This window comes from Dasypus novemcinctus, chromosome 2 (genome assembly GCF_030445035.2).
Source record: "Dasypus novemcinctus isolate mDasNov1 chromosome 2, mDasNov1.1.hap2, whole genome shotgun sequence".
Lineage (NCBI taxonomy): Eukaryota > Metazoa > Chordata > Mammalia > Cingulata > Dasypodidae > Dasypus > Dasypus novemcinctus.
This window is the reverse complement of record NC_080674.1, coordinates 75748729-75820817: the sequence shown is the minus strand read 5'-3', so window position 1 is coordinate 75820817 and position 72089 is coordinate 75748729. Positions and strand designations below refer to the sequence as shown.

Here is a 72089-nt window from a genome sequence, read left to right as displayed (position 1 = left end):
TTTCCACGGAAGTGTGTCTGTCAACCTTCACTTGCCCGTGTTTCTTTTCTGACCAGAGCCAAGATACAAAGCAGGCTTTGCTGGCCAAATTCACCAAAGAGAAACCACTCTCTACCCACCAACACACTCTCCTTTTTCCAAGGGAGGAACACGTCTTCCCCTTTCAGGTGGCTACAGTGAGCCTGGGGTCTTACCCAGGCTACACATCTTGAGGCAGGAAATGGGTGCCCTTCCTGGATGCTGTGGGAGTTTATTAACTTATGTTTGTTTTGGGTTCTTCATCTCTCTGTCCCTCACCCTCCTGGGGATTGTATAGCACTGTCCTGGGCTACTGACCCACAAAGCGGTGCCTTGGACAGTTTTTGGCCCTTTCACCTTTGTTTTGCGAGGGAGTTGAGCCCTGCCTGCCTACTTCAACACCATCTTCCCAGAACTCCAAACTATTGAAGTTCTGTTACTTCCCTGCTGCTGCAAGATCAAAATCCAGGCTTAACATTCAAAGCCTTCTTCTGTCAGGTTCTAGCAACATTCCAGCTTCATCTTTCAATGATTTCTTACCTTAAACTCACACTCCTTTCTTGTCCCTAACTCTGCCCTGCATTCATTCACAGTATTTCCCCTATCTAGAAGCCCACTGCCCATCTGTCCCAAGTATGGCGAGGAGCTGTGTAAAAGACAGCAGCCCACCGAACTGAGGTGGATATGTCAGAACAAAGAAAGTCTCATACAAGTCCAGCTTAGCAAGTAATAACTATTTAGGGGACTTATGTGGTGTTCTCATCCTCAGTGGCAGGAGGAGAGACAGAATTTTCTGAGCTTGATCATCTGCACTCGCCACAAAATGAGAGGGGTCTTTTATAATGCATGTTTACATGTAGATGGGGTAGGCATGTGAGGAGCAGCAGTGTTACAAGATTTACCAATCAGTCACCATTTCACTACCAGTTCCCAAGGCTTGCCTTTAACCATTTAGGAATGGAATATTTCTGCAACTGGAAGGGTTGGGGGAGAAAATGCAAAGTCATATAAGCCACATCGAATATGTTTTCCCTATTCTTTGAGGCCTTTCCTCATATATGATCTGTGTTTCTTGGACCACTCTCATCCAAACATTTAATGTTTATTGCCTGGTATTATTGTTTTTTTCTTTCTTTGGCTTATCTCCCCCAAGTACTGGAAAATGCCTTGTTATGATCAAGTTGAGAGTTTTATCATGAACATAGTAGATGCTCAAGAAATTCAATTAGTTAGGATGTTTTTAGGTTAAATAACAGAAAACTTTACCCTAGATGGCTTAAACAATAAGGAAAATCTATCTCATATAACAAGAAATCCAGATGTAGGAACTTCAGGATTAATTACTTCAGCAACTCAACAATGTCATTATTGTTTCCATCTTTCCTCCAGCTCCCTTTATAGGGCCAAGGTGGCTTTACTCTTATAGGCAGATGTACATGCAAGATAAGCATCATTAGAGGAAGAAAAGAGACATTTTCTTCCAATGTACTTCTTTGGGGAAGAAACCTTCCCTAAAAGCCCCACTTTCATCCCCCAGGGGATTTGTGTCTCATTGGCCAGAATTGTACACAATGCCCATTCCTAAAGCAGTCACTAGCCAGGGAAGTGAGATTAAATTAGGTGATCTATGTTAAAGTGGGTATCCCAGTGGCTGGCATGTGGTGATTGCTCAATAACTGAGAACTATTATTCTTATGAGGCTTACATTGCCCAGGCTCCCCCTCTTTTTCTCTAAATCACTGTTTCTCAACCCTGCTGCATCACAGACATGCTACACTTCCATACCCATTATGGTAGTATCTTTTGATTATGAGTCTGGGCATCACTGTTTTTTAAAGCTTCTCCATGTTTACAATATGCTACCAAGATGAGTCCACTATAGAGTCTTCACATCTTCATCTCCTCTCTCTTTCCTGGCCACCTATTGTATTTCTTTGCCAGAGAAACTCAGAATTCCCCTATAACTTCCTCTATATTATTAAAAACACAGCATTTTGACTCTCTCTGACTCACCCCTGCCCACCCAGGCTATGACCACAGAGGGCCTTGGCTTTCTCAAAATCCAAATGTTCTTGTAGCTGTCATCTGTTCCAGCCATGAAATACAAAAGATAACATTCAGCTGTTGCTTTAAATAATACCTGAAAATATTTTTTTACAATCGCATGATGCTACTACCTTTACCCCCAAATGGGTTACTGCATAAATTCCTGCAGTTTCCCATCCTGAATAGAAGCTCTTGAATGCTGTGATGGTTAGTTTATTATGTCAACTTGGCCAGGTAATTGTGTCCAGTTCTTTGGTCAAGCAAGTACTGGGCTAACCTGTAATACAAGGGCATTTGTGGACTTTAGTCGCCATTGACTTTATTGCAGTGGTAAATCATAGATAGCTGGTTATATAATTACATCAATTGGGCAGATTGCCATCAGCAAAGAGTGACACTTAACCCAATCAGTTGAATCCCTTAAAGGGGGAAGTGATTCCAGGATTGGAAGAGAATTTCCCAGCTCATCTTTGGACAGTCAGCATCTCCCAGAACTCGTCAAGAATTTTCATTGAACTTTCATCAGAGCCCCTGGTTGTAGCCTGCCTGCAGAGTCTGAACTTGTGCATCTGAGTGGCTGCATGAGAGGCTCTGATAAGTCTCTTACTGTTGACAGATATCCCTTGTTGATTCTGTTTCCCTTGAGAACCCCGACTAATACAGTTCAGTACCAGGAGTGGGGTGGTTCTTGAGGAACAGAGTCTTAAACATGGGGTATCTGAGATAGTTCTGGGAGTTTTGCAATTGTCTCTGTATCCTAATTGGACTCAAGAGTACTGACGACTCCCTTTCCAATAACAAAGAGGCTGCCAACAGTCCATGGTGGGACTTGGCAATCGAGATCCACAAAATAACATCACTGGATTCCCTTGCTTCAATGTTTGTAAGAAGCAAGGATTTAGGTGAGAGTGTTTTCAACACCTTAACAGAGATTTGTGGAATCAAATGGTATAATGATGTTGGATGGATCCTCCTAGATACTGGATACTGTTACCAAAGGAAGATGAGTTAAAGGCTTCAATTTTGAAAATTACCCACTGAATGGATAACACAAAAGTTTCTCTGTGTGCTCAGAAAGAAAATCTTGTCTCCTGTAGCCACAGGCTTGATATATCTGAGAACCAAACTCAGACTCTCATTGTACAAGTAGCAGAGTTACAAAGGAAACTAAAATCTCAACCCCACAGGGTTTCTGTAGGTAAAGTGAAGGCATTGATTGGAAAAGAGTGGAATCCAGAGAATTAGGATGGAGACATATGGGATGATGATGATATTGATGGAGACGTTGTAACAGTGAATTCTGCTCAGACTTTACCAGATGAGCCTGCCATGGCCTGCCCTGTCCAGGCCACACCTTGTCAACCTTGTATCATCCAGCCTCCAGCTTGCCCCAGGAAGTCTGAAACAACTTCCAGCCCTGAGGTGGGTACCAGCCAAACTGAAGCCTGCTCTGTTGTGGACCTCCTCTGAGCCCTGAGACCCATACCAGCCAAACTCCAGTATGCACTGCTGAGCCTCCAGTCTGCCCTGAGGAAACTGCCTTCCAACCTGTGCCTGAAGAGATTAATCCTGTCTCACCAGAAGAAAATGCAAGGGAATGCCCAGAGGTCAGTAGCTTGCAAGGCATTTCTAAACCTTCTCCTTACCCACCCCCACCACCTGTCTTGTCTTCGAGACCTATTACTAGACTAAAATCACAACAAGCCCCCAAAGGTGAAATACAAAATGTGACCCATGAGAAAAAAAGGTATACTCAGAAGGAACTGTATGAGTTTTCCTACTTATATAAACAGAAATCAGGGGAATATGTTTGGGAATGGATACTAAGGGTTTGGGATAATGGTGGAAGGAATATAAAATTGGATCAGGCTGAATTTATTGAAATGGGCCCACTAAGAAATTCTGGATTCAACGCTGTAGCTCAGGGGGTTAGAAAACAGTTTGGGTGGCTGACTGAAACATGGGCCAAATGAGGGCCTAGCATGTCTGAGGTTAAGATGCCTGATTTTCCCCGGTATACAGAAGAGGGAATTCAAAGGGAGATTGGAATGCTAGAATGGATTTACCATTTGAGTGCTGCCCACCCACCCCAGGAATGTCCAGAGGAGACTCCTTTAACCAGGACTGTGAGAAATACATTTATAAGACTAACTCCATCTTCCCTAAAGAGCTCCATGGCTGCTCTTCTCTGTAGTCCAGATGTTACTGTAGGGAGGGCAGTGATGGAATTAGAATCCTTAAACGTTATGGGGATGATTGGACGCCAGTCTGATAAAAGTCAAGTATCGGCCGTTAATCAACAAAGTCAAGGTGAGCGTGGCTACCGCAATGAAAGGCTGATTCAGAAAAGCACTCAAAAGTAGTCTGAGTTGTGTAGGGTTATGGTGTTGGCTAATACTTCATGGATACTTAGCAGTGAAATAGACAGGCAGTCTACTAAATTTCTTTGGGATCTGAATAAACAGAAGAGTTCTAGGTCAAGTGAAAGAAACCCTGACTCAAATTACAGATGCAGAGAATCTCGGCTCCTTAATCAATTCCCAGACTTAAGACAGTTTGCAGACCCAGAGCCCCCTGAATAAGGAGGAGACCAGGTCTCCTGGGAGAAGGATCCTGTTAAACTGCCCAAAATTTATATTCTTGTTCTTCCTCCCACCTTTCCCCAAGGAGATCTATGGCCTTTTACCAGAGTAACTGTGCACTGGGGAAAAAGACATGATCAGACATTTCAGGGATTATTAGACACTGGCTCAGAAGTGACATTAATTCCAGGAGGCCCAAAATGTCACTGTGGTCCACCAGTTAGAGTAGGGGCTTATGGAGGTCAGGTGATTAATAGAGTTTTAGCTCTGGTCCACCTCACAGTTGGTCCAGTGGGTCCCTGGACCCATTCACCCATTCTATGGTTATTTTCCCAGTTCCAGAATGCATAATAGGAACAGACATAACTGGCAGAATCCCCACACTGAATCCCTGACTTGTGGATTGAGGGCTATTATGGTTGGAAAGGCCAAGTGGAAGGCACTAGAACTGTCCCTACCTAGCAAAATAGTAAACCAAACAATACCAGATTCCTGGAGGATTGCAGAAATTAGTTCTACCATCAAGTATTTGAAGGATGCAGGGGTGATAATTCCCACCACATCCCCATTCAACTCTCGTATTTGCCCCATACAGAAAACAGATGGCTCTTGGAGGATGACAGTAGATTATCAAAAACTTAATCAGGTGGTGACTCCAATTGCAGCTTCTATCCCAGATGTGGTATCATTGCTTGAGAAAATCAACACATCCCCTGGTACCTGGTATGCAGCTGTTGATTTGGCAAATGCTTTTTTCTCAATTGCTATTTGTGAGGACCACCATAAACAGTTTGCTTTCAGCTGGCAAGGCCAGCAGTATTCCTTCACTGTCCTACCTCAGGGGTATATCAACTCTCCAGTCCTATGTCATAATATTGTCTGTAGGGATCTTGATCATCTCTCCCTCCCAAAAGACATCACAGTGGTTCATTATATTGATGATATCATATTGATAGGACCTAGTGAGCAAGAAGTAGCAAAGACTCTAGACATATTAGTAAGGCATTTTTGTGAGAGAAGATCAGAGATAAATCCAACTAAAATGCAAATTCCTTCCACTTTAGTGAAATTGCTAGGTTTCAAGTGGTGTGGGGCATGTCGAAATATCCCTTCTAAACTGAAGGATAAGCTGTTGGATCTGGCTCCTCCTATGACCAAAAATGAGGCAAAACACTTATTGGTCTCTTTGGATTTTGGCGACAACAGATTCCTCATTTGGGTGTGCTACTCAGACCCATTTACTGGGTGACCAGAAAAGCTGCTAGTTTTGATTGGGGACTGGAACAGGAAGAGACTCTGTGTCAGGTCCAGGCTGCTATGCAAGCTGCATTACCACTTGGGTCATATGATACAGCAGATCCAATGGTGTTGGAAGTTTCAGTGGCAAAGAGTGATGCTGTCTGGAGCCTTTGGCAGGCCCCGATAGGAGAATCACAATGCAGACCCTTAGGATTTTAGAGCAAAGCCCTGCCATCCTCTGCAGATAACTACTCCCCTTTTGAGAACAGCTTTTGGCCTGCTATTGGGCCTTAGTTGAGACTGAACGCTTAACCATGGGCCATCAAGTTACCATGAGGCCTGAGTTGCCTAGCATGAGCTGGCTATTGTCTGAACCACCAAGCCATAAAGTTGGGCATGCACAGCAGCACTCCATAATAAAGTGGAAGTGGTATATACAAGATAGGGCTGGAGCGGGTCCTGAAGGCATGAGTAAGTTACATGAGGAAGTAGCCCAAATGCCCATGGTCACCACCCCTGCCATGTTACCTTCTCTTTCCCAGCCCACAGCTTTGGCCTCTTGGGGAGTCCCTTATAATCAGTTGACAGAGGAAGAGAAAACTCGGGCCTGGTTTACAGATGGTTCTGCACGATATGCAGGTATCACCTGAAAGTGGACAGCTGCAGCACTGCAGCCCCTTTCTGGGACATCCCTGAAGGAAAGTGGTGAGGACAAGTCCTCCCAGTGGGCAGAACTTTGAGCAGTGCACTTGGTTGTTCATTTTGTTTGGAAGAAGAAATAGCCAGAGGTCATTTGTACATTGATCCATGGGCTGTTGCCAATGGTTTGGCTGGATGGTCAGGGACTTGGAAGGTACATGATTGGAAAATTCATGACAAAGAGGTCTGGGGAAGAGGTATGTGGATTGACCTTTCTGATTGGGCAAAAACATGAAAATGTTTGTGTCCAACGTATGTGCTCACCAAAGGGTAACTTCAGCAGAGGAAGAATTTAATAATCAAGTGGATAAGATGGCCCACTCTGTGACTAATGCTCAGCCTCTTTCCCCAGCCACTCCTGTCATTGCCCAATGGGCTCATGAACAAAGTGGCATAGGTAGGGATGGAGGTTATGCATAGGCTCAGCAACACAGACTTCCCCTTACCAAGGCTGACTTGGCTACAGTCCCTGCTGGATGCCAATCTGCCAGCAGTAGAGACCCACACTCATTCCCTAATATGGCACCATTCCTTGAGTTGACCAGCCTGCTACCTGGTGGCAGGTTGACTACATTGGACACTTCCACCATGGATGGGGCAGCGATTTGTTTAACTGGAATAGACACATACTCTGGATATGAGTTTGCATTTCTTGCACACAATGCTTCTTCCAAAACTACCATCCGTGAACTTACTGAATGTCTTATCTACCACCATGGCATTCCACACAGCATTGCTTCTGATCAAGGAACCCATTTCACAGCAAATGATGGTGTGAGTGGGCACGTGCCCATGGAATTCACTGGTCTTACCATGTTCCCCATCACCCTGAAGCAGCTGGATTAATAGAACAGTGGAATGGTCTTTTGAAGACAATTACAGTGCCAACTAGATAGCAATACCTTGCAGGATGTTCTCCAGGAGGCTGTGTATGCTCTAAATCAGCGTCCTCTCTATGTTGCTGTTTTTCCCATAACCGGGATCCAAGGGTCCCGGAATCAAGGGATGGAAATGGGAGTTGCATCACTCACTATTACCCCTAGTGACCCACTAGGAAAATTTTTGCTTCCTGTGCCTGCAACCTCAAACTCTGCTGGTCTACAGGTTTTAGTCCCAATAGGAGGAGTGCTGTCACCAGGGAACACAACAATGATTCCATGGAACTGGAAGTTAAAACTGCCACCTGGCCACTTTGGGCTCCTCTTACCTCTGAATCAACAGTCAAAGAAGGGAATTACTGTACTGGCTGGGGTAATAGGTCTGCATCTACATAATGGGGGTAAAGAAAAATGTGCCTGGACTACAGGAGATTCTCTTAGGCATCTCCTAGTACTGCCATGTCCTATGATTAAAGTCAATGGAAAATTGCAACAATCCAAGCAGGACTAACAAGGCCCAGAATCTTCAGGAATGAAAGTTTGGGTCACTCCACCAGGCAAAGAACCACGCCCAGCTGAAGTGCTTGCTGAGAGTAACAGAAACATGGAATGGATAGTGGAAGAAGGTAGTGATAAATAATGAACTTTGACCACGTGACCAGTTACAGAAACGAGGACTATAATGTCTTGAATCTTTCTTGTTTCATTATGTTGATTGTATATGTACACAAAACAAATTTCTTTGTCTTCTTCCCCAAACTTTCCTCTTATCATGTAACAAGTTGTATCCATTTCATGTCATAATATTTGAGGATGTCAAGTTTGAGAGTGAATATTACTCAAGAACTTGCACCCTATTCTGTATGGAATTAATGTGTTTCCTGTTGTACACAGGAGAGTTGAACATTGTTAGGCAATGTTGTTGTTTTTTTTTGTCCACTTCTGCTGTTGTCAGTGGAAGGGGAATCTGTGTTTCTTTTGTTGCGTCATCTTATTGTGTCAGCTCTCTGTGTGTGCGGCGCCATTCCTGGGCAGGCTGTGCTTTCTTTCGCACTGGGCGGCTCTCCTTACGGGGCGCACTCCTTGCACATGGGGCTTCCCTACGCAGGGGACACCACTGCATGGTACAGCACTCCTTGCGTGCATCAGCACTGCACGTGGGCCAGCTCCACACAGGTCAAGGAGGCCTGGGGTTTGAACCTTGGACCTCCCATGTGGTAGGCGGATGCCCTATTCATTGGGCCAAGTCTGCTTCCCCAGAAATATATATATATATATATGCATGTCTGTCGTTTTTACTTAGAGCTTAAGTATGGTTTAAGGTAATGTGTATGGTTGCCGAATTGACAAGGGGTGGACTGTGATGGTTGGGCTATTTTGTCAACTTGGCCAGATAATTGTGCCCAATTGTTTGGCCAAGTAAGCACTGGGTTAACTGTAATACATGGGCATTTATGGACTTTAGTCACCTTGACTTTACTGCAGTGGTAAATTATAGATAGCTAGTTATAATTACATCAATCACAGAGATTACCATCAGCAATAAGTGACACTTAACCCAGTCAGTTCAATCTCTTAAAAGGGGAAGTGATTCCAGCATTGAGAGAGAATTTCCCAGCTTGTCTTTGGACAGCCAACATCTCCCAGAACTTGTCAAGAATCTTCACTGGACTTTCAACGGAGCTCCTGGTTGCAGCCTGCCTGTGGAGTCTGGACTTGTGCATCCCCATGGCTGAGAGACTCTGATAAATCTCTTACTATCAACAGATATCCTTTGTTGATTGTTTCCCTGGAGAACCCTGACTAATACATTGCCATCTGTGGGGCACAATTTAGCAATATGCTGAGAGTATGTGTAAAAGATTTCTGCAGATCTTATGGGATTTTCAGCAAATTAGAATCACCTGATGTTCTCTGACCCCTACCACAGATTCTGATTTAATCTGGAAACTGCTCTTATCATGTCACTTTTCTTTCCCACTCACTCTCAGACATTGAATTAATCCTATCCCCCAAACTGCTCCCATCAGACAAATCACCTAGAATGCTTCTTAAAATACAAATTCCTGGCCCCCGCTACAGACTTACTGAATCAGAATCTCCAGAAAAAAAATATTTTTACAGGTCCCTAGGCAAATCTTATCAGGCAAATTTGGGAATCAGTACATTAATCCAAGTTATCTCAGCCCATTTTAAGTCAAGTAATATATGTTTTATTTATTTATTCAACAAATACTTAATGAATACCTAATATGTGGCTGACATTGTTGCAGGTGCTAGGAATACAGCAGAGAACAAGACAAAGTTAATGTCCTCATGGATATTCTAGTCCAGAGGCTGAGTAAACAACAATATAATTTCAGACAGTGATGTGTAAACCATAAAGACCATGGAACAGACCAGAAGGTAATATAGAAGTGGGGCAGGGCATTGTTTTTAAAAGGGTGCCCAGGGAGGGACTCTTGAACCAGGTACACCTTAACAGAGAACTGAGAAATGAGAAACTTGCTTTCAAATTCCATTAAAACCATGTTTATATAATCTTTATATAACTTCTACGTAATATGTCTTCTAAATTAGTTGGGGTTTTCTTAAGGTCAGGGACTGTCTTTTATATTAAAAATATAAAAATATAAAATCATAAAATGTTCTCCCACAGCAACCAGTGTAGCACTTTGCATAAGCAACAATTCAATGAATCATCTCATAATTAAAAGCATTTCAACCTTAAATATACTTTTAAAGATGCAGTAAGCAGAATAATCTGCTTGCCAATGCAGGGAAATGCATTAATTCACCAGAGAATTAGCCCAAGTCTCGACTTCCTGCTTGCTCCAGGCTGCTAGTTATAGATTCTTATAAAGTCTTCAAAATATGCTAACATCCTGTTATCTGTGCGTGACTCCACACTGATAAGATCAGACACTGAGTTTCTATTATCAATTTTTGCTGTCTTACCACCCTGTGATGTGACTTCATGTCTTTTGAACTCAGCTTCCCTTCAACATCTTATGAATGCCTCTGCATACCTTCTAAGTTTCATTCAACCACAATTTAACCAGCTAAATTCTGCAGAAGGCCACTGAATCCTATTAAGTCCCTGAAAGCCAAAGAGAGATTCTTTACACACATGAAAATCCTCAAAAGATTTAGTGAAATCATTTCAGATGTCTGGGAGTATTTATCACAATTCTAATTTGAGATTCACATAGCTTTCAGGAAGGCCTTCCATTTCTAGGAGGATTACCCTGCTCTTAATGCTTTCCCTGGGCCAAGCACAACGCAGCCTGGCTGACCCTGGAAACAACATCATTTGGTGGGGAAATTCCTGAACAACCAATGTGTTTCAAACCTACTCTAAAAAAAAGATTTGCTGTTTGACCTGGGCAAATTACGTGATTCCTTTGAACCTCAGGGTCCTTGGATGTTCTTTTTTCTGATAACCCCCAGGATTGTCATAAATGTCACGTGAAATTTACTAAAAGGAAAGAGTACTTCAAAGCATGCTAATGCTGCAGAATTATAACATAGTATTAGAGTAAGAGTAATTCACCATGTTCTTACACTCAGTATGGTAATATTTACATTCCTTCTGCCTCTCATTTCTGCAAGAAACTTCAAAAGTAAGATTCTGCCAGGCATACCCTTCCAGGTGGGGCTGTGCTTTTGATCAGCCCTCTTTAGTTAGCTTTTCCTATTTTCCCTTTAAAGATGTGCTCAGATCGCCCTTCCCTTGGAGTGAATTTCTTCATTTGATGTCCTTAGTGACTGTGTCCCCTTGTCTGAACTCAAGCATGGCTACCATTTGGCCCATTGATTGTCGTTAGGGTGTAGTCAGTTGACTCTTAGCATCTCCTGTCTTGCTGGTTATTTACTATATGTTCCCAAAGTACATCTACTCTCTGTAACTACAGTGCCTTTCTTTAAGGGCAGGGTCTGTGATTTACAACTCTTTGCATATTCAGTTCAATCAATACATTTTCTTTTTTGATTATTATTACCTTTTTTTTTAAAGATACGTAGATGACACAAAATATTACATTAAAAAATATAATAAATTATAAAATACACCCCACTCCCCACACCCCCCACTCCTCCCATATCGACAACTTCTTTCATTAGTGTGGTAAATTCACTGCATTTGATGAGTACATTTTGGAGCATTGCTACACAGCACAGATTATAGTTGTAGTTTACATCTCTACCAGTCCATTTAGTGGATTATGGCAGTATATAATGTCCTGCATCTGTTCCTGCAATATCATTGAGAGTAACTCCAAGTTCCAAAAATGCCCCAATATCACACCTCTTTTTCCCTTTCCCTACCTTCAGCAACTCCCATGGCCACTGTCTCCACATCAATGATGTAATTCCTTCCATTGCTAGAGTCACAATAAATCTATAGTAGAATACCAGTAAGTCCACCCTAATCCATATTTTGTTCCTCCTCCTGAGGACCCTGGGGTGGTGATGTCCACTCCACCTCTAAATCAAGAGGGGGCTTAGATCCCACATGGCTGATGGATATGATTCTCCTGCTTGTGGTAGTAGATACTCTTGGTTCCCTTGTGTGATGGTTGACCATTCTCACCTCCCTATTAGCTGACATGGGTAAGTCCAATGAACTGGAGAGTAGGTGTTGCAACTCTCCTGAGCATACACCAACCCCAGTGCCAACTACAGGTTCAGGAAAAGTGACAGAAGAGGCCTGTGTAGAGAGGTCACATCTGAGTCCAACTCCATCACACTCAGGAGCACAAATTTCAAAGTAGGGCCCACTGGCAAGGCACTGAACTCCAGTGCCATCTCATGACCATATGACCTGGGTGTCTCCATAGCCCTCAGGAGCACCACTACCTGAGGTTGTATCTACTTTGGCTGTCTCTGAGATCCTGCTGAGATGTGCATAAGTGCAACCCCTCTGATGACCTCCCAATTCATTTTGAAGTCTCTTAGCCATATAAACTCATTTGTCTTTACCATTTCCCCCTTTTATTCAAGGTCTTTTTCTAGTTGCATCACCAGGTGGTGCTTGGTAGTAATCCCTCCGTGCTAAGGAGGCTTATCCCCGGGAGTCATGTCCCATGCTGGGGAGAAGGTAATGCATTTACATTCTGAGTTTGGCTTAGAAAGTGTTCCCATTTGAGCAACATGGAGGGTCTCAGGAGGTAACTCTTAGGCACCTTGCAGCTCTAGGCCTAATTGAAATTTCAAGCACAGAGGCTCATAAATAGTCATCAGTAGCAAGGGCTCATCATTGGACCATCTTTCTTCACTTCATTAACAGTAAATTTTGGGGATGTTGAGCACAATGAGCATGCTGTAAAGTGAGGCAGTAGCCTTTCTAGGGGCACCATCCAACCTTGGGTTCCCATATTCTGAAACCTAGGGGCTGATTAGAGGAAGGTTTAAGGAAAGGGGAGGGGAATAATTGGAGGACAGGGAACAAACTGGATATGGTCTAAGATAGAACAGTTCAAAACAAAGTTTATAAACTTTATGTTAAAGAAAATTTAAGGTCTCATAAATAGGAACTATTTGCTTTGTGATGAAAAGGTTAATGTGGGAGTCAGGGGAGCAAGTGAGTGAATGGAATAGAATGTATTATGATATGATATTCAAAATAATAATATTGATATAATTGGGAGGAATTGTGTGTGCATGATTTCATCACACTCCTTGCTTGAGATGGCTGGAAGCTTCCATGGTGTGAGCCAGTGTTTATGATGGCTGGTGAATCATTTGAGTTCCAGTTCTGGATGAGGGTCGACTGGGATGCTTTAGGGCTCTGTCCCCCAACAGAAGCTTTGAACAACTAGCAAGAACTGGCAGAAACATCTTCTTCAAAGCTCCAAAAAACAGCTAAAGGAGTGTAGTAACAGGGTGAGTGTCAAGTCAATAAAAAGACCACTTAAAAATGGTCAGATTTCCTGACACCACTTACTGGCTCTGCACCCATACTCTCCATATGATCCTTAGTTCTGATCCTGGAAGGAGCAAAGTAACCCTCGTGCACACATTGGGAGAATGTCTGTCTATGCCAGTCTGTCTGGTGGTGGCCTGAGAGACTTGCTGTCTCAAAACTTGCCCTGCATGTAGAAGGCAGCTCAATGACCTCTCCTAGAGAGTAGTCAAGTTGTGCTGCCTGGGCAAGGGATTTCTGGCTATAGGACATACAATGCAGTGCCTGGGGAAGAGGAAACATTCCTATCCTTGTAAATAGGGAAATTCCTAAGGCCACACTTGTATGCCTAAGACCAGACACATGCACAGAAAGGATCAAGGAGGCCCCTAAAATTTGGTCTACAAGAGCTATTCTTTGAACTCATGGTATGGATAACTCTCAAGGCAAGCACTTGCACAGTGCTTGCTCTTGGTATTCCAGGAAAGCTCTATCGTAACACTAGCTGGATAGAAGGTTAAGGAACAGAACTTCAGAATCCAAATTCCAATGATAACACATTAAAATATCAAAATATCCAGGTTTCAACAAAAATTACAAAACATACAGAGAAACAGGAAATGATAGCTCAGGCAAAAGAGAAGATTAAAGAAAGCATTAGAAGCAATCAGTGAGGAGGACCTGACATGGGCTGTACCAAGGAATTTTTAAAAATAGTACTAAATAAGTTCAAAGAGCTAAAGGAAATCAGGGAAACAATAGATGAACTCAGTATCAATAGAAAGATGGAAATTATGAAAAGTACAAATTCCAGTCCTTGAGGCCTCAGTTTCCCCAATGGTTAAGAGCATGGACACCATATCCAGACCACCTGGATCTGAATTCTGGCTTTGCCACTTAACTGGTAAATCATTTCACCTTACTTGCTTCCCTCTACTAATCCGTAAAATCATAATAAAAATAACATGTCCCTCAATCAATAGGATTGAAAGTGTTAACCTGCATAAATTGCTTAGAATAGTGTCCAGGGTGGATAGTGGAAACCATGTATTATCATCATCTGCAGCACCCCAAGGGTGAATTAATGACCTTTAATGGTCCTTCCAGCATGAGGATATCCAAGTGAGAAGAAGATGTGTGCAAAGGTGGCCATTTGCTTAAAGGATGTCTGTAAAATGGTTATTAAACTTGCTCCCTGAGCACCAGGAGTTTTTTTTTTTTCAAAGCAGAAGAGGCTCATTCTCTATTACTGTGAACAGACTCATAGGTACTGGGTGTAAAGTATTTGGGGTCCCATGGAAATCCCCCTCTTTGGGATGCTATGTAAAGAGGTGAAGGATAAAGTGCACTGCTCTGCACCATGCTCATCTCCTTACAACTAGGATCCCAGGTTCTACCCTGCAGTTATCTGGCTCCCCATCTATTGGCCAAACATACAGCAGACCCTCAGTTGACATCGATTGAGGAAAGAACAAACCAACTGGGATTGATTTGCCTGCTATCCCTACCACCCCCTGCCCTGCAAGACAGGCCCTGGGAGCTTCTGGCTCCAGAGGACTGGGACGTCGCGGAAGACATCTGAAAATGCAGAAATGCAAGCATAGTATTGCATGTCAAAGAGCGTATTCACAAGACCTCGCCACTTAACGGGCGGTAAAGATATTGCCTGACTGGTTAAGTAGGTGTGTGCTTTCATTCAATTATTCAGTGAGCGAATTGGGACCGGATACCACGCCGGCACCACCGCCACCCTCACCCTGGCTTGAAGGTAAAGAGGAAGCTTTAGATCATCTATTTGGCATGCAAGTACTGAGTGAAAAACAACTTTGTACCTGACTTATTGGGTAAGAAGCTACACCCTCCCACGCTGCCCCTAAACGAGAATATTTTTTCTTCAGGCTGCGTGGGACATTGTCCTCGTTCTCCCAGTAAGGAATAAGAGTGAACGTGGCTTCTATCTCCGCAAGGCGAATCCTGTGGGACTGGAGCCTCGCAAAGCTCAGGGTTCGGGAGGAAGCAAGGAGTCGCCCATGTGAGTTTGCTTGGTCACCGCCCACTGACTTTCGGCAAGTCACAGAACTCTCCTGACCTGTGATTTCTTAAAGTGTTTAATGCAGAGAGGGAACAGAACCTAGATGATGCTCAGGGATGCGGCGGAGAGCCGGGCGGCTCGGCGGAGACCCCGGTGCGCTGCGCTGCGCCTTGGAACTTTGAAGCGCGAACCGGGAACCCGGGAGTGCAGGAGCAGGGAGCTCCCTCTGCGGTCCTCGGGGAGGCACGGCGGCGGTGCCCCTCCTTTTTCCACAACGTCACGGGGGCCGCTGAGCGCTCTCCCACCCCTGGCGGAGGGAGAGTAACTCCCTAGCAGAGCGCGCCGCGGAGGAGGAGGAGGGCGGGCGAGAGCGAGCAGGAACCGCCGCCGCAGAAGGGCCGGGAGCCGGGAGCCGAGCCCGCGGCCCCGCTGGGGCCACCTCTGCAGTCGCGGAGACCTCGGGTTCGGGGCTCCTTCATTCCCTTTCGTAAGTTGACCTGGCTCCGTAGGCAAGAGAGGAACGCCCCGGGTCAGGGTGCGGGGGCGTCCCGGGCTGGCGGGCGTGAGAGTCCTCTTTCAGCCTCTGGGTGGCCGGAACGCCCCTGCCTCTCTCTTTCTCCGGACATTCGCTTTCCCGCGGGGGAGAACTTCGGCCCCGCGTCCCTCTCGGGGTTGGCGCGGGGGTGTCGGCCCGGAGGAGCCATGTCGGGATGGCAGCTGAGTCCCGGCGCGGCTCCTCGCCCGCGGGCGGACGCCGGAAAGTTCCCTCAGGCCCCGTTAGGACAGGGCGGCTCCTCGGGTGTCAGAGCGAAGGTGTCCTAGCGAGACGCCGAGAGCGGGCTGCAGAGCCAGTCATCCCAGACTCTCCCGGCAGAGCCGGGCTGGAGCGGGCCGAGGGCCGGCAACGCGCATCTACACCCGGTTAAGTGGTGCGGAGGCAGCTCCCCAACGCGCCCTTTAGAAGGCGGCTACGGGCCCCTAAGGGCCCAGGGCCACCCAGACCCGCCCGAGCCGGTGAGGGGCGCTGAGGGGCGGGGTCCCCAAGGGACGCCAGCCGGCTTCTCCGCAGCCTTGGGCCACGCGGCACCCGGCGACGCTGCCAGAGACCCCTGGCCCGGGCGTCCGCCCCTGGGCGGGAGGACGCGAGCGGGCTTCAGGAGAGGGACGGGTACGAGTGAAATTTCTCTTAATGGTGTTTAGGGGATGGAAAGCTGCGGGACCGGCCTCCGGAACCGCGTCCTCCGCAGAGACGAGCTTCGGTGCTTTTCATGGTCAAGTTTTTCTGCCGCAGAGCGGGCCGGGATCCTCCGCTTGCGAAGTGACGCGCCAAGCCTGGCGGGCTGCGGGAAGGAGCCTCGGGCCGGGGTCTCGAGATCCGAGCCTGGAGGTCCAGAGTCTTAAGACCGTTTCTTTACATATGAAAACGGGATGAGGATTGGGAGCGAGGGGGTGTTTTGTAAATTTAAGAACTAAGCTTTCCGGATTGGGGGTGATTTTCGGAGTCGCGGTAGCCTCCCCTTGCTGAGCAGGAAGCTCGGAAGCGGTGTGATAGTGTTAGCCCGGGGCACTTCTTTTCCTCTTCTCGTCTTTAAAATTGAAGAGCCATTAAGAAGAAGATTAAGAGAGTTGGGGATAATGAGAGTTTGTTTACGTGTCCTGCATACTTTGGTAGACATAGAAGTCACCTTTTTTTTTCCTACTTTACATGCATAAAACATGGTCTTGTTATTAAACTATCAGCTTAAGGTATTCTGGAGCTTAACAGTCCCTTTCAACTTCTTTTGTTGATAGTTTCTTGAAGAAGTAAAATCTTTACAAGTAAATGATTTATTGCAAAGTATAATTCCTATGTTGCCTTCTAAGGATCCAATTCTCTGTAAGAAATGACCAATAAAGATGCTGTTGAATTGTCACCTAAGCCTCTAAGAGAGAAATAATAGCAAATGAAACCGGTCACGTGCCACCGAATGTCCTAAGGGGAAGAGTTTCCTGTGTTAATATTACTTGTACTCATTCTTTTGTGAGGTACAAAATTATTTACGATAATTTGCTAAATGCTACACCTTCTGCCCAGAGGTGGTTAGGGGTGAATGGCATAATTGGGCAATAAGTCAGACAAGGCACTTGACACCATGCTTAGAACTTTCAGGATAAGCCGGTGACACAAATCTGGTTTTGAAGGAATCTCAAAGGGGCATGGTAGGGGCAGGCAAAAACACACAGGACAACACCTCCTCCTGGCCCTCTCTTTTGGAGAGGGATCACTGGTTGAGAATATGATCCCTTGACCTGGGGCTTATCGTAGCACCACTTACTACAAGTATAACTGTATTGGCTTCAAAGGATTTCATTCTTAAGCTAGAAGGCTGGAGGAAAGCAATTAGATCGTAAAATTGTGTGATACAAGGTTGAAAAGGCAATTCACCAATCCAAATGTATGCCAGGCTGCGGGAGCACAGATGGTGTGCTGAGGTGCACCAAGTCTGAGGTGGCAGCAGGGGGGCCAGCACGGCATTCTTGGGGAAATTTAACTTGGACCTGAAGGATGAGTAGGAGCTGCATATACTAAATGGAGGAGAGAAAGGGGTTTTCTCACCCCCAGAGAATGGTATGACCTTAGGTTGAAGGAGGGCAAGAGCAGGGAGAGTTCAAGGAAAGGAGAGGTCCTTATGACCCTAGGGGAGAATGGCATCATGGGAGTCACCAGGTACCCAGGCCAAGTGATGCAAGGCCTTGTGGGCGATTTGTGGAATTGATTAATGGTGACAGTAACAGTTTTACACCTAAAAGTATCCTGATGAGATTTAAATTATAAATCTCAATTCTGGTTGCTGTGTGGAGGATGGTTTTGAGGAGCCTCTAAAGTAGACAGGACTGCCTTAGAGGTTAAGCCACCTGGTTGGTGGTCTAGACTTGAAGTGGTGGCAGTGGGGATGGCAAAAGTGGATGGATCCAAGGCAGACTCTTAAGCGACTTGGTGACCAGTTTTGTGTGGGGTGTGAGTTCAGAGTAACTCCCAGGTTTTGGGCTTCAGCAGTTGGATTGGAGGAGGAACAGTTTCCAGAAGGAAAGATCACATGTTTGATTTTGTTGAGTCTGAACTGCTTGCTTGCAAATCTCCCAAGTGGCTGCATAGAGAAAGCCACAGCTGGCCATCCTTAGGGGTGGTATTTGAAGCCTAGAGTGGATAGGAGTACCAGGCTGGGGGTGGTGGAGGTGGTGGTGACAGGGTTAGTATGCACGTGTAGACTAGGAGGACCTGGAACAGAGCTCCACTCTACTTGGGGTAGAGGGAGGAGCCAGGTATAGCTGGTGTGTGAATGAGCACTGAAGAGTGCTGCTGACAGGTCTGCAAGGTTGGGGAGGTGAGGACAGGCAGTGACCACCATTAACTCCCCAAAAACTTCTCCCCCAGTGAGGAGTGAGAGGTGGAATGAAAGGACATTTTTTGTTTTTTAAGACAGGAGAGAGCCATAAACATATTTGTATGTGAACAGAATGGAGTAAGTAGGAAAAAGTGGTTGACCATACCTAGCTGGAGCCCCCTCCCACACTTGGAGTATTAGGTCAAAAGCAATCTGATTATGATGGCCTTTTTGTATCACACTCAATTAGCAAGCCATCTACATCTTATGGAAACAGTATTTTGAAGCACATAATGACTTTGAAATTTGAATTTTTACTTCCCAGGTCAGGTAAGTTTAATGTTTAGGAGAAATATAGATGGAAATCCCGCAAATGAACTGCAGTGCGGTTAAAAGCAAAGGGGAGACCATCCAAGTCCCAGCTGGGGCTCTGCCCCTGCCTAGCTTATGACTTCACCCAGGTGTCTTGATTTTTGTCTCAGCTTCTTGGTCTCTGAAATGGCAGTAGTACCTCCCTCATGGGCTAATGTGAAGATTTAAAAGAGAGAAAACATGAACCATACTTATCATGGCACATCAGGAATCTCAGTAAGCATTAGTGCTGGTCATTTTATTATGACAATGTCCTGTCCATGATGTCATTTCCCTCACTTCCAGATGTAGAATCCAAGACCTAGAGAATTTCGAGAGCCTGTCCAAATCCATACAGCCAAACAGTGGCAAAGTTAAGGCCAAGATTCCATTTGCCTGCCTCATGGGTGTCAGAGGAAGGGGGTTTCTACATGACATCATCAACAGGTGTCAGGTGCTGGTTGTATGAAATTAACTGTGATAAAAAAGATCTGGTAGACATGCCAAAATCCTCAAGACAGAGGAATGAACAAACATAAGGGGGAATGCAACTGTAAACTAAAGTACAGTGGAAGAGCTTGTAAATTGATATAAAGGCAGTGGCCACCAGAGGTTCTAAAGGGAGGGAGAGGGAAGAATAGATATAACATGGGATATTTGGGGGGCATTAGAATTATTCTGCATGACATTGCAATGATGGATACAACTCATACATTTTGTCAAAATCTATAAAATTGTGCCATGCAGAGTATAAACCATAATGTAAACTTAGTAGCAAAGCTTCAAGATATGTTCATCAATTGTTAACAAATATATCACCCTAATGGAAGATGTTGTTAATAGGGGAAAGTGTGTGTGGGCAGAGAGAGGTTATATGGAAATCCCCTATATCTTCCCATAACATTTATGTAATCTAAACCGTGTTTTAAAAAAAAAGATCTGGTAGAAATCTAGAGGGTGAAGAAGCAAAGCAGATAACATTAATGTTGAGGCTCACAGATTTTTCCCAAGCAGTTTAGAGATGTGTGTTTTGTGTTAATTTGCATTGCTTTGCATGTCATTTCATATGCATTTCCATATACTGTAATTTTCCTATTGGGATCTAAAGGCCAAAGCTTAAAGTATAATATATAAGATAAAATTAAACAGGACTTAAATCCTAATAGGCCCCTGAAAACAGTGGGCTCAGTGTGGGCCAGAAAATGAAGCAGAAGCAGAAACAGAAATCTGCTTTATGAAGCTAAACTAATAAGAAACACTGAGGGTCAAAATGTAAAGGTCAAAACTAAAAAGTGAAAATTATATTAGCTACTGCTAATATGTGATTCAAAAACAGCATACTCTTAAATGACGTGTGGGGTATTAAATCCAATAAATTTTCCCTAATTTGGATTTACTGAGAAATAGGCCATTGTGAGGGTAAAATCTTAGTTAGAAATATGGAGTATTAAAAGACACACACAAACTAACTTTGTCACTTAGAGGAGTGGTTCTCAAAGTGCGGTTCATTGGACCCAGCTGCATCAGCATCATCTAGGAATTTGTTAGAAATGCAAATTCTGAGACCACCCAGATCTTCTGAATCAGAGCCTCTGGGAGTAGGGCCCAGCAATCTCTGTTTTAATAAGTCCTTTAAATATTTAGAACCAGCTTTCATTCCTTTCAAACTTTTGCTTCTTCAGACTCAACCTTCCCATTTCCCTCTAGGTTCTCATTGTGCTGCATAAACATCTTTGTATCGACTTCTGTCAATATACTGGTTGTGGGTGGTTCCTAGACACAAACCCACTCTTCAGGCGTGCCTTGGGCAGAGCAGAGCAGAGCATGGTTGTACCTTCCTCCATCCTAAGGTCTGAACTGATGAAAAGATGCTTTCTAGGATCCCTTTCAGGTCTAGCAGCTTGGCAACTCTGAGGTTTTCGTGCTATCCAAGACCATATTGTTTTGTTTTTGAATTTGTTTTGCTACTTTTTTTTTTTTTCCTTTTGGCAGTCTCATCTCATTGTGACTCACACCAAACATATGGTCAGCCAAAACTCTGAACAATCCTCTATAAATGCTCTTATTAAGCCACATTTCTCTGTCCAGTATAAATACAGCTGATTTTTTCGACCTAAGTGTTAGACTTTGTGTATATCTCTGTTAAATTTCATCTTACCCAAACCTGTTTGGGTCCAATTCCTGTCATCTTTCACATAAACCTAGTGTCACCTTTGTATATCCTCTGCCAGTGTGGCTGGCCCAAGGAAATAATAACAGTGTGAGCATCTTCACTAGCAGCCTTCTTCACAGTTAATAGTGCTCAATAACTTTTGAACTTTTACAATTCTTATGGGGCTAACATCAGAAAAATAGTGGACATGAGTCCACTAATTGCTTGCATTTAAATTATTTAAATTAGTTATTGTAAAGTACTCCCTCACATTGTTTCTCATCACCTATAACACACTGTCAGTAACTGTTTAACTACGATTGCTTCCCCCTCCCTGTTTCCCTATTTTATTTATACTATCAGCTTGATTTTTTTTTTTTGGAGGCACAGAGGTAAGTTTCAGCTTATTTATGATCAAATTGAAAAGATTTCAAACATTTTAAAATAGGAAACAAAAATTTGCCTTGTAATTTCTCTCAGCTTCACCCTCCCTCTAGCTGTAGAACTTGAGAGTTTTATGCTAAAGTCTAGATTTAGCCAAGAGACTCAGGCTATGTATTTTTTAAATGTAAAATTTTGCTCATATGTAGTTCCTATAAAAGTATAATTAAATAATATAATGGCGGAAAAATAAAAAGATTAAAAAGTCAAAAACAAAACTTTATAGCAGGAATCTGTCGGGGACTTGCAGGGAAGAAGCCAGAGTAGGAAGCTCCGGCACTCGGTCCTTCCACCAAAACTACCATTAAACTGGAATTGTCAGGAACTGTCTGAAACAACTATTTTGAAATACCAGAGGCCAGAAGAACACTATACAGCAACCAGAGAAGAGCAGGAGGAAGAGGCTGATATGTTAAAGAACTATAAATTGCTCTTTCATTGTGCAGCACCTACCAGTGCTAATCCCCCACTCTTGCAGCAGGCCACAACAGGGCCCAGTCCCTGCCGAGCTGCTGCCAACAGAAATGGACATGAATATCCTCTTCCCCAAGAACAGGGATTTGCACAGGCAGTCACTGATCACAGCATTTTTGTTTTATATACTTTTTATTTATTTTTAAAAGATACATGGATTATATAAAATGTTGCATAAAAAAATGTAGGGGATTCCCATATGCCCCCACTCCCTACACCTCTCACTTTTTCTACATTAGCACCTTCTTTCATTAGTGTGGTGCATTCAGTGCAATTGATGAACACATTTTGGAGCATTGCCACACAGCATGGATTAGAGTTTACGCTGTGGTTTATACTCTCTCCCATTCCCTCTATAGGTTATGGCAGGATATATAATGTCCTGTATCTGTCTTTGCAATGTCATTCAGGACAATTCCACCCAAAAACGCCCCCATATTACACTTATTTTTCCCTCTCCCTGACTTCAGCAACTCCAGTGGCCCCTGTCTCTACATGGTAGCAGTTTATATTATTGATGAATTCCAAAAAGAAATATTGGATTATGTTTATAAATTGGTCTTTTCCTCTGGGCATATAAGATTATATTGGATTCAGTAGGGCGTTGTCAGTACGGGCGTTGGGTACCCACCCCTTGGTGGGTGGGGACTCACAGATAAAAGGCATAGCAAAGGACAGAGTTAAGGGATTTTGATGTTGCAGTTTTGATGTTGGAGTTTGATGCTGAAGCCTTAAGCTGGAGCCCCAGGAAATAAGCCCACAGAGGAAAGAGAAGCAAGCCCCAGAAAGGGAGGAACCCAGGAAGCCTGAACCCTCACAGATGTCAGCAGCCATCTTACTCCTGCACATGAAAATAAACTTTGGTGAGGGAAGTAACTTATGCTTTATGACCTGGTGTTTGTAAATTCCTACCCCAAATAAATACCCTTTATACAAACTAAGCAATTTCTGGTATTTTGCACCAGCACCCCTTTGACTGACTAATACACACATCAATAATATTTCTTCCATTGCTAGAATCACAATAAGTCTGTAGTAGAATACCAGTAAGTCCACTCTAGTCCATATTATACTCACCACTCCTGAGGATTGTTGGATGATGATGCCTACTCCACCTCTAATTGAGAGGTAGCTTTCATCCCATATGGCTGATAGGTGGGACTCTCTTGCTTGTAGTTGTAGACTCTCTTGGTTCCTTGGTGTGGTGGTTGTCCATCCTCACCTCCTTCTTAGTTGTCCTGGGTAAGTCCAATGAACTGGAGAGTAGGTGTTGAAACCCAAGTGTGTGACAGAGTTGAACTCAGATGTGGTCACAGCTTTTGATTAGTGAATTTGGATCCCTGGGTCCTGGCTCTGAGAGCAGCTATTGTTTCAACCTGCCCTAGAAAAAAGCAGCAGGAGCCATTGTTTTAACCCCACCCTGGTCAAAGGCAGTGGCAGCCATTGATTCAACACCCCCCTCCCCCCCAATAAAGGGACAGAGGCCAATGCAGTGGAGATTTAAAGATGCAGGGCTTCTTCAGGACTGTGGGGGAAAGTTGCCTAAAGGGCTGCATTTGCTAGACAGTCCAGAAAAGCTCAGGTTGTGGAGCCATCTTTGAAGCTTTAGCTGCCCTTCCAGACCCCTCCCCAGGGCCCTTTGGAGCCAGTCAGCACTACCTTCGTGGGTCCCTGGTCCTGTTTTGTCTGGAAAAGATCGACTGTTTTGTCTGGAAAAGAAAGTACTCTCGAGGTACTTTCCCTCCTCCCAGAAATTGCCCTCCAGGCAAATGCAGCATAAACCAACATAAAGAGTTGAAAAACCCATTGAGGTGGACAGTCCGGGATGAAGATTCAGATACCCAGGAGAGGGAGGCTTGTCCCCTGAGTAACAGAGAGGACAACCAAACTCCTGTAAACAGTGAGACTCCAAAACAACTAACAAGCAAAAGCCCAAAATAAGACAGAGGACCAGTAAAACAGGGAAGATATTGCACACTGCATCCATCTAGAGCATTCAAGAAAATGTCTCCCTTATCACCAGCTGGTTACAAAACCAGGAAAGAGACATCTCTGGGAGTAAATCCCAGATTTAACACTTTAAAACAATTAAAATATCCAGTGTGCAGCAAAAGAGTACAAGACAAAGAAACAGGAAATTATGGCCCACCCAAAAGAACAGAATAAAAGTATAGAAAACATCAGTGAAGAAGATGAGAGTGTGAGCATTCTCATGAAAGAATAATATGAAAGTCCAAGTAAAGAGATAGAAATTTTTAAAAGGAACCAAACAGAACTACTGGAGTAAAAGAGTAAAGTAGAACCACTGGAGTAGAAACAAAAAATTTCCAGGAGGGTTTCAAGAGCAAAATGGAGCTGACAGAAGAAACAATCAGTGAACTTGAAGACAAGACACTTGAAATGAGTCGGGCTGAGGAGCAGAAAGGAAAAAAGAATTATTAAAAAGAAAAATAGCCTAAGAAATATTAAAAGGAAAAATAACCTAAGAAAGCTATGGGACACCATCAAGCTCAACAATGTGTTATGAGAGTCCCAGAAGGAAAAGAAGAGGAGAATGGGGCAGAAAGAATAGTCAGACAAATAATGACAGAGAACTTTCCAAAAATAGCAAAAGGCATGAATATGCACATCTGTGATAGTTAGGCTAATGTGTCAACTCAGCTGGGTAATGGTGCCCAGTTGTTTGTTCAAGGAAGCACTGGGCTAATTATAATACAAGGGCATTTCATGGACTTTAATGGTCAGAGGGTAGATTGCCTATATGACTGATTAGAGTACATCTACAGTCAACTGAGGAGATTGCTGTTAGCAATGAGTGACACCTCATCCAATCAGGTGAAGATCTTAAAAGGAAAAGTGATTTAAGTATTCAGAAAAAATTCCCATCTGTACTTCAGATAGCCAGCATCTTCTGGGGAACTCATCAAGGACCTTCACTGGAGTCTCTGGCTTGCAGTCTACCCTACAGAATTTGGACTTGTACATCCCCACAGTCACATGAGACATTTTTATAAAATCTCATAGTATTTACAGATATCTCTAAGGGTTGGGGACTGGGTGTGGACTCAATGCCCTAATCATAACTCAGACATGCCCAGGTACAGATCAGATTACAAGCATAATCCAATATACACAACAGCAGCTAAAAATATTTAAAAATCTAGGAATAAACCTACCCAAGGATGTAATGGACTTGTACACAGAAAACTACATAACATTGTTTTAAAAAATGAAAGAAGACCTAAATAAATGGAAGGACATTCTGTGTTCATGGATTGGAAGACTAAATATCATTAAGATGTCAATCCTACCCAAAGCAATTTATAGATTCAATGCAATTCCTATAAAAATTCCAACAGCCTTCATTGCCAAAATGGAAAAGCCAATCATTAGATTTATAATGGAAGGGTAAGAGGCTCCAAATAGTTAAAGCCATCTAGAAAAAGAAGAATGAAGTTGGAGGACTCACATGTCCTGATCTTAAAACTTATTACAAAGCCACAGTAATCAAAATAGCATGATACTGGCACAAAGACAAATATATAGACCAATGGAATATAATTGAGAGTTCAGAAATTAACCTCACATTTATTTCCAAATGATTTTTGATAAGGTGGCAAAGACCACTCACTTTGGAAAGAAGTGTCTCTTCAATAAATCATGCTGGGAAAGTGAATCTCCACTTATAAAAATAAAAGAGGAGGTCCCCTACCTCACACCATATACACAAAACAAGTCAAAATGGATCAAAGACCAAAATAGAAGAAAACATAGGGAAACATCCTCAGCATCTTTTGTTAGGCAGTGCTTTCTTAGACTTTATGCCCAAAGCACAAGGAAAAAAAGAAAAAATAGGTAAAATATTTTGTTCTTCAAAGGACTTTATCATGAAAGTAAGAGACAGCCTACACAATGGGACAAATTTTTGGAAATCACATATCCAATAAAAGATTACTATCCAGATTATATAAAGAAATCCTCCAACTTAACAACAAAAAGACAACCCAGTTAAAAATGGGCAGAAGTCTTGAATAGACATACAAATGGCCAGAAGCAAATGAAAAGATAACTCAAAATCATTACTCAGTAGGGAAATGCAAATCAAAACCACAGAGAGATACCACTTCACGCCTTTAGAATGGCTGCTATTAAAAAAATAAGAAGTGTTGGTGGGGAGTGGGTGTAACTCAGTAGTTTGAGCACCTGCTTTCCATGTACCAGGTTCTGGGTTCAATCCCTAGTACTTCCTAAAAAAAATTTTTTTTTAAAGTGATGGAGAGGATTCAGAAGTATAGGAACAGTCAATTCTGGCAATGTAAAACAGTACAACCCTTGTGGAAGACAGTCTGGCGGTTCCTCAGAAACTTAAGTATAGAACTACTATATGACCCCACAATCCCACTGGTAGGTATAGAAGAATTGAAGGCAGGGACTCGAACCAATATTTGCACACTGATGTTCATAGCATTATTTACAATTTCCAAAAGATGGAAGCAACCCAGGTGTCCATCAATTGATGAATGGATACATACAAGTTGGTATATACATACAATAGAATATTATTTAGCCATAAAAAGAATGAAGTCCTGATTTATGCGACATCATGGATGAACCTTGAAGTCCTCGACATCATGCTGAGTGAAATAAGCCAGACACAAAAGGACAAATATTGTATGATTTCACTGATTTGAAACTATCAGAATAAGCAAATTCATGGGCAAAATCTAGACTATAGTTACCAGAGGATGGGGTGGGCAGAGCAAATGGGAATTTAAGGCTTAAGGTGTTCAGGGGTTCTATTTGGAATGATGGAAATGGTTTGGTAATGGATGGTGGTGATGGTAGCACAACATTGTGAATGCAATTAACAGCACTGAAATATATATCTGACTATGATTGAAAGAGAAAATGTTAGATTTTATATATGGTAACAGAATTTAAAATTTTTCTTTAAAGATCCAGTGAACTACACTATACAAACTGTGATCTGTAATTTAAACTATGAACTTTAATAGTACAGTTGTAAAATTGTGCTATCATCAATTGTAACAAATTTTCCACACCAGTGCAAGGTGTAGCTGGTGGAGTGGTATATGGGAATCCTGCATTTTATGCACGATTGCTCTGTAAACCAACAGCTTCTTTAATAAAGGGGGGAAAACTTTTATAGCAATAATACTTTAGCATTGTTGCTAAATCATGAAAAAAGTGCCTGGTGATGATAGAGGTCCCTAAAATGCCTAGTAAATCCCCATGAATACTCCATAGTTCTAGGTCTCCTATTGCTTTTCTTTCCCCCCTATCCCCTGTCTGTTTTCTAGGTGCTTTTCTAATCTAGTTAAGAGAAGATGAGACAAGATTGTCCCTTTGGAGAAGGGCTTCTTGTCTGTGTTCAGACTTACACAGTTGGCTTTGTCTGCTCTTTTGATAGGTTAGGCTTGTTTCCAAAGGGTCTGTGAATCCTGGAGTTTCTCTCCGTCATCTAAAAGATGCAGGCAGCTCATGACGGAGCAGCTGGTTTACTCTGCAGCAGAAGGTAGGAAGTTCTGCCCAGGACCGGAAAGAACAGTGCCAAACATAGTTCCTGAACTTGGCAGTGTATCTTTTCTCTTCTTCCTTCTGCTTCTCTGCATTATTGTAGCATATTTGGAAGATTTGCACTGTTGCAATCCTTTCGCCACACCCCACATTCACCTGGGTGAAAAAGGGAGGACTCTCTACCCAGCCATCATCTCTCACCAGTTTCTGCCTTCCATTAGCCCTTCCAGTACCCATCCTGCTACTCTCTGGCAGACGGATTCAGAGAAACATGTTACCAGATAGTTTGGGAGAAAAAAATGGAATGATTCATGAGATAGACAAAACTTAAGTTGCACAGACTGGAATGTGAAAAAAATATTAGTAGGAATAAAATACCTGGCTTCCTTGGCAATATTAGCAAGTACCCCACTATTTATTTTCCTCTGTACTCATGCAGGCAGTAAGTACACTTTATAGTTGTATCTCCCAAAATCTAATACATTATCTGCCTGGCACATGGTAAGCACATGGTCAGTGTTTGCTGGATGAGTGGGATTGAATGGCAACTAACAGAAGGGGGCTGGAAAAAAGATATATAAGAATGAATATTTTTATGATCATTGACTAATTAATAAATATGGAACAATGAAAGAAATGTTATTTTTATAACAAGTAAGCCAGGTAATACTTGGAAATTTTAAGTTATAGAGAGAAGAAAGCAAGACACTAGACTTTAAAAGATTCCCTCTTGACCTTGAGAACTGTGGAAGCCTAGGACATAGCTTCTGTCCATCGTGCCACATGGAGTACCTTGGCTGCTGCCTCTTTAAGCTGGTCTCTAGGTGCAGTAATGGGTATGAAGCCCAGTCATTGTTTGCAGAAGATCCCCTATTCTACGACACCCGGTCCTCCCTCCCTAGTTGTTTGTTTAAATGCCTTTGCTAGTCTTTTTCCTGCCAGAATGTATCCAGTGCACTCGATCATTTAATCACCACAGTAACTATGAGTCCCTTGCTGTTGTCCCTCTTTCACAGATGAGGCAGTAGAAGGCTAAGCAGATTAATGGCAGCTTGTTAGTGGCAGTCAGGACTTAAATTCAGAAACATATGGCTTCAAATCCCAAGCATGTTGTGATGTACACAGAGGTAAAGCAGGAGGATAAGATGGAGGGGTCTAGTGTGTGGCAGGGAGAAGAGGAAAGAGGTCAGGCAGGGAGGTGAGGGAAGAGGGGTAGAGTCAGAAAGTAGCTCAAAACTACAAGTTTTACCATGTGTGGTACTGATACTTTTTCTTGAAAAGCTGGCTCCCTACTCCCGTTGTTTAATAAGCCCTCAAGAAGATAGCACACCTTCAAAGTTTTTCAGAGATATGTGGCCTACCCCTGCCTATGGAAAGAAACCATACACAGAGGAGGTTTGCTGTAGTGAACAGTGCTTACCTGAGGCATGGTGAGCAGACAGCACACACAGTTCTTGCCAACACTGGAGTTAATTTTGTAAATCTTGGGCTCCGCTTTCCTTCTGATGTTGACCTAAAGCCTCCATCTGCCTCTAAATACAGATGGATGAAAAGACACATAATTTTGCAAATCTTGACTATATGCAGGATTATACTGTTGTACAAGTAGACACTTTAACCTGATTTAAGTTTAAGCATAATTTTGGTCTTGGGTTGTGTGTGTGTTAAGCTTTACACTTTTCCTGTAGTTCTCTCTCGAAGTGTAAGGAGCTTAAACCTGTAAGGGCTTATTTTCTCATAAACAAGAATTCAGAGAGTGTATTTATTACTGCTTCTTCAATGGCTGGAGGGTGTTGGGGCTGAGATCTCTGATAGTTTCTTGCTTCCTTGTGGTCCCAAGATGGCTGCCAGAACTCTAGCCATTTGTGTTGGACTTTCAGACAGAAAAGTGGAAAAAGCAAAAAAAATGATGTGCCTCCCACCTAAATATCCCACATTGACTGCACCTCTGCAATTCAGGTTTGGAAAAAAGTCTTTTGGAGAGGCACATTTCTATCAACAACAGTATGGGGTTCTCTCAGTAAAGAAGAAAGAGGTGATGGAATTTGGAAAGAAACAGGTCATCTTTGCCAGAGTCATACACAAAATTCTTAGCTCTTGGGTCTGTTTCTGAACTCTTGATGCACTGATCTCTGTTCTGTCACCAGTACCACACTGGTTTAATGATTGTAACATTTTAACCTATTTGAAAATCTGAAGAGCTGGGTTTTTGCTTTTGCTTTTTATGCAGTTGATGTATAAGTTGTATAAGTTGATGCTTAGACATTTAGTAAGTTAAACGATCTTTTTTTTCCTTAACCTAAAACCTACGTTTTGAGACCAGTGCTCTTAAGGACAACCATTGCTAGAATGCATCCTTGTAGGAGATGCCAGCTGGCGAGCTTCCTGGAGTCATTTCTAGATTTGACATTTGGTAAGAGTTATTTACATAAAATCTCTCCTTTTGAAATTCCTATTTTGGCAGAATATTCCTGAGCACTGTACTGCAGATTAACTTAATTTTGAATTCCTGTGTCTTAATTTTATTGAGTATTTAAATACAAATAAGCTCTCTGGACAATATGTACATTTTAAACCAAGAAATACAGATCATTAGTGAAATAGCAAAGTTGTGCTAGAGTTGCCAGTCTTGAATCTTTTAGTGCAAGTACAGATGCATATTGAACTTTCCAGCTCAGCTCTCCACCATCTTGGCAGAACACAGAAAAGAAACAAACATCCTCTTCTGATTATTTAAATCTCAGTATGTCTAATCCATTCAGGGAGACTGTGGCCTGGCCTTTACCCATTTCTGAAGTTCTTATATTTATTTATCTTTATACATTTATTTATAAATGTACATTTTTAAAATATTTATTTATCTTTATACAACCTTCATAATGTAGTTAGGTACATTAAAGATTCTGCTTTAAATGCACATATAGAAACCTGAGTTCCTTGTGGGACCCATCCCTCTTCAGCTGCTATACAGCCTTTGAGGGATTAATTTTGGCCAATATGAAATACGGACTTAGCCATATAATATCAAAATAAATGCTTCCAGAAGTTTCCAGGGGCAGGGGAGGGAAATCATACCATTTAAAACTTGGGTAGGGAAAGTTTTCTTTCTAGAGCAATGAACACACATTTCAAAAATAAACAAGTGTTTTTCAATTCAGTTTTTCCTTTTTCACAGAAAATGAAGCCAAAATATTCTCATCCACTTTTTTTGTTGAGAGCACAAAACATAAAGTATATATTTTGTTTCTATATTGTGACCATTTACATGAGGAAAGCAGAGGAGAAAAGGAGAATCTAAGACAGAATTTAATCTTGTTGGTTGATAAACATTTAGAGGCAAAGATCTAATATATTGTTCAATCCTTTTTTGAGATTTTTTGTATCTAAAAAAAGGGAAACAGTTCATTTAAGCTGTTAGCGCAACTAAAATTTGAAGTCATGACTATTCTTGAAATTCACCCTTTTATTTTTCACAAATTGAAAAAAAAAAACCTTAATGTTTTGCTCCAGGATAAGGATACAAACTATTACAAAAGAAAAACTTTTCATTCAGTAGCATCATTTATGGCCCCTTAGACTTATTCCTAAAGACTTCTTGGCCTATAGCTTTGATGTTTACCCTGTGGACCAAATGAAATAAAGCCCAGAACTAAGTCTGGAATCTCCAAATGAGTATACCTATAAAAAGCTGGCTGAATTCTGTACTTTTGCACTATATTGCTAGAGCCTGGATTTTCAATGACCTTGACAGACAACCATCTGGTAAATATATTCTGATGTAGGTTACACATTTCCAGCATGACATTATACCATTCCATATTCTTCCCCAAACCTGAAAGGATCTAGCTGTAGAGATATAATTTGAAGAGGTGGATGATAGACTAATTTTCATTCTCAGCATTTTCATTTAGACCTTTATTCTCAAAATCTTGCTGATAAAGTAGATCTTTATTTAAAAAAAGCAATGACCTGATCTTTCCATTTGTAAATTGAAGCAAATTGCCTATAGTGAGAACTATCAACTATGATACCTTCTGCAAGGTCCTTTATTTCCTTGGTTAAATTTAATTCTAAATATTTGATTCTTTTAGTTGCTATTATAATGGATTTTGTCACTGATTTCTTTCCTCAGACTGTTCATAATTAGTGTATAGAAACACTGTTGATTTTTGCATATTAATCTTGTATCCTACCACTTTGCTGAACTCATCTATTAGTTCTAGTAGCTTTGCTGTGGATTTTTCAGGGTTTTCTGTTTTCAGCTTGAATCATATTATCAACAAATAGTGAAAGTTTTCTTTCTTTCTCTCCTATTTAGGTGCCTTTTATTTCTTTATCTAGCCTAATTGCTCTAGCTATAACTCCAGTACAATATTGAATAATAATGGTGACAGTGGGAACTCTTGTCTTATTCCTGATCTCAGAGGGAAAGTTTTCAGTCTTTCACCATTGAGAACAATACTAGCCATAGGTTTTTCATATATGCACTTTACCATGTTGAGAGAATTTCTATTTTTATCTATTGGAGTATTTTTATCAAGAAAAGATGCCATATTTTGTCAAACACTGTTTTTTGTATCAATCGAGAGGATCATGTGATTTTTTTCAATTTATCAATGTGGTTTATATACTAATTAATTGTCTTGTGTTGAACCACCTTTGTATAACTGGGATAAAACCTACTCGATGATGGTGTATAATTCTTTTAATGTGCTTTTGGATTTGGTTTGCAAGTCCTTTATTGAGGATTTTTGCATCTGTATTCATTAGAGATATTCGTCTGTAATTTTCTTTTTTCGTAGTATCACTATCTGGTTTTGGTATAAGGATGATTTTGGCTTCATAGAATGAGTTTTGAAGTGTTCTTTCCTGTTCAATTTTTTGGAAGAGCTTGAGCAAGATTGGTATTAGATCATCTTTGAATGATTAGTAGAATTCACTTGTGAAACCATCTGGTCCTGGGCTTTTCATCTTTGGGAGGTTTTTGATGACTGTTCTTTACTTGTGATTGGTTTGTTGAGGACTTCTATCTTCTAGATTGAGTGTAGGCTGTTCATTTGTTTCTAGGTATTTGTCCATCTCATCTACGTTGTCTAGGTATCCTCTTATGATCTCTTTTTTCTGTTAGGTCAGTGGTAAAGTCCCTCCTCTCATTTCTGATTTTATTTATTTGCATCTATTTTTCTTTGTCAGTCTAGCTAAGGGTTTGTTGACTTCATTAATCTCAAAGAACCAACTTTTGGTTTTGTCAATTTTCTCTATTGCTTTTTTTTGTTCTCAATTTCATATATTTCTGTTCTGATATTTACTATTTCTTTCCTTCAGCTTGGTTTGAGGTTAGTTTGTGTTGTGGGAAATTGGCTTACCTGTTCCTTATTGTAAATGTTAACACCTGTTCTTTTGTAGATGTTGCAGTTGTTAGATGTTGCAGTTGTTCACTATTGTAGATGATGTTGCAGTTTTGATAGCAAACAGCTCCTTGGTAGTTTCCAATAAATACGAGGTGGAAACTAGGGTCAAGGCTCTCAGTTCAGAAGCTGTGAGTCCCCTGGCCCCATCTTTATCTCCTCTCTTGTGTCTTTGTTTCTGTCCATTATTTCGTAAAGTTCTGCATTGCCTTCCCTTTGAGCCAACCTATCGCTGAGCTGGTTGCAGCAAGTTTGCTTTTTCTAGTTCCTCCAGGTGTGCAGTTAGGTCTTCAATTTTTTTCTCTTCATTTTTATTTTTAGCCGTGAGGGCTATAAGTTTCCCTCTCAGCACTGACTTTGCGGTGTCCCATAGGTTTTCATATGTTGTGTTCTCATTCATCTTAACATATTTACTAAATTGTCTTGCAATTTGTTCTTTGGTCCACTCAATATTTAAAAGTGCGTTGTTGTTTAATCTCTGTATATTTATGATTTCCCCTTTTTCTGTCCATAATTGATTTCCAACTTCATCCTGTTTTGATCAGAGTAAGTGTTTTGTATAATTTCAAAGTTCTAAATTTTTCAAGACCTCTTTTGTGACCCAATATCTAGCCTATCCTGGAGAAGGATACACAAGCCCTTGTAAAGAACATATATCCTGCTATTCTGGGGTATAATGGTCTATAAATCTGTTAAATCTAGTTCATTTATCATATTACCAAACTCTCTATTTCTTTATTTATTCTCTGTCCAGGTGTTCTGTCCAGTGCTGAGAGTGTTATATTGAAGTCTCCAACTATTATTGTGGAGACATCTATTTCACTTTTCAAATTTGACAGTGTGTGCCTCTTGTATCTTGGGGCACCCAGGTAAAATGAATGAATATTTATTACAGTTATTTCATCTTGGTGAATTACTCCTTTTATTATTATGTTATGACCTTCTTTGGCCCTTATAACAGTTTTGCATTGAAAATCTAATTTGTCTGATTTTAGTATCACTACTCCAGCTCTTTTTTGGTTACTATTTGTATGGAATACCTTTTTCCAACTTTTCACTTTCAACTTGGTTGTGTCCTTATGTCTGAGGTGAGTCTCTTGTTGGGAGCATATTGGAGGCTCATTTTTTTTTTTAATCCATTCTATCAGTCTGTGTCTTTTGATTGAAGAGCTCAAGCCATTAATATTCAATGTTAGTAGTGTAAAGACCTTACTTATTTCATTCATTTTATCCTTTGGCCTTTTGTTGTCATATCTTACCATTGTCTGTCTTATTAACCTTTAATTTACCCTTCCTAGTAATCTTCATTTCTACACTCTTCTCCAAGTCATTCACTCTTGTTGTTTCCTTTCAGTGAGAAGCACTCCCTTTAGTAACTCTTGTAATTCTGGTCTTTCTGTAACATATTCTCTCAGTTTTTGTTTTTCTGTGAAGACTTTAAACTCACCCTCATTTCCATATCCAGTTTTGCTGAATATGAAATTATTGGCTGGCATTTTTTCTCTTTCAGTAACTTAAATATATCATACCACTTTCTTCTTGCCTCCATGGTTTCTCATGAAAGGTCAGCACTTAATCTTATTGAGGTTGCCTTGTATGTGATACTTTGTTTTTCTCTTAGAACTTTTAGAATCCTCTCTTTATCACTTGAATTTGTCATTCTGAATAGTGGGTGTCTCAGAGTAGGTCTATTTGGTTATTCTGTTTGGAGAGCATTGCCCTGCTTGGATATTGATATTTATTTCTTTCATAAGGGTTGGGAACTTTTCAGTCATTATTTCCTCAAATATTCTTTCTGCCTGCCCCTCTTCCATTCTCTCTGCCTCCTGGGACACCAATAAAGCATATGTTTATGCATTTTTCATTGTCATTCAATTCCCTGACACCTTGTTCCATTTCTTCCATTCTTTTCCCTCTGTTATTTTCTTTTCCAGTTCAGATGTTCCATCCTCAACATGCTAATTCTGTCTTCCATCAACTTAAATCTGCTGTTATGTGCCTCTAATTTATTTTCAATCTCATCTATTGTGTCTTTCATTCCCATAATCTTTGTTTCTTTTATTTGCAGAATTTTGAATTGTTCTTTATGCTCACCCAGTGTCTTCTAAATATCATTAATCTCTTTAGTTATATTTTCCTTCAATTGTTTGAATTGATTTAGGAGATTTGTGTGAATGTTATTGATCAGTTGTCTTAAATCCTTTATTTCATCTGGATATTTTGTTTCTTCCTTTGGATGGATCATCTTTTCCTGTTTCTTACTATAGCTAGTGTATTAGTCAGGATTCTCTAGGGAAATAGAGTCAAGAGATATCTGTCAATAGTATGCGATTTTATAAGAGTCTCTCACAGTGCCATGGGGATGCACAAGTCCAGGTTCCACAGGCAGGCTGCAACCAGGGGCTCCAATGAGAGTCCAGTGAAGGTTCTTGATGAATTCTGGGAGATATTGGCTGTCCAAAGACAAGCTGGGAAATTCTCACTCAATGCTGGAATCACTTCCCATTTTAAGGCATTCAACTGGTTGGATAAAGTGTCACTCATTGCTGATGGCAATCTCCCTGATTTATGCAGTTGTAATCAGCTATCTATGATTTACTACTGCAATAAAGTGAACGGTGCCTAAAGTTCATAAATGCCCTTGTATTACAATTACCCAGTGCTTGCTTGACCAAACAACTGGACACAATTACCTGGCCAAGTTGACACAATAGCCTAACCATCACAGTCCACCCCTTGCCAACTCAGCAACCATACACATTACCTTAACTAATACTTAGTCTCTAAGTAAAAACAATAACAGACATGCATATATATATATTTCCACCTAACAATGTCCAACTCTCCTGTGTACAATGGAAAATGCATTAATTCCATACAGAATAGGATGCAAGTTCTTGGGTAATATTCACTCTCAAACTTGACATCCTCAAATATTATGACATGAAACTGATACAGCTTGTTATATGATAAGGGAAATGTTTGGGGAAGAAGACGACGAAATTCATTTTATGTACATATACAATCATCATGATGAAACAAGGGTGAAAGATTTTTGGCCATTACAGTCCTTGTTTCTGTAACTGGTCACATGGTCGAAATAAATATTTATCACTATGTTCTTCCACTATCCATTCTGTGTTTCCATTACCCTCAGCAAGCACTTCAGCTGGCCATGGTTCTTTGTAGGTGGGTGACCCAAACTTTCATTCCTGAAGATTCTGGGCCTTGTTAGTCCTGCTTGGATTGGGTTGTTGCAATTTTCCATTGACTTTAATCATAGGACATGGCAGTACTAGGAGATGCCTGAGAGGATCTCCTGTATTCCAGGCACACTCTCCTTTACTCCCACTATGTCGATGTAGACCTATTTCTTCTTGATAGTCAGGATCAAACATCCCAGCCAGTACAGTAATTCCCTTCTTTGACTGTTGACTCAGAGGTAAGAGGAGCCCAAAGAGGACAGGTGGCAGTTTTAATGTCCAGTTCAATGGAATCTTTGCTGTGTTCCCTGGTGACAGCATTCCTTCTTTTGGGACTAAAACCTGTACCCAGCAGAGTTTGAGGTTGCAGGGACAGGAAGCAAAAATTTTTCTAGTGGGTCACTAGGAGTAATAGTGAGTGGTGCCACTCCCATTTCCACCCCTTGATTCCTGGAACCATGGACCCTGGTTATGGGAGAAGGAGCACCATAGAGTGAATGCTGTATTAGAGTATACACAGCCTCCTGGAGAACATTGCCCCAGCCCTGCAAGGTATTGCCACCTAGTTGGCACTGTAATTGAATCTTAAAAAGGCCATTCCACCATTCTATCAATCCAGCTGCTTCAGGGTGATGGGGAACATGGTAAGACCAGTAAATTCCATGGGCATGTGCCTATTCCCACATATCATTTGCTGTAAAATGGGCTCCTTGATCGAAAGCAATGCTGTGTGGAATGCCATGGCGGTAGACAAGACATTCAATAAGTCCATGGATGGTAGTTTTGGAAGAAGCATTATGTGCAGGAAATGCAAACTCATATCCAGAGTATGTGTCTATTCTGGTTAAAACAAACCAATGCCTCTTCCATGGTGGAAGTGCCCCTAATGTACTCAACCTGCCACCAGGTAGCAGGCTGGTCACCTCAAGGAATGCTGCAATATGGGGGGCTGAGTGTGAATCTCTGCTGTTGGCAGATTGGGCACCCAGCAGGGGCTGTAGCCAAGCCAGCCTTGGTAAGGGGAAGTCCATTTTGCTGAGCCCACGCCTAACCTCATCCCTACCTCCATGGTCACTTTGTTCATGAGCCCATTGGGCAATGACAGGAGTGGCTGGGGAAAGAAGCTGAGCATTAGCCACAGAGCGGGTCATCTTATCCACTTGATTATTAAAATCTTTCTCTGCTGAAGTCACCCTCTGGTGAGCATTAGTGTGGGACACAAATATTTTCATGTTTTTTGCCCACTCAGAAAGTTCAGTGCACATACCTCTTCCCCGGACATCTTTGTCACCAATTTTCCAATCATGTATCTTCCAATTTCCTGACCATCCAGCCAAACCATTGGCAACAGTCCATGAATCAGTGTACAAACGCCGCTTCTTCTTCCAAACAAAATGAACAACTAGGTGTACTGCTCAAAGTTCTCCCCACTTGGAGGACTTGCCCTCACCACTTTCCTTCAGGGATGTCCCAGAAGAGGGCTGCAGTGCTGCAGCTGTCCACTTTCGGGTGGTACCTGTGTATCATGCAGAACCATCTGTAAACCAGGCCTGAGTTTTTTCTTCCTCAGTCAACTGATTGTAAGCGACTCCCCAAGAGGCCAAAGCTGTGGGCTGGGAAAGAGAAGGTAACATGGCAGGGGTGGGGACCATGGGCATTTGGACTACTTCCTCATGTAACTTACTCATGCCTTCAGGACCTGCTTGAGCCCTATCTCGTATATACCACTTCCACATAATTATGGAGTGCTGCTGTGCATGCCCAACTTTATGGCTTGGTGGGTCAGACAGTACCCAGCTCATGCTAGGCAACTCAGGCCTCATGGTAACTTGATGGCCCATGGTTAAGAGTTCAGTTTCAACTAAGGCCCAATAGCAGGCCAAAAGCTGTTTCTCAAAGGGGAGTAGTTATCTGCAGAGGATGGCAGGGCTTTGCTCCAAAATCCTAAGGGTCTGCATTGTGATTCTCCTATTGGGGCCTACCAAAGGCTCCAGACAGCATCTCTCTTTGCCACTGAAACTTCCAGCACCATTGGATCTGCTGTATCATATGGCCCAAGTGGTAGTGCAGCTTGCACAGCAGTCTGGACCTGACACAGAGCCTTTTCCTGTTCCAGTTCCCAATCAAAACTAGCAGCTTTTCCGGTAAATGGGCCTGAGTAGCACACCCAAATGAGGAATGTGTTGTCTCCAAAATCCAAAGAGACCAACTAAGCATTGTGCCTCTTTTTTGGTTGTAGGAGGGCTCAGATGCAACAGCTTATCCTTCAGTTTAAAAGGGATATCTCAACATGCCCCACACCATTGGACACCTAGAAATTTCACTGGGGTGAAAGGACCTTGCATTTTAGTTGGATTTATCTCCCATCCTCCCATGCAAATGCCTTACTAATATGTCTACAGTCTTTGCTACTTCTTGCTTACCTGGTCCTATCAACATGATATCATCAATATAATGGACCACTGTGATGTCTTGTGGGAGGGAGAGAGGATCAAGATCCCTGCAGACAATATTATGACACAGGGCTGGAGAGCTGATATATCCCTAAGTCAGGACAGTGAAGGTATACTGCTGGCCTTGCCAGCTGAAAGCAAACTGTTTCTGGTGGTCCTCACAAATAGCAATTGAGAAAAAAGCATTTGCCAAATCAACAGCTGCATACCAGGTACCAGGGGACATGTTTATTTTCTCAAACAATGATACCACATCTGGGACAGCAGCTGCAATTTGAGTCACCTCCTGGTTAAGTTTACGATAATTACTATCACCCTCCAAGTTCCATCTGTTTTCTGTACAGGCCAAATAGGAGAGTTGATTGGGGACGTGGTGGGAATCACCACCCACCCCTACGTCCTTCCAATCTTTGATGGTGGCACTAATTTCTGCAGTCCCTCCTGGAATCCGGCATTGCTTTTGGTTTACTATTTTGCTAGGTAGGGGCAGTTCTAGTGGCTTCCACTTGGCCTTCCCAAACATAACCCTCACTCCACAAGTCAGGGATTCAATATGGGAATTCTGCCAGTTACTGAGTGTGTCTATTCCAATTGTGCATTCTGCAATTGGGGAAACTCAGGAACCCACTGGACCAACTGTGAAATGGACCTGAGCTCAAACTCCATTAATCACTTGAACTCCATAAGCCCCTACTCTGACTGGTGGACCACAGTGACATTTTGGGTCTCCAAGAATTAATGTCACTTCTGAGCCAGTGTCTAATAATCCCTGAAATGTCTGATCATTTCCTTTTCCCCAATTGTATGAGTCAGCTAAAGGGGTACTGATGCAAAATACCAGAAGTCTTCTGGTGGTTATAAAGGGTATGTATTTGGGGTAGGAGGTTACAGATACCAGGCCATAAAGCATAAGTTACTTCCCTCACCAAAGTCTATTTTCACTAGTTGGAGCAAGATGGCTGCTGATGTCTGTGAGGGTTCAGGCTTCCTGGGTTCCTCTCTTCCAGGGTCTTGCTTCTCTCTGGGTTCTGGGTTCCTCTCTTCCCAAGGCTTGCTTCTTCCTGGGCTCAGGGTTCCTCTCTTCCTGGGTTTTGCTTCTCTTTCTCTCTGTGAGCTTACTCATCAGGGCTCCAGCTTAAGGCTTCACCATCAAACTCCAACATCAAAATCCCCAACATCAAAAACCCTCAACTCTGTCCTTTACCATGCCTTTTATCTATGAGTCCCCACCCCTTGCCCTAAATACAAGGCCCAGTCAAAGCCCTAATCATAACTTAATCATGCCTGGATGCAGATCAGATTACAAACATAATCCAATATCTATTTTTGCAATTCATAACTATATCAAACTGCTACACCAAATGCATAGTTACTCTAGTTAATGGCTGTAGATCTTCTTGGGGAAAGGTGGGAGGAAGATGAACAGTATAAATTTTGGGCAGTTTAATAGGAACCTTCTTCAAGGAGACCTGGCCTTCTCCTCCTGCAAGGGGCTCTGGGTCTGTAAACTGTCTCAAGTCTGGGAATTGATTAAGGGGCCGTGATTCTCTGTGTCTGTAATCTGAGTTAGGGTTTTGTTCACTCGGCCCAGAACTTTTCTTTTTATACAGATCCCAAAGAAATGTAGTAGACTCCCTGTCTATTTCACTTCTAGATACCCCATGATGTATTAGCCAGTGCCATAACTCTACATGACTCTGAGTGCTTTTTTGAATCTGCCTTCCATTGTGGTAGCCATACCCACTTTGACTGTGGTGATTAACTGCCCATACTTGACTTCCATCAGACTGACATCCAATCATCACCATAATGTTTAGGAATTCTAATTCCATCACAGCTGTCCCTATAGTAATATCTGGACTACAGAGAAGAGCACCCACAGAGCTCTTTAGGAAAGATGGTTAGTCTCACAAATGTATTCCTCACAGTCCTGATTAAAGGTGTCACCTCTGGACATTCCTGGGGCAGGTGGGCAGCTCTCAAATGGTAAATCCATTCTAGCATTCCAATCTCCCTAAGCTTTTGAATTCCCTCTTCTTCTGTATACCAGGGAAAATCAGGCATCTCAACCTCAGACATCTAGGCCATCATTTGACCCATGTTTCAGTCAGCCACTGAAACAAACTGTTAGAGCCCTTTCTAACCCCTTGAGCTACAGCATTGAATCCAGAATTTCTGCTCAGTGGGCCCATATCAATAAATTCAGCCTAATCCAACTTTATATTCCTTCCACCATTATCCCATACCGTTAGTATCCATTCCCACACATATTCCCCTGATTTATGTCTATATAAGTTGGGAAACTCATGCAGTTCTTTCTGAGTATACCTTTCTTTCTCTTGGGTCACACTTTTTATTTCACCTTTGGGGGCTTGTGATTTTAGTCCAGTAATAAGTCTCAAAGACAAGTGGTGGGAGTGGGTAAGGAGAAGAATTAGAAATGCCTTGCAAGCTACGGACCTCAGGGCATTCCCTTGCTTTTTTTTCTGGTGAGACAGGATTAATTTCTTTAGGCAGGTGTCGGAAGGCAGTTTCCTCAGGGCAGACTAAAGGCTTAGCAGTGCATGCTGGAGTTTGGCTGGTATGTGTCTCAGGGCTGGGAGGAGGTCCAGACTCCCTGGCAGGCTGGAGGTGGGCAGGGCAGACTTCAGTTTGGCTGGTACCCATCTCAGGGCTGGAAGTTGTTTCAGACTTCCTAGGGCAAGCTGGAGGCTAGATAATAGAAGGTTGACAAGGTGTGGTATGAACAGGGCAGGCCATCACAGTCTTATCTGGTAAAGTCTCAGCAGAATTCATGGTTCCAATGTCTCCACCAATATTATCATCATCCCGTATGTCCCCATCCCAATTCTCTGGATTCCACTCTTTTCCAATCAATGCCTTCATTTTAACTGCAGAAACCCTGTGGGGTTGAGATTTTAGTTTCGTTTGTAACTCAGCTGCTCATACAATGTGAGTCTGAGTTTGGTTCTCAGATATTTCAAGCCTGTGGCTACAGGGGACAAGATTTTCTTTCAGAGCACACACAGAAACTTTCACATCATTCATGTGGTGTTTAAGTTTCAAATTTGAAGCCTTTTACTCATCTCTTTCTTTTGTAACAGTATCCAGAGTATCTAAGAGGAACCAGCCAACATCATTATACCATTTGACTCCACGAAACTTGGTTAAGATATTGAAAACACTCTCACCTAGATCCTTGCTTCTTATAAGTGTGGAAGTAGGGGAATCCAGTGATGGTATTTTGTGTATCTCGATTGCCAACTCATGCCATGGACTGTTAGCAGCCTCTTTGTTATTAGAAAGGGAGTCTTCAGTACCCTTGAGTCTAATTAGAGTTGAGAGTCAATTGCAAAACTCCCAGAACCACCTCAGACACCCCATGTTTAAGACTCTGTTCCTCAAGAACTACTCCCAGTACCAAGCTGTATTAGTCAGGGTTCTCTAGGGAAACAGAATCAGCAAGAGATATCTGTCAATATTATGTGATTCTATAAGAGTCTCTCACACAGCCGTGGGGATGCATAAGTCCAGGTTCTGCAGGAGGCTGCAACCAGGGACTCCAATGAAAGTCCAGTGAAGGTTCTTGACGAGTTCTGGGAGACGTTGGCTGTCCAAAGATGAGCTGGGAAATTCTCACTCTATGCTGGAATCACTTCCCCTTTTAAGATATTCAACTGATTGGTAAAGCGTCCACTCTTTGCTGATGTCAGTTGTCCTGATTGATATAATTGTAATCAGCTATCTATGATTTACCACTGCAGTAAACTCAATGGTGACTAAAGTCCATAAATGCCCTTGTTTTACAGTTAGCCCAGTGCTTGCTTGACCAAACAACTAGGCACAGTTACCTGGTTGAGTTGACATAATAGTCTAACCATCACAGCTAGTAATTTTTTTGCTAATATCTGGGCATCTGAATATGTTGGTGAATTTATTCTATGGTCAATTTCTCTTTCTTGCTTTTTTTCCCCACAGATCTTCTTTGATTTTTGGTTCAACTTATCATACATAAGTCTTTCAAACTGCCCATCTTAAATTATCAAAATCAGGCCAGGGACTCACTAATGGGGAGCAGATTTTCACCCAGGGGCAGGGCTACAGAGAGACCTAAAAATAGCTTTTCCCTTTACAATTACTGGATAGCCAGCAGATGACACTCATCGTTGAACCTTTCCATGGAAGTGTTTCTTTCAACCTCTGCTCTCCCGTGTGTCTGATCTGTCCAGAGCCAAGATTTAAAGAGGGCTTTGCTGGCCAAATTCACTAAAGAGAAGCCCTCCAACACACCCTCTGTCTTCCCTTGTAACAGCTGACAGGGAGGACGGTGTCTGTTCCCCTTTCCATTGGCTGCAGTGAGCCAGGCGTTTTATCCAGACTTCATGCCTCGAGGGTGGGGAATGGGAACTCTTCCCAACTGACCTAGGGATTTATAACTCATGTTTGTTGTTTCAGGTTCTTCGTCTCTCTTTCCCTCGCCCTCCTGGAGGTGTGCAGCACCTGGTTGCTTACCACCAAAGCAGGCCCCTCGAACAGCTTTTGGCCCTCTGTTGTTTTTGTGGGAGAGTTGGGCCCTGCCTACCTACTGAACAGGATAAGATAATGCAATTAATAATGGCTCTGAGCATAGAGCCTGGCCATGTGCTCACAAGTTGGCTGTTGTGATGATAGTAGTTAGTGATGTGCAGGGATGGCAAGAGGAACATATAAATGAATCTGGGTTTCTGATGCAAGCAATTGAGAGAATGATGGTGTCAATTATTGTCATGAGGAATATTTGGTAGAAACCAGTTTGCTGATAAAATCAAGAGTGCTGCTCAGATGGGCTTGTCAAGATGCTCAGGAGAGAGTGGAGCAGAGGAGGATCCAGGAGGAACCAACAGCCAAAGAGAAATGAGGATGGCCAAAGGGGGGAAGAAACTGGAGAGAGCAAGGTTCTGAGGGCTGGGTGGGGTTGTGGGTAGGGTTTCCATAAGGAAAGAAAGGTAAAGTCGGAGACTGTTGCTGAGAGACAGGCAATTAGGAAGGAACAGATCTGTGCCCACCGAATCTGGCAGATGAAGGTTTTTGTTGACTTTGGCCAGAGCAGTCCCAGTGGAGGGAGTAGGGCCAGCCTGGTCTGGATGCAATCATTGGGGGCCCATACTGGGGGAGGGAGAATAGGACTCCTCTGTCCACTCCTTTGAAGGGGTAGCAATGTGGATGTGAAACCTGTATGTAGTGGGGGGATTGTGTTCCTGGCATCTCAGGAATGAAATGTTAAATTGTTGATAGGCTTCAGTTTCCTTATTTAGATAAAAAAGACTTTTTACTCAATCACCATTAAGCTCCTTTCAGTTTTAGAATTTTGGTGCTAGGCTTCTTCAAGGAATTATGGGTTAATTAATTAAACATTGGTAGAAAGTCTTAGAAAACTATTTCTATTATTTAAATGTTTTTCCTATAAAAGTATGTTTATATTTTTGTATTTCCTATATACCTCTCAGTGAGAAATTGTTTACTTTCTAACAATCTGTAGACCCAATTTAGAATAGCACTCACTGGTTCACAGTATATTAGGAAATAAAAGAAACTATAAGCCAGTACCTATACATTGAGATCTTTGTTAAAACTCAAGCCAAAAAAATAAGTGTGTTTGTAGAAAACAGTTTGGAAGGACATAGTGTCCACTGAACATAGGTGGCAGAACACTGGCAAGCTTTATTTTCCATTTTAGACTTTTCTGATGAAAAAAAGAAAGAAAATGTTTACTTTCATAAACAGAGGAAGGAAAACTTTTTACTTTTCCTTTAGAGACTTAAATCTGTTATTGAGGACTGCTTGTCCCCAATTTGTATTGCATTACTGACCCAACTGTGCCATCTGATGGGGATTAAATCAAGCCCCCCACAAAAGCATGTTTAGGTTCCAAACCCTGGTCCTGTGGGGTGAACATTTGAAGATGTTATTAGTAAAGCTGTGGCCAAATTGAATGAGGTTGTGCCTTAATCCAATATGGCTGAAGTCCTTATAAGCAAAGGAAATCGGTCATGGAGAGAGAAGCCACAGGGAGTAGCCAGAAGCTTTTAAGTCAATGGAACCCAGAAGAGAAAGGAGAAAACACCACTTTGTGCTTTGACGTGTGATGGAAAAGCCAAGGAACTCCAGAGATTGCTGACCAGCGAGAAGATACCCACAGAGGAGGCAAATCTTCTAGTCTCTGAAAGCATGAGCCCTGGTTAAACCCACACCTTGTATGGTATTTGCTATAGGAGTTGGGAAATGAAACACTCTTCTTGTCTTTTGCATGAAAAACGCTCACAGTCTGATAATCTTTGTCCTTGCTAGCTTCCCTCTAGAACAATGAGAATAGAGGTCATCTGGGCAAGAAGCTTGTTTTTCTGCTCCTTTGCAGGATTCCCAAGGTGCTTCTGGGGTGTGGAATCAATGCATCTTGGCTGAGTCATCCTCCCACTTCATGGTCTTACTCAAAAACATTCTCTGGGTTTGTGATGAGTTTTTCACGTAGAGAAAGGATGAGAGGTTTGATGGAATCAAGGAGCTGCCGTGGCTTATTCATTAGCTAATTCAACTAGATCAGGATTTTTTAAACTTTTATTTTACTGAGCTTATCTTTATATTAGTGTACTTAAATGACAACTCTTCTTTGTAAAATTTCTAAATCAGCAAACTCTTCAAATCTTATTTTTTAAACTGGAATAAAGTTTAAGAACTTAAACATAACACAGAAGAAATGTTCTCCACATTCTCTTTCACCCAGAAAGTTATCTAAAATAACTAGCAATTCTCAGAAAACCCAAATCATGTCACTGACAACTACAGGAACAACTGAATGAGTAATTAATTTGTGACAGATATGAGATAAGATGACTAAAGGCAGAATTCCCTACAATGAGCTTGCTTTCTTTTCCTTTAATCAGTTCCATTGACTGGAAGATTGACTAATCTCTTCATTAGCACATTGATTGCTCCATATGCTGACTGCTGGAGAGGAAAGGAAATCATTATCTGGAACTCCTCCTGTTTTGTTCTCCAAGTAAATAATCTCTTAAACTGGGTGGAAGGTGTCTTGACTTCAAACATGTTTTGGTGATAATTTCTGCTCCTGCTTTAGGACAGTTAAATAAGTTATAGTAATAAGAAAATTTAGTCAAGGACTAAAACTGTTATGGAATATAGTTTTTTGGTTTTTTTCCCTTTATATTGCAGAGACAGGAAAGAGCACATCTCTGGAGCAAGAGTCTGGAGCACATCTCTGGAGCAAGAGTCTGGGGTGAGGAGGGGAGGCAAGGGAGTAAAGAGTTTATTAAGAAACAAGAAAAGAGTACACATCTGAACATCTGAGACATAGATTGTGGGTATGCTGCAGGGTGAGACATGTGAGTGGGGCCCCAGGTTAGGCATTTTTAAGACGTTTACTCCTCTCCTTTCCTAATGTTGGGGAGGGATCCCAGCTGTTTGCTGTTCTGATTGGTTGCCCCACCTGGTAGCTCTCAGAGGGCCAGTGGAGAGGACTTTTGTTTGAAGATATCTGGGGCTTCCCACAAATGGGACCTTATGACCAGGGTCTTATGGGGTATTTCTGCCTTTGTTCTTTAAGTAGCGGCCTTCCCCTCAGGAGATTTCTGGGCAGGGTCTCAAAGCCATGTTGTCTACGAGGTCTCAGCTGTGACACAACATCTTCCTTCATCTTCCCTACGCTAACTAGCCTCAACTTCCCCCTCAGAGAGTTTACACCGTTATTCTTAAGGGGAGCTGAAGGCGATGGTCATTCTTCTGTAGCTGCTACCTACTGGTTAGGGAGAGTAGGCCCTGCCTGACAGAGTGTAAAACCCTCTGGCTATTCTATTAAGGCTGAGGGAAGACTGGTCCAGCATCATGGTTGGAACTGGGTGAAATCCCTGCACGATTAATACCTTGTTCTGGAAGGTGTTGATTCTCTTTGTCTTGCCAAATATGTTAGCAGAATGCTCTGGGTCTAGGCTTCTAAGTTCTTGGCTTCTATCGCAAAGAAGAATTTAAGGACATGCCATAGAGTAGCCAAGTGAGTGAAGAGCATTAAGAAACAAGAAAAGAGTACACAATCTCAGACACATATTGTGAGCATACTGCAGGATAAGACATGCCTGGGCAATTACTTAATCCCCATGTAACTCATTGATCTGATGAGGAAATTGAGTTAACAACAGAGTACTTAGAATAGTGTCCAGAGCACTGACTGATTCTATAGTAATAATAATATGATTAAATTAACAGAGAGCATTAAATAGAGGCATTCAGGAACTAATTCTAAAATATTGCATTTATTTTGCAATTTTTAGGGAAAAGAGGATGTAGATTGGAAAATATGACAAGCTGTAGATCTGGGCAGGTATCTTAAAGAAGTGTTTACTGTCATCTATAGGGTGTCTTGATGATATGGTGATGATGTAGATGATGCTACAGCTAACATTTATCAGACATTTATGATCTGGAGATGGGCTGAAACACTTTGCAGACATCACCTCATTTTATCCACAATATACCTTCAAGTTAATTACTACTATTAGCATCGTTTTACTGATAAGAATAAGAGCTGTGGAGAGGTTTAAGGACTTATCCAGAGTCCAGGTGCTAGACAGGCCATTCCCGAGCTGAAGCCCCTGTTGTTTGGCCAGGGTTCATGTAGTTGGGGCACTATGTGTAGCTTACACCCTACCCCACTCCCTTCTCAGAACCTCAGCTTTTGTGGGAAAGGACAAAAAGCAAGGTCTTAGCTCAAGTTCACAGCAGCTTTGTCCTTCTTGTTGTTGAGAGAGGTTCAATCATTGCATATGGAAAGGCCAGGACTCAGTAATAATTTTGGGAAGGAAAAAAATGAATTTATTTACAACCGGGTGGACTCAGGAGCGTCTCATCCAAAACTCATACCCCAGATAAGAGTTTTGAGTTCTTTTTACACAGAGGAAAAGTTAAATGGTTCTTTGTTTCAGTGCTCAGTAAGTTTGAATTAACATCTATCCCCCACATTCTAGGTAAGCTTTTAGCATGAACTTCATACATTCCATGAAGCTTTTAACACATTTGATTTGCATCCTTCCTGAATATTTAAAGTTTATAGAGTTTACATTGCTTAATTGTTTTTCTGGGACTGGAGTGGTTGTCATGGTTACGAAGGGCAGGGCTGCAGCTCTCACCATCAGACACACACAGTTCAGGTTATCTGTGAAGAGATGAACAGCCCCACCCATAGCCTATATCATTATGACACTGCCACTTCCTACTCTGGCCAGAAAAATAAAGGTCAGTCACTTCCTTAATATTGTCTGAATAAAATTTCTAGTGGATACTTTTATTGAAAAAAAGTAAGCAGCAAGTCCTACATAGTGTACTGGAAAATATCCAAGATTTGGATCCAGGCAAGTTGGGCATAGGGAAAAGAAAAGGCACCTGAGCCCCTTTTGTGGGGTGAAGCCCCTTCACATACAGGCCTTCCCTGAGTCCTCACTGCAGCTAGGGGTTATAAAATTGCTGATTTAAGAATGTTTAGGTAAAGAGCTGCTAATGGTTTTAGCCATTTATCCCTAAATGCAATTATACCCACTTAGCTGTAGGGTTGCTCTGAGCTACTGTTGCTTCCTGTAATCCTGTAAACAATGGCTAAGAGAATTGGGAAAAAGTTGGGGGAGGAGGTGGAGGTTTTTTAATTATCCAAAAGACCTTATTTCACATGCACTACAATGGTCAAACCTTGCCCTCATTTTCTTTTTCAGTTCTCTAATAATTACTAGGAATTTGTGCCTCTGTGGTAATAAACTCCTTAACACAGGTCGGACTTCTTATCATCTGGGCAGGTGGACGGGGAAATACCCTTCTCCCATGTGTATTTCCCTGCCCACTAGTAATTTAATTGTAAGACTACTTTCTGGCAGTAAAACACCTGCCTGCTTTTTGCCCACAAGCCTTTAAGAGGGAAAGATCAGGGGTGGGTGTTTGGAGAAGGTGGCAGTGCTGCCCTGGTTTCCTGGGAACCATGTCGCCCCATGACTGCCAGGCGTAGCCAAGCAGACTCTGGTCAGTCATCAGGAGCGTGAGCCCCCCTCCCATACCAGGGCCCCTGAGGTTTGCACACCCTGGGCTGCAGGAGGCAGGAAAGAGAGACAGTGCTTCCATGTCGGCTGCCAGAGGTCCGTTCCTCCTCCCTTCCATCCCACCCCAACCCACCTCCTCTCCCCTGCACCTCTGGGATTGTGCTGCCTCTGCTCCCTAAGCAGACCTGGCCATGAGAGGCTTGTGGGTGTCACACAGGCTCCCAGGAGCCGCAGAGATTCCGTCTGGAGGGCAGTGGAGCCCAGCTTGGAGAACTTTGGTCTTTCCTAATACCCTAACGACTTTGCCCTCTCCATGAGAGCCCAGGTTAACCGGCTGACTTCTCACCACAGCTGGGAAGAAGCCAGCAGCTCCCTTTTGGATTGGACAAAAACTCACACCAAAGGATTTTGCACCATCACATCTTATTTCTAACTTTGGGAAAGGAATGATTTTCAGTTAAAGGAGTTCCTCGTCTGGGTAAGGAGGCGATGAGTTTTATTTTGGTGTGGGAGGGATGTTCTTTTCCCCTGATAGTAAAGGTTGTCCTGAAAATAGACACGCTCTCCCAGTTAAACATGCTCCAAGTAGAAGAAAAAGCAAGTTGCCTGAACTGCCTCAGCTCCCCCACCTCCTTTTTCCTTTAAAATCAATTCTCATCCCTGCCCAGTGAAGCTCAGACCTGGGGACCCAGAGCCATTTTCCCCAGGATTTCTCATAGCGTGCCTCCACCTGCCTGTTCCCGGGCGCCCTAAGGCCCAGAGTGCGGGCAGCCTTGGCGCTCCACTCTGCCTCTCCAGGCACCGGGCGTGGAGGCAGGAAATGTGTGTGCTCCAGGCTTTCTCAGGACGGGAAGGGTAAGTGTGGGTGGGGACCCTTGCCGAGGAGTCCAGGAAAAGGGAGGTGGATCCAGGCAAAGGCCTTTATCTTTTTAAATATACGTGAAGATAATTAATGGTATATCATTCACGATCTAACAACTCTGGAAGACTTCGTGAAGCTCTTTAGAAGTGTGGTCTTTCCATTTTCCCACTGTGGTATCCCGGAACTGTTACCTGACATGAATCAGCGATTCCATAGTGAGAAAAGCAAAGCAAAAATTTACTTTGGATAAGACATACTCTAACTCTAGCCATGTATATAAGCTGCTTCCTATTTATGCCTAATTATGAATTAGGACAATGGCTATATATATATATCATTAAATTTATTTGGGATTGATTAATTTTTCTAAGCCTTATTTCATCACAGCATCTAATTCTAATGTGTGCTCAGGCTGCTGGAGTGCTGTTTCGCCTTGTGCATGGGGGTGAGTTTTCCCACAGCTTTGTAACAACTGGCAGGGATATTGGCCTTGGGCGTGAGTGGATGGAACTGTATTCAGTGTGCTTTGGAGTAGCAGTGGGTTGGGACCTGACAAGGGACCAGAAGTTTGAGCCTGATTAGGATTTCCTTGACCTTGGTACTGATTCAGCAAAATGTCTGAACCTGGCAGTGCTGATGGAGAAGAAAGGACAGATTCGAGGAATATTTATGAGGTGATCTGGAAATGAAGAGTCGGGTGACTCTCAGGTCTCAAGCTTGGATCACTGGGTGGATGGTCTTTGCCATAACTGAGGCAGGAAACACTGGAGGAGGAGCAAGTTTGGGGAGAGGGTATCAAGTTCAGTTCTGGACTCACGGAGGGTGAGTGCATGCAGGATATCCAGGTGCCTCAAATCACTGATGTTCACATCTGAAACAGACAGGAGGAGAGGGCCAGAGATTAAGATGTTGGCAACTAATACAGGTGGAAGTTGAAATCCACAGTGAGGGAGTGTGTGCAAGAGGAAGTCAGTGAGCTGAGAAGGCCCCGGAGCAAACCAGAGGAGAGGTGGCTGAAGAGGTCACAGATTTGCAGAGCACAGTTCACTGTCACAAAGCCGTAGCTCTTTTACATCTGACAGCGATTCAGCTGGAGGGGAATGAGGAAGGTGTTTGTCATTCCTAGGAGAGAACTTTTTTGATTGATCTGTATAGAAATAATCTACAAAAATTAATTTCTTCCCAATTTTTAAATATTTTTCTCTAATGAAATTAGACATAATCATTACGTCCTCATTTAAGGTTTATTGAGATGAGTTGGGAAATTGCACATGGGTACCTTAGCAGCTGTGGAGCCTTGAGGTAGTACTGCCTGGACTCCACCCACCTCTTTTCTGCTACCCCCAAAATTACGCATCTATGCCCTCTCCCTGATTTACTTTTTTAATCTGAAAAAGTGATATAAACAATTTTTAAAAATTCAGATAGTAGAAAAGGATATTCAGTGATAAGTAAATCTCCCTCCTACCCAGACCCGTAGTACTCTGTCTTCTCCATCCTGCACCCCCTCAAAAGTAACTCCTGTCATGAATATACTGTATGTGCAATATCCTTCTGGACATACTCTAGCCAGAGGGCTGCAAGTTACAGCCTGTGAGCCAAATCTGGCCAGCTGCCTGTTGTTGTAAATAACATTTTATTGGAACACTTCCATGCCCATTTGTTAACCTTCTGTCTATGGCTGCTTTCCCACTCCAACAGCAGAGGCAGAGTTGAGTACTTATGACAGACAGTATGGCCCGCAAAGACAAAAGTATGTATTATCTGGTCCCTTCAGAAAGAGTTTGCTCTATGCATGTAGAAACGTGTGGTATATATTGCCCTTTTTTGAAACATGTGAGCATACTATACACACAATTTTGCATTTTGCTTTTTTAATTTCACAATCTATCTTGGAGATTGTTCCACATCAGTACATTCAGATTTATCTCAAGGCTTTTCACATAGTTTGGATATCATTTAATCAGTCCCAGTTGCAGGACATTTTAGTTGCTTTCAGTTTTTAGCCTGAACAAATAACTGCAGGGAACCTCCTCATGCATGTCTTTGGGGAGGTTTTTCAGGGTGGGTATACATTTTAAGCTGACAGTTGTTGCCAAATTGCGCCCCCCAAGTCTGTTTAACATCCCTGCCTATTCACAATGCCAGTCAGGCCCTTTTCATTTTAACAGTTAAAATGCTAATCCCTATGAAGAGATTGGGTCTAACAACAACAACAAAAATTTTTAAGGGGAAATGTGCAGGTTTTGCATATTCAACTTGGCCAAATTTTTACAATCTATACAAACATTGACAGTCTCATGTTATAGCTCGTTTGGGTGTCTGCCTGCTCCTCTTGTTTCTGAAGGTGGGAGTTAGAGTTTTCCCCATCTGACTTTAGGCCTATGTCTAGTCAGTAACTAATGGTAGGATCAAGATGTTCTTTTAGTCTAAGGTCATGTATATTACTAGAAGGAAAGCTAAAAATGTACCATGGGACTGTATGGCATAGTGAAACCTCATGTGAAATATAAATATAGGTGATATTGCATGTACTACTGCTTTTCTTTGAAACTGAACAAGTGTATGTCAATGTTACAAGATGTTAATATCAGGCAAAAATACAACCAAATCAAACTATGGACAGTAGTATATAGTAATATATTAATTATTTTCCAGAAAGGGGGAAAAAAAAAGAAGATGCCTTTTCACCTCAAGTGGGCCATTTGCATCTCTTGAGGACATCTAAATCCTCTGCCCAAACCAGAGAAATCCCTCCCCAAATATGCTAAGCTGAAATGGAGATGATATAAGTTACAGAGTAGCTATATTTTAGGAGTTTACATTATTTTTTTCATTCTGTTTGGTAAACAAGGTCTCAAAATTGGGTATGGTTAACGCAGTAAAATACTGTTATTCTACTTACTAATATATCCATGTCCTTATTTCTGGGTTCTTTAAAGGGTTGTAGAACCTTACTTTATTCATCTTTGAGCCCAGCTTCTGCCTGGTACATTGTAGGCACCCAGTGAATTTTGGTTGAACTGAACTGATTTTCTCTTAATATTTCAACTGAATTATTCCTTTCTCTTCTTGCAGAATGAAGAGATTCAAATGTTGTTTAAAATACCCTCTACAGCAGAAAGTTTTCATCCTATTTTTAACTCTATGGCTGTTCTCCTTGTTAAAACTTCTAAATGTGAGAAGACTCCTCTTCCCTCAGAGAGGCATTTACTTGGTTGAATACTACTTAAGTACTTCACCTTTTGTAAAAAACAGATACACCCATGTTAAGGATGAACTCCAGTATGAAGTTAATTGTTCAGGTGTCTATGAACAGGAGCCTTTGGAAATTGGCAAGAGTCTGGAAATAAGAAAAAGAGACATCATTGACTTGGATGATGAAGATGTTGTGGCAATTACCAGTGACTGTGAGATTTATCAGACCATAAGGAGGTACCATCAAAAGCTTGTTTCATGGGAGGAGAAAAGATTCCCAATAGCCTATTCTTTGGTCGTTCACAAAGATGCAATTATGGTTGAAAGACTAATCCATGCTATATATAGCCGTCACAATATTTACTGCATCCATTATGACCACAAGTCACCTGATACCTTCAAAGTTGCTATGAACAACTTGGCTAAGTGCTTCTCCAATATTTTCATTGCTTCCAAATTAGAGGCTGTGGAATATGCCCACATTTCCAGACTCCAGGCTGATTTAAATTGCTTGTCAGACCTTCTCAAATCTTCAGTTGAATGGAAATATGTTATTAACCTGTGTGGGCAAGATTTTCCATTGAAATCAAACTTTGAATTAGTGTCAGAGTTGAAGAAACTTGATGGTGCAAATATGCTAGAGACAGTGAAACCAACTAACAGCAAAAAGGAAAGATTCACTTATCACCATGAACTCAGACAGGTGCCTTATGACTATATGAAGCTACCGATAAGGACAAACATCTCTAAGGAAGCACCCCCCCATAACATTGAGATATTTGTTGGCAGTGCTTATTTTGTCTTAAGTAGAGCATTTGTTAAATATATTTTCAACAACTCCCTCGTTAAAGACTTTTTTGCCTGGTCTAAAGATACATACTCGCCTGATGAACACTTTTGGGCTACATTAATTCGGGTACCAGGAATACCTGGGGAAATTTCCAGGTCAGCCCAGGATGTGTCTGATCTACAGAGTAAGACCCGTCTTGTCAAATGGAATTATCATGAAGGCCTTTTCTATCCCAGTTGTACTGGATCTCACCTTCGAAGTGTGTGTATCTATGGAGCAGCAGAATTAAGGTGGCTTATGAAAGATGGACATTGGTTTGCTAATAAATTTGACTCCCGAGTGGACCCTATCTTAATTAAATGTTTGGCAGAAAAGCTTGAAGAACAACAGAGAGAATGGATTACTTTGTCTTCAGAAAAGTTATTTATAGATCAAAAGCCTACAATTATATCATTATAGTAATATTATGATGGAAATAAGAAGGTGTCTGATAAACAGTGTTAATATGGAATTGTATTCACCACCATGTTCAGTAATTGAACTTAATCCTCTCATAGTTTGAAGGGGTCTAAAATTCCACACACAAGGGAAAATGATCTGGCCTTTTTGTGATAATTAACCTGCAATTGGTTAGGTGTTGTTTTTTAACGTTTGTTTTTGCTTATAATCTCACTGAGCTAAATCACAGATCTTAAACGTTCAGTCAGTCATCAAATGTCTTGAGCATCTACTGTATGACAGTTTTTTTGAAAACATGTGAGAATTAAATCCAAGTTGTCATGAGTTACACAATGCCCTTGAGAAACTGGCTTGTCCTAACCACACAGCAACCCTAATGTCTTTAATTTCTTCACATAACAATTAGAATTCCACTGAAGAAGGCTTTAGGATATGTGGTAATTATATAACCATATAAACCATCCTTTTCAGAATAGTGTTTAAATCCAATGACCAAGACTCCATTTGTCTCTTAGTTCAGCTTTCTAGACTTCTATCTTAGCCATTAGAACATGAGATGAGAGACTCCATTACCTCAGAAGAGCTCAAAAAATTGTCCAGTTTCCTGCTTGCCAAAGCATTAATTACTTTGTGGTCTGTTACTTGTTCAGTTGAAGGCCAGGGAGATGCTGTCAATGGGGCATTTATAATATGAATGTTAGGGTAGGTGGACTATGACAGGAGGCACCCAAGGAGGAAAAAGGGATTCATACAGTTTTTGCTTTATGTTATACAATGGTATCATCAGTGGCCTCGTTTTTAACTCAACTCTTTCTTTAAAACACATATATTGATAAATATAAGAATCAATAGTTCAAAGTGTCGTAAAACAGCACATTGAGCTGAAGTCTTCCAGTTCATATGTTACCATTTTAGGCAGTGGGATCCTTTCAGTGGAATTAGTATAATCTTGTTTTATGAAATTATCAAGATAAGAGTCACTGAATTTTCTTAAGGTTATGTGAAATATGACAGTTTTCTAAATTTAATATGGTCTTGAAAAAATTTTTTTCTTCTATGGCATCTGTCCAAGTAGAATCTAAATTTAAAATTGTAAAAGCTCTAAATTCATTGCAATCTACCACTTCTCAGCTTAGATCCAGAAAGAAAAAGTTAATTGTTCTAAGGACACAGCAAAAATATACATTAAACAAACAACAAAGAATATTCATTAATGATATTTTATAAAATACACACCTTAGAAAACTACCCAAAGAGTCAAATATACAAATATTTTAATTTAACTGTATTGTGCTGGAGGAGAGATGGAGAAGGGATATGATCCTGAAAATGGTTGGAGAATTACCAACTTATAAACCAGTCTTCCTGGAAATTGTTGAATTTATGTAAAAATTTCTTGGTCGGCTTGTGCATCAAAGTCTGCCTCAGTAACTCCTTAAAGATGTATTTATCAATGCCAAAATGAGACCATTTGGAGTTCTGAAATATTTCAGTATTTTTTTTAAAGTTCTATATTCTACATGTAAAATGCACTTTGATTACTTGTTTCAAATTTCACAATACTAACTGCCAAGTGGCACCATTTGTCTCTCCTTTTCTTCTTTTGAACTCAGCTTTCTTCTTTTCTTTTTTAACCCCTCCAAAGTGTACACCATTCTTCAGAAAACAACTATTTCCAAGCCCTTCTTCTTAAAAATAAGTAACCCTTCTGTAGAGCTAAGTTCTGCAAAAGGTCCTTCCTCATTCTTTAGTGTGAGTGTGGACAAGTTAGATCAGTTCTCCTGGTCTTTGAAATGAGGACTTGGATGTCTATCCAAGCTTCCTCACAGATTGTGTGTGTGTGTAAGACAAGCAATTGAGATCATATATGACATGGTTTAAAAATGGAGATAAACTATAAAAGTGTCAGGTAGAAGTATTTTTTATAAGACAAACATAGGTCCAACCCCACTGAGAAACTTAGCATTTATTTCTTATGAAATATAAAAAGCAACTTCCATAACCAAGTCTGTGTGTAAGGAAGCCTCTTCCTCCAGTTATCATATTTGGGGTTTCCTTTTACGCCAACGGGATTAGAATGTTGGCCCAGTTCCTTAGCTCAGGAGTGGGGGATTTTCCTGCCAGCCAGTGTTGTGTGATTTATCAGATGGGCACAGGGGTCCTTTTGAAATTTTGGGTGTTATGCCTTTGATCATCAGGAAAAAATATAAGTGCTGAAAAGTAAACATCGACTTTCTGGATGCACATCTTGCCTCCTTGTGAGAAGTGATCCTATCTTCTGTTTATGGGGAAATTTTCCAGTTGTTCATCATTTTAATGCCAAATTCAAATGAAACAGAGCCCTGAAGAGGTGGCGGAGCCTTCTTTTCCTCATTAACACATTTCTCTGGACTCAGAATTATAATATTTCAGGGAGCTTGTCAGTTCACTCTTTTTGCCTAGGGAATCCTTAATTTCCTATATACATTCAAACTCCTTTATGCCTGATTCTTCCTTACGAACTTTTGGGTGTTCTGCAGTCTATGTTTTACAATTATTTCTTGAATAGTATTTATTGAATCTAAACTCTTAATTTATTTGAAGATAAGACCAAGACCTCAGCATTTGTAAATTGTATGTTGGTATTAGATTACATTAATAATGAAAGAGCTACCCAAATATATATACGTTGTATGAATAATCTTCTGTAATATATATTTTTAAGCACAAGTGTTCCCACTATTTTTAGTGTTTGGGTTATTTTAAGTGAAATATATAAAATAAAGATTTCTCTTGCCTTCTGGCATAATGTGAACATGTGAACATATACCTACATATATGGAGATATTTCATAGAAAATAAAAATGACAATCCACTTTGGGAATGTAAAGTGAATGTACCCTTATATATTATACAGTTGATGACAGTGATGAAGAAATGAGAGTTTTGATTATTTTTATAATAAAATCTAAATTGCCTTTTTTTTTTTAACAATTTTCAAAGATGTATTACCCATTATATGAATTTTAAATAGTTTGGTGCTGCATTTTTGTATTATACTGCTACTATATGTTAATTCTCCAATATTGTAAAATAGAATGTGCTCCAAAAATCAAAAGCCTGGAATTTTTAACCTTTCCTTTCTATGATTGTGCTGGTTCTTTACAAAGAGTCTTAGAATTTGTGGCACTCGCCCACAAATTCGCCCAGAGTTAATTTCACTTCAGAGTAAAAGAAATTAAGCATGTGTGTATTATACACTGAATATAGGGACAAGAACTTAAGTTGTTTAATTTTGCAAAGTCTTCCAGGATTTCCCTTTCTTTATTCTCCTTCAAGCTAGTTTCTCCTCTCCTATTAATCATCTAGATAAATATTCATATTTGCTTGGTTAATTTATGGAAGTTAATTCCCAATGAGGTTACTTGAGCTCTTTATCTCAGCTCCCTCAATCCCTGGAAAATGAAGACTTTTTTCTCTCTGGACATGGACTCGGCCCTGCTTTTAAGTTCAATGGACCTTGACCCCTGGCCCTACTAATGTCTGCAGACTTTGTTGGTGGACATTTCCTGATGAACTTCTCCTCTGTCCTGGATAACAGCACCTTTCCCAGCTCTGCTAACCTGAGTATTTAACATCACCAATCCTCTCTTCGAGCTCCCCCAGGCATTTTTCTTCTTCCACCCTTACCCTTTTTAAAGCCGTAACAGCCACCCACCTATCTAGTGGCAAGGAGTATGTATGCATATCACACAAATCACAACCCTTCATCTCAAGAAGTAAGTCCGTTTTAGAAATTTCCTAAATAATAACTAGCATTTTACTCTTAATCTAAAGCTAATTCTAGCCCTTGCCAAGCTGGGCAACCATGTGAATCCACAGTAATTTCAGAATTTGGGCTTGGTGGGAGGAGCAGTGCTGCAATGGTACAGCATCGTATTTAAACACCATGGGTTTCATTACTGAGCAGGCAGTTCCACGTTTTTGCTTCCTTTTATTATTTATAAATATATATATCTAAATTGGAACAATTGACTTCTAGTCTTATGAAACTGAGGAAACCCTGGCAAGAGAGATGGAATAAATGATCACAAATTTGTTTCCAATACTGGATAAATAGTCCTATGAGGATGCATAACAAATAGTTTGAGTTTTATTTCAGACGTCGGTGATCAGTGTGTCTACCCATGAGGGAGTATAAAGACCACAAAACTATTCAGCTGACTTCAGGTACAGCCTCATGTAACAGCAAAGCTCTGCTGTGAATGCCTTGGATTTACTCAGGAAGGAGACTGAAAGTCAGAAAAGAATGAGGAAAAATAAAGATTGGTGACCTGGAACAGGGTTAGTGGCCTGGGTAAAATTGTTGCCGCTGCTGCTGCTGTTGTTTTTTTCCTAAGATTTATTTTTATTTATTTCTCTCCCTTCTCCCCCCTTGTCTGCTCTCTGTGTCCATTCTCTGTGTGTTCTTCTGTGTCCACTTGTATTATCAGGCGGCACTGGGGATCTGTGTCTCTCTCTTGTTGCATCATCTTGCTGCATCAGCTGTGTGTGTGGCACCACTCCTAGGTCGACTGTGCTTTTTTCACATGGGGCGGCTCTCCTTGCAGGGCACTCTCCTTGCACGTGGGGCTATCCTATGTGGGGCGCCCCTGCGTGGCACGGCACTCCTTGTATGCAACAGCACTGCACATGGGCCAGCTTACCACAAGGGTCAGGAGGCCCTGGGTATCGAACCTTGGACCCTCCATATGGTAGGCTGACATTCTATCAGTTGCGCCACATCTGCTTCCCTGTTGTTTCTTATAGAACAATAAAGGAAATTTAAACAGAAATTCTTTTACATACATCCTTCTAAATCCTGACAAAACTATTATATGTCTCTGAATGCTATTCTAATCTTATCTGTTATATATATTAATATTTAGTCTCCCTGCTGCCAATATATTTCGCAATCCCCCCCTTTTTTTCCCTGCTAGTACATGGTATTTATGGCTATATAGTAGTCTAATAGGCCAACCACTTAGCCTTTCCTTTATTGGAGAACATTTAGATTATAAGCTACTTTTAAAAGTTTTTTTTCTGTCATAAATAACAATGATGTGAAGTAATAAGTTACTTCCTTATGATACGTTTCCAAGAGAGGAATTATAATCCTGAGAAGAATGGATTCTTTTATTGATTGCTTTTCATGTTAGAAGTCATTCTCTGAAGGAATTGTAGAGGGCATTTGGTTAGTGCATATCAACCACACAGCCTCTACTTGTCATAAATAAATTGTATTTATTTATTCTAATAAATATGGCCATTCTGATTCTTAAGTTAAGCAAGAACCTTTGCCTGTAAAAAAGGATGTAGTTGGGAAGCAGCTGTGGCTCACTCAGCTGGGCTCCCGTCTACCATATGCGAGGGCCTGGGTTCACATCCCAGGGCCTCCTTGTGAAGGCAGGCTCACGCACACACTGTGGAGAGCCGCTGGCCCAGGAATGGCACAGTGCTGCCCGGCCTGCAAGCGCCACGGAGAGCCAACTCAGCAAGACACAACAAAAAGGGAGCAAAAACGCAGAAGAGTGTGCAGCAAATGGACACAGAGAGCAGACAGCAAGCAAGCTGCAAGAGGTGAGGGGTAAATAAAATAAATACAGACACGGAAGAATGCACAGTGAATGGGCACAGAGAGCAGACAGCACTCAATAAGCCACAAGGTGGGGGGTATAAAAAAAATGGATGTAGTTGTTCCATTAACAGATCAAAGAAGCTGTTCTTAATGCATCGTTAATGACTTGCTCTTGCACAATAATATCCTCAAGGGACTAACTTTAACTTGGCTCTTTCTATACCAGAGAAGATCTAACATCTGCTAGTAGGTTTTGAGTGTCCATTCTCCCTGGCATCTCTGATTTTATTCTGAGTAGCAATGTGACCAACCAAAAGACAGATTTCCCAGCCTCCCCTTACACTAGGGGTGGCAAATGAGATGTAAGCATAAGTCATTGGGTGGGACATCTAATAAAGCACTTAAACAATGGATTCCTTAGCTTGTCACCTCCAACTGCTCTTCCCCCCCACTCCCCAGTTTTTGCTCCCTGGAATATGTTTGTAATGGCTGAAATTTAAGCAGCCATTTTTAAACCATGAGGATGGAAGTTATATGGCAAAGATAGAGTGAAAATATGATGTTTGAACCAGCCAGGACTGCCTACCTCCAGTCTTCTTTTATGGGAGAAATTAAAAACCTGATAGGTACTTTAGACTACTGTTATCCCAGGTCTCTATTACAAATAAGCATAATACCTAACTTAATGTTTTTATAGGACACTGTTTTTCAAACTTTAGTCTGCATCAAAATCTCCTGGAAGGCTTGTTAAAACACAGATTGTTGTGTCCCACCCCTCTCCCCAAATTCTCATTAAGCACGTCTGGAGGAGGGGTTGCCAAGAATTTGTAACTCTACAAGGTCTCAGGTGAGGCTGATGTTGTTCTAGATCCCACTCTAAAGTAAATAAAAATAAAAACACCTCAGAGTTGAAATGGCCTCAGGGGAAGGAAAATGGGAGAGAACAGGGTGACTTTTTTTTTTTTTTGCAACAAGCCTTGGAACCAGCTCTCTCAGCTTTAAAATAATAACGGAGGTGGGGTGGGAGGTGGGGTAGTTAAGTAACGGGAAAGGAAAAAGAAAATTACCTGTGATCAAAGACTGCCTGTAACCTAATCGCTAGTGCACAACCAGAAACCTTAGAAGGGAGGCTATTGTTTCTGTTTGCTCCGCCCTTCTTCCTTCCCTGAGTCTTCTGGAAACCGAGAGACCCCTGGCCACAGAAGTGGCCAAATGATTCAGGCTGGGCCAATCATAGACCCACACAGTCACAGCAGTTGGTCCAAGGCTTGGGCACATGACCAAAAGTAGGCCAGTCAGTGTCCCTGGGCGCTTTTCAAATTCCTGTTTGAGGAATAATACTCTCTAGTTTCTCTCTGACTACAAAATATAAGGATGTAGCCTCAGAGCAAATGTAGCTCTCTGCCCCTACCTGGAAGAGGCCATATCAGGGGTAGAAGTTATACCAAAATGAACAAAACAGAAACAGAGATGGAGAGGGTCATCAAGATATTCAAGGCAGCGAATCCAGACATTTTAAGACCACTTGTATTAGTCAGCCAAAGGGGTACTGATGCAAAATACCAGAAATCAGTTAGTTTTTATAAAGGGTATTTATTTGGGGTAAGAGCCTACAGATACCAGGCCATAAAGCATAAGTTACTTTCCTCACCAAAGTCTGTTTTCGCATTTTGGAACAAAATGGCTGCCGATGTCTGTGAGGGTTCAGGCCATCCTGGGTTCTTTTCCAGGGTCTTGCTTCTCTCTGGGTTCAGGATTTCTCTTTTTCCAGGGCTTGCTTCTTCCTGGGCTCAGCGTTCCTCTCTTTCTGGGGCTTGCTTCTCTTTCCTCTCTGTGCTCCCTTCCCGGGGCTCCACCTTAAGGCTTCAGCATCAAACTCCAACATCAAAAACCCTCCACTCTGTCCTTTGCCATGTCTTTTATCTGTGAGTCCCCACCTACCAAGGGGTGGAGACTCAAAACCCTAATCATAACTTAATCATGCCCAGGTACAGACCAGATTACAAACACAAGCCAGTATCTATTTTTGGATTCATAACCATATCAAACTGGTACACCACCCTACCTTGCCCTCTCCGGTTTAGCCACACAGCCCAATTCAATCCCTCCTTTTACTTTGTTCATTTAAACAAGATTGAATTTGCGTTTCTTCCACTTATAGTAAAAAATGCTAATACACAATCAAATACCATCAAACAAATAATCAAAACTTAAAATAATTTTATTATAGAAAGTTTCAAACATATACAAAAATAGAATGCCATGATGAATCTCCACATTCTCATCACCCAGCCTGATAATTATTAACATTTGGACAATCTTGTTTCATCTATCTACACTTCCACTCTTTGTTCCCCTTGGAAATATTACAAAGGAAAATCCCAGGCATTTTATCATATCTCTCTTTTTTTTTTTTTTGAGGTACTGGGGCAGGGATTGAACAAGGACTTCATATGTGGGAAGCTGGCACTCAACCACTGAACCACATTGGCTCCTCTGAGTTGGTTTTTTCGTTTGTTTTGTTTGTTGTTTGGGGTCTTCGTTGTCGTTGTTTGTTTGTTTTTAGGAGGCAATGGGGACTGAACCTGGGACCTCCCATGTGGGAAGCAAGCTTTCAACCACGTTAGCAACATCTGCTCTATCATATCACTTTTTACTATTAGATTGAACCATATAAAATTGCTGTTTTTATAGGTCAAAAGTGGTTGGAGTGGAGCAAGTGAGGCTCAGTGATTGAATGCATGCTTCATATGTATAAAATACTGGGTTCAATCCCCAGTGCCCCCAAAGAAGAAAAAAGAAAAAAAAATGTATTTGGATAGTGACAATATTATATGGTCTGACCTCATATTTCCAAGGGTCAAATATTAACTCAATCTGTTAGTTCCTTAAGCAATAGCCATGGTTTTCAGTTGTGGTGAAAACAAGTGAACACAAAAGACAGAGCCAATCGGCCACCCAGGATGTAAGATGACCTCTTCAAAAAAAAAAAAATTTAAATCTATTGATTCACAGAATAAACCTTAAATTGTCTTTATACATGAAAGCAACAATCTCACGAAATATCCTTCCATGAACTGACAAGTCAAAATGAATGGGATAAAAAAATTTTTTTAAATGAATGGGCTCTTCCTGACACCTTCATCATCCATCTTTCTCTATCATAGAAAATCCATTGGTACAAATACTGTCGTTCCTTTTTTTCCTTGATCAGAAATGAGTATAGGGTTTGAAGTAAAAAAAACCAAAACATATTATGTGACAACAGAAGTGATCAGATAAAACTTATAATCAACTATACATATTAGCATAGGGATAAAGCCTAAAAAAAGTCAGAATGTAGGTAGGAAGCTACAGAAACTGAGTACAAGAAGCTGGTGCTCACCAGCACAGCTGTCACCCTAGCCACTCCAGTTAATGACATGGTCTGAGGTGAGTGGACGGTTTCTTGCCTCTCGCAGGTGCAGCCAGCTTGCACACAGTAGGAATTTTAACATGATCTGCAAGTGTGGACATTTAAAATTATTTTATAAATCCCAAAAAGAGAAAGATTATATTTATGGGCTGGTCCATTCCTGTGGGCGTGAGACATTTTTTTCAACCGGACTACCTCAGTGAGGCATGATCAGTTTGCGTCTCCACCTCTTGCTGGGTTTAAAACAGACACACCAGAAAAGAAAGCTCTGCCGTATTTGATGCTGCCATGTGACAAAAAGGAGAGGCTCAAGCAGCTGAGTCCCCAGAGAGAGATGAGCCATTTGCCTGATACCTTGGCCCTGAAATTGGGAAGAAAGAAGAGCAGCCACGCCTGAGAGAAGAGGCCTGGCAAGAGACAATCCGTATGCCTCGTTGCCCTCAGCTGAGCTCTGGGAGATGGTACAGCCCAGAGGGGAAGGCAGAGACCAGGCAGAGATCACCCGCCATCTTGCTTCAACTCGTGGCAAGTGATTTGGGTGAGAAAGCACCTTTTATGCTGCCTTGAGTTGGGCATTTCACAGCCTTGGAACTATAAGCCTTTACCACAGATAAATACTCTTTATAAAAGCCAACACATTTCTGGTACTTTGCATCAGAGCCTTTTGGCAAGCCTCTATATGATCAGCCCTAAGGTCTTTGCAGTTTGTTTCCTCTGCCTGGAGCACTTTTCCCCATGTGTCCACATGACTTCTTCTCTCACTTCATTTAAGTCTCTGCTTTAAAGTCACTGCTTCTGAGAAGCCTTCCCTGACCACCCCATATAACATAGCATCTCCTCCCAACTGTAGCAATCTCTGTCCTACTTTATTTTTTCCCATAGATCTTACCACCATTTGACTTATATATTTGTGTTTTGTTTGTTCATTTGCCTTTTTCCCCACCCCATAATATGTAAGCTCCATCAGAGCAAGGCACAGATTTTTGTGTCAACTGCAGAGTCCCCACCACTTGAAACTATGCCTGGCACATTGTAGCTATAAAATAAATATTTCTTAAGTGAATGAATGTTATTTGTCCAGAGCACTGGACCCATTAATGAGCACATGAATGGTCTAAATTCTCTTAAAATATGTAACTCATTTGAACCAGAAAACTGTTTGAAACCAGTCCTCTAAATCAGTGTTACAGGAATTTCTCAAAGGTATTAAGATGTTCAAGAACATATCCCTGATGGGAAGTGGATTTGGCCCAGTGGTTAGGGCGTCTGTCTACCACATCGGAGGTCCACGATTCAAACCCCGGGCCTCCTTGACCCGTGTGGAGCTGGCCCACGTGCAGCGCTGATGCGCACAAGGAGTGCCCTGCCACTCAGGGGTGTCCCCGCGTAGGGAAGCCCCACGTGCAAGGAGTGCGCCCCATAAGGAGAGCCGCCCAGCGCGAAAGAAAGTGCAGCCTGCCCAGGAATGGCGCTGTGCACATGGAGAGATGACGCAACAAAAGACACAAGATGACACAACAAAAAGAAACACAGATTCCCATGCTGCTGACAACAGAAGCAGACAAAACATGCAGCAAATAGACACAGAGAACAGACAACTGGGGCTGGAGGGGTGGGGGAGGGGAGAGAAATAAATAAATAAATCTTTTTTTTAAAAAAGGAAATCCTTTAAAGAACATATCCTTGAAACTCTCAGAATAAAATAACAGGCAAGCAGGTCTGTGGAATCAATATCAGGGACTCTTGAGGATTAAAAGAAGTGCGCAATTACCATTCCTGAATTATTTGGCCTTATGCCATTTCTCTGAAAATTTGCCTTGCTTTGTGTTTTGGGCTCTCTGATGCCAAGGGGATAAGGAAAGTACTTTCATTTATCACATAGAAACAGTATCATGTCCTCTTATGTGGTTGAAGTGGAGTTTGGGAAGCTTTTCAGTGTGTGTAGGATGCTTTCCCTACAGACTGAGCCTAAATTACTTACCTTTGCTAATGCAGCTCACCAATTGTAACTTCCAGCTCAACACAGACTCACACTCGATACATACAGCCTTTTTCTCCCACTGTTTACAAACACCACAAACACTTTTTAAAGGAATGCTGGGGAAGTGGATGTGGCTCAAGTGATTGAGCTCCCATCTATCACACAAGAGACCCCTTTGTAGGTTCCTGGTGCCTCCTAAAGAAGACAGCAAGCTGGTGCAATGGGCAGGCATGGCAAGCTGATGTAATAAGGTGATGCAACAAGACACACAAGAAGAAAAAACTTAATGAGAGACACAACAAAGGGAGTGGAGGTTCCCAATGCCTCCTAAAGAAGACGAACAAGACAGCAAGCTGACACAACAGGCAGGTGTGGCAAGTTGATGCAACATGGTAACACAATAAGAGGCACAAGAAGAATAAAAAAACATAACAAAGACACAACAAAACAGGGAATTGAGGTGGCTCAAGCAATTAGGCACCTCCCTCCTACATTGGAGGTCCTTGGTTCAGTTCCAAGTGCCTCCTAAAAAAAGAAACAAGGAAGAACAGACACAGTAAGTGCAATTAGTGAGGGGGTGGGGAGAAAGAAATAAAATAAATCTTTTAAAAATTAATTAATTAATTAAAGGAAAGCTGCATATCACAAGGGGCTTATAATAATGCATCGCAAAATGGTAGGGTAAAGACAAAATGTAACAATGCAACCAAAAATACAGAGGCTTAAGAAGATGAAAAGGAATGGAGGGAGGGAGAAAGGGAGAGGAGGAATTCTGCTGTTTCTGAAAGACACAAGAATTTTTATTCATCATTGGTATGATCCATTTTCTATGTAAAAAAATCCCCCAAATAATTTCCCATACCTGGTGATTTGAAGGCTGATTAGCTATTGAGTTTAAGATGTATCCCTTTACAAAATCCAGATGCTATCATTTAGAGCTATCACCAGATAATTTTTCTCTTGTCTCAGAGTTTAAAGACATTGTAAAAGATTATTGAAATGCAGAAAGGTAGAGAAAGGAGATAAGAGCTGGAAAGTGAAAACTGCAAGTTTCTACATGATCAGTGTACTGATCTCTGGTACCTGTTAAAGGAGAAGCGTGACTTGCCAGGCTCTCATTATACAACTAAAATATTCCTGAGGACTATATAACATTCTCCACTTTGGTTCCCTCTTTACCAAGCAACCCTCTGATTGTAATTAGATTTCTGGAGTGTGTTTCCTTATTAAAAAGAGAATGTGCAGATTTGCTAACACGAATATCCGAACAGCCTTGAGATTCATATTTCTCATTGTAAATTACTAAATTGGCCCTCTGGTACAGTCTTATAAATCCACACTGGATATCCCAGTTTTCTGGGAGTCTAGAATTCCTTGCTATTAGAGCTTGTGGGTCCAGACCTGCAGGGCTGAAAGAACGCACTCTGGTCCTGCGCTTGATCCCGTGGAGTCAGCACCCCATAATGCACAACACTTAATTTACATCCTTTTGGCTATCAGGGAAGAATTTGTGCCAGGGATGTGTTTGCTGTTTGTGAGCTTGGATTTCAAACATCTTTCCCTTTGATTAAAAATATTGACGTAATACATGAGCAAAGTTTTAAAAGTCAAATAGATGCTTCTCTTTTTTTTTTATCATCACATGCTTCTTTTGTTTTGTTTTTATTTTATTTTTTTAATAAAACTTTTTATTTTTTAAAATATTTATTTATTTATTTCTCTCCCCTTCCCCCCCCCCACCCCAGTTGTCTGTTCTCTGTGTCTATTTGCTGCGTGCGTGTTCTTCTTTCCGTTTCTGTTGTTGTCAGTGGCATGGGAATCTGTATTTCTTTTTGTTGTGTCATCTTGTTGTGTCAGCTCTCCGTGTGTATGGCACCATACCTGGGCAGTCTGCACTTTGTTTTGCGCTGGGCGGCTCTCCTTACGGGGCGCACTCCTTGTGCATGGAGCTCCCCTATGCGGGGGACACCCCTGCGTGGCAGGGCACTCCTTGCGCGCATCAGCACTGCGCATGGGCCAGCTCCACACGGGTCAAGGAGGCCCTGGGGTTTGAACCGCGGACCTCCCATGTTGTAGACGACGCCCTAACCACTGGGCCAAGTCTGCTTCCCAAAAACTTTTTAAATTAAAGTTAATAGATCACCTAGAATGTTACATTAAAAAAACATAAGAGGTTCCCATATAACCCACACCCTACTCCCCCACTCCCATCACTTTTGTAAATTGTATTTTTTTGAAGATACATACATCACAAAAAAGGTTACATTATAAAAAACATAAGAGGTTCCTGTATACTCCCCATCCCCCCACTCCACACCTCCCACACCAACAACCTCCTTCATCATTGTGGCACACTCATCACACTCGGCCAACACATTTTGGAACACTGCTGCACAGCATGGATAATAGTTTGCTCTGTAGTTCACACTCTGCCCCGGTACATTCAGTGGGTTATGGCAGGCTATATAATGCCCAGCATCTGACCCTGCAATATCATGTAGGAGAACGCCAAAGTCCCCAAAATGCCCCCTCATTACATCTCTTCTTCCCTCTCCCTGCCCTCAGCAACTCCTGTGGCCACTTTCTCCCCGTCAATGATACAATTTCTTCTATTAGTAGTCACAAAAGTTTTGTAGTAGAATATCAGTAAGTCCACTTTCTTATTCTAAATAGCATGCTAAATAAAACTCCCTGCAATACAGTCATATCAAGTAAAGAAGGAATTCCTTTATTTTGGAACCATTCCTTAGGGTCATTCTACTCCAACCTGCAGAGTATTCTAGGGGCTTAATGCACAGCTGTTGCACTAGAGCTTCCCTTCAGCACATTTTTTTGGGGACATCTCACAATTTCCTTTTTGAATCTTATGACTTCCTCTGGGTTTTCCTCCCCAATTGACAGAGCACATCCTCCAATTGCTTCTGAGAAAGGATGAATAGAAGGTAAAATTCTTTTATTTTTCATGTCTGAAAACAAGAGCTATAAGACAAATAATTTTCAAATGTAACATAGGGCTGGAAATCATTCACATTTTCTTTCAGTCAGAGGGGAGAAGCCTTACTGAACACATGGGTCATTCTTTAGAGACTCCAGAAGGGGCCATGCCTTAAAAGTGGGGCTACAATGGCTTTACTCTAGCTGAAAATAACTGAAAAACAAATTTCAGAAGGATCATACTAACCCACAAGTGTCCACAGGTGTCCAGATATCCAGGTTGTGTGGGCTGAAAGTGCCTGCATGTGTCCAGAGAAGCTGAAGAAACACCAGCTCCCTCCTACGCTATGGGGAGGGGCAGGGATGGAGCCAAAGGCCCTCACCAAACCAGTCCCTGCAGGGGACTAATCCAGAAGTAATTTAAAATGAATTCAACATTCTATAAGGAAATACAAAATCCAGCATGTGATGATACAAAAAATGTGCAATGTTTTGCATCCAATTAAATAACACTACCTATATGAAAAAAGCAGGAAAATGAGGCCCTTAGCTAGAAAAAATCAGCCAATGACAACAGACTAAGTTTGAGTGCCTATAATAATATCAGATAAAGTCATTTTTAGAACAAAGTATATCAGGAATAAAAAGAAGTATTTTATAATGGTAAGGGAGTCAATTTATTGAGAAGACATAACAATTCTAAGTGTGTAGGTACCCAATATCAGAGCTTCAAAATATATGAAGTAAAAAATTTTAGAACTGAAAAATAGATAAATTGACAATGATGGTTGATTTTCACACCCCCTTCTCAGTAATGGATTGACAAAAAATGAGCCGGGATATGACTATTTAAATAAAACTCTCAACCAACCGTGGGTAACTGATATTTATAGAACATTCCACTCAACAACAAAATAAAAGTTATTTTCAAGCATACATAGAACATTCACTAAGGTAGACCATATTTGGGGCCTTGAAACAAGACTCAATAAATTTTAAAGTATAAATTCTCTGAACATAACGGAATTAAAATCAGTAACAGGAAGCTACCTTGAAAAATCCCAAATATTTGGAATTAAACAGCACACTTTTGAATAATCCATGGGAACACACTTTTAAATAACCCATGGGTCAAAGAAGATATCACAAGAGAAATTAGGAAATATTTTAAAGAGTAAGAAAATGAAAACTTCCCGGATCAGTATTTGTGGAATGAAGTTATAGGAGTGCTTCAAGGAAAATTTACAGCATTAAACATTTCTTTTAGAAAAGAAGAAAAATCCAAAATCATTGCTCTATGCTCACACCTTAAGAAACTAGGGGGAAAAAAGGGCTAATTAAACCCAAAGTACATAGAAAAAGTGAATCATAAAAATGAAAGCAGAAATCAATGAAATAGGAAATAGACAAAGAATAGAGAAAATCAATGAAACTAAAAGTTTGTTCTTTGAAGAATGAATTTGGGGGAGTGATGACCAAGTAAGGAGCTCCAAGAGTCAGCTTGCACTACAGGGCAGTTAGTAATGACCCAGAGCTGCCTAAATCACCTGTTTGGCAGGGGGAGGGGGAGGGGGGCAGGAGAATAGAAGAGCATCCTGCAACATCCTTGAAGAAATGGAAGAAGGAGACTCCCCATCTGCAGTGAAGATTTGTAAGTAGAACACTCCACACTGAAGAGGCTGGTATCCATCTTCCCCTGGCAGCATAAGCTATTTTGTGGCTAAAGTTGGGAGCTCCATTTCCCAAAAATGGGAGAGAAAGAGATGCTCAGGCACTGACTTCAGTTACTGATTAGTAAATTTGGCTAGCTAAAGGATAATCCTAAGAACTGCTAAAGTTTGAACCTTCCAAGACAGAAAGAGGCTGATAGCTGCCATTTTAACTCTGCTCCCAGCTTGAGGGGAGCAGAGCTAATTGAAATTCACAGTGACTGTAGGCACCAGCTTCATTCCACCCATACTGAACTGCAGCCCTAGCCTAGGGTCCAGCCCCACCTCTAGCAAGGAGGAAGCTGGGAGACCTAAACCAGCCTCTCCAGGCAACTGCAGGTGCTCTTGGCTGGCACAGACTAGATAGTCAGACACCTGGGACTCCATCCCCACCCCCCAATAGGATAGGGGGACCTGTGCTTCCTTAGCCTCTCTGGGAAATTGCAAATGCTTTTGGCCTGCAGGGACTGGTTTGTTGAGTGCCTATGGCTCCCTCCCTGCCCCTCCCCATAGTTTAGGAGGGAGCTGGTGTTTCTTCAGCGTCTCTGGGCACCTGCAGGCACTTACAGCCCACACAGCCTGGATATTTGGACACCTGTAACTCCATTCCTGTCCCCCAGTAGGATAGGAGGGAAGCTGGATTGCCTCAGCCTCTCTGGGCAACTGCAGATGCTTTTGTCCCACATGGACTGGACTTTTGGGTGCCTTTTGCTTCACACCCACCCCTCAATAGGATAGGAAGGCAGCTGGGTTTCCTCAGCCTACCTGGGCAACAACAGGTGCTTTTGGCCCACTGGTTTCTTGGACACCTATGCTTTCATCCCCACCCCTTAAAGGACAGAAGGGACAGTACTTCCTAATGTCTCAGGGCAACTTCAGGCACTCCAGATGGTCCATCCCCACCCCTAACAGGGGAGGAGAAAGACTGATGCTACATCATACTACCTGAGAAACTGCGGTCAGTTTTGACCTGCACAGCTTAGTTTGCTACTCACACCTGCAGCTCCATCCCCACCTCAGGCAGGGGCAGAAGGGGTTTGAAGTTTCATTGTCTCTCTGGGCTACTACAGACAAGAAAAATCACATGGTCCTATCGATTGACACAGAAAAGGCATTTGACAAAATACAGCATACTTTCTTTATTAAATACTACAAAAGATAGGAATTGAAGGAAACTTTCTCAACATGATAAAGCTGGGGGGTTTTCCATATATAAAAAACCCCAGCTAACATTGTACTCAATGTTGAAAAACTGAAAGCTTTCCTGTTGAGATCAGGAACAAGACAAGGATGCCCACTATCACCACTGTTTTTCAATATAGTGCTAGAGGTTCTAGCTGGAGCAATCTGGCAAGAAAAGACATGAAAGGCATCCAAATCAAAAAGTAATAAGTAAAACTTTTGCTATTTGCAGATTATATGATCCTATATCTAGAAAGTCCCAAAAAACTACAACAAAGCTGCTAGAGCTAATAAATGATTTCAGCAGATGGCAGGATACAAGATTAATATGCAAAAATCAGTAGTGTTTCTATACAAAGGTAATGCACAATCTGAAGAGAAAGTCAGGGAAAAAAGTTCCATCTACAATGACAACTAAAATAATCAAATATTTAGAAATAAACTTAACCAAGGACGTAAAGCATTTGTATTCAGAAAACTATAATATGTTGCTAAAAGAAATTTTAAAAGAACTAAATAAATTGATTGGAAGATTAAATATCATTAAGATGCCATATGTACCCAAATTGATATACAGATTCAATGCAATCCTCATAAAAATTCCACCAGCATTTTTTAAAGAAATGGAACACACAATTATCAAATTTATTTGGAAGGGTAAATGGCCCCAAAAAGCCAGAAACATCTTAAAAAGGAAGAGCACAGTTTGAGGACTCTCACATCTGGACTTTAAATCATATTACCTAGCTAGAGTGGTAAAAATATCATGGCATAAAGATAGACACATAGATCAATGGAACCAAATTGACTGTTCAGAAACAGACCCTCATATCTATGGTCAAGTGATTTTAGACAAGGCTGTCAAGCCCACCCAGCTGGGGAAAATAGTCTATTCAACAAATGATTCTGGGAGAACTGGATATCCATATCCAAAAGAAATAAAGAGGACACCTATCTCACACCTTCTAAAAAATTAACTCAAAATGGATCAAAGACAGAAATAAAAAAGCTAAAACCAGAAAACTCCTAGAAGAAAATGTAGGGAAACATCTTTAAGACCTGGTGGTAGGTGGTAGGTTCTTAAACCTTACAACAAAAGCATGAGCAGTGAA

At 41.6% G+C, this 72089-nt stretch overlaps 1 protein-coding gene across 3 annotated transcripts; it reads left to right on the top strand.

Moving 5' to 3' along the window:
• Positions 1-15206: 15206 nt before the first annotated feature.
• Positions 15207-57257, top strand: GCNT4 (glucosaminyl (N-acetyl) transferase 4). 3 transcript variants are annotated; one of them, XM_023587279.3, is made up of 2 exons: positions 15207-15396; positions 52792-57257. In XM_023587279.3, the coding sequence occupies exon 2, from the start codon at positions 52793-52795 to the stop codon at positions 54158-54160; it is 1368 nt and encodes a 455-aa protein (XP_023443047.1). In that variant the 5' UTR covers positions 15207-15396; position 52792; the 3' UTR covers positions 54161-57257. The 3 variants fall into 3 exon arrangements, 2 of the variants coding, with proteins under 2 accessions (XP_023443047.1, XP_004447147.1); XM_004447090.5 differs by having other exon boundaries at positions 15208-15883; XR_001118299.3 differs by lacking the exons at positions 15207-15396; positions 52792-57257 and adding exons at positions 15410-15883; positions 16597-17302.
• Positions 57258-72089: the final 14832 nt, after the last annotated feature.

Excerpts from the sequence above, each read along its gene's own strand:
- GCNT4 (XM_023587279.3), top strand. The coding sequence starts at position 52,793 with ATGAAGAGATTCAAATGTTGTTTAAAATACCCTCTACAGCAGAAAGTT.